At 34.4% G+C, this 72,089-nt stretch overlaps 5 protein-coding genes and 2 long non-coding RNA genes across 7 annotated transcripts; 2 read left to right on the forward strand and 5 right to left on the reverse strand.

Annotated features, from left to right (window-relative positions):
- The first annotated feature begins 17,937 nt into the window (after nt 1-17,937).
- On the forward strand, nt 17,938-19,685 carry LOC130990416 (uncharacterized). The gene is made up of 3 exons (XM_057914651.1): nt 17,938-18,454; nt 18,600-18,913; nt 18,990-19,685. The coding sequence occupies exons 1-3, from the start codon at nt 17,938-17,940 to the stop codon at nt 19,683-19,685; spliced, it is 1,527 nt and encodes a 508-aa protein (XP_057770634.1).
- Nucleotides 19,686-20,699: 1,014 nt separating this feature from the next.
- Nucleotides 20,700-21,410, forward strand: LOC130988291 (uncharacterized). The gene is made up of 2 exons (XM_057912102.1): nt 20,700-20,796; nt 20,879-21,410. The coding sequence occupies exons 1-2, from the start codon at nt 20,743-20,745 to the stop codon at nt 21,182-21,184; spliced, it is 360 nt and encodes a 119-aa protein (XP_057768085.1). The 5' UTR covers nt 20,700-20,742; the 3' UTR covers nt 21,185-21,410.
- A 3,667-nt stretch (nt 21,411-25,077) lies between these two features.
- Nucleotides 25,078-26,415, reverse strand: LOC130988292 (uncharacterized). Its single transcript, XM_057912103.1, has 2 exons — nt 26,114-26,415; nt 25,078-25,696 (listed from the first exon to the last, which is right to left on the reverse strand). The coding sequence occupies exons 1-2, from the start codon at nt 26,265-26,267 to the stop codon at nt 25,458-25,460; spliced, it is 393 nt and encodes a 130-aa protein (XP_057768086.1). The 5' UTR covers nt 26,268-26,415; the 3' UTR covers nt 25,078-25,457.
- Nucleotides 26,416-35,606: 9,191 nt separating this feature from the next.
- LOC130988293 (phospholipase D alpha 1-like) lies at nt 35,607-41,615 on the reverse strand. Its single transcript, XM_057912104.1, has 3 exons — nt 41,192-41,615; nt 36,233-38,129; nt 35,607-36,160 (listed from the first exon to the last, which is right to left on the reverse strand). The coding sequence occupies exons 1-3, from the start codon at nt 41,282-41,284 to the stop codon at nt 35,727-35,729; spliced, it is 2,424 nt and encodes an 807-aa protein (XP_057768087.1). The 5' UTR covers nt 41,285-41,615; the 3' UTR covers nt 35,607-35,726.
- Nucleotides 41,616-57,248: 15,633 nt separating this feature from the next.
- LOC130988294 (uncharacterized) lies at nt 57,249-58,348 on the reverse strand. Its single transcript, XR_009090042.1, has 2 exons — nt 57,763-58,348; nt 57,249-57,486 (listed from the first exon to the last, which is right to left on the reverse strand). It is a non-coding gene; the product is annotated as an uncharacterized LOC130988294 (long non-coding RNA).
- A 10,210-nt stretch (nt 58,349-68,558) lies between these two features.
- Nucleotides 68,559-68,923, reverse strand: LOC130988296 (uncharacterized). Its single transcript, XR_009090043.1, has 3 exons — nt 68,859-68,923; nt 68,700-68,777; nt 68,559-68,590 (listed from the first exon to the last, which is right to left on the reverse strand). It is a non-coding gene; the product is annotated as an uncharacterized LOC130988296 (long non-coding RNA).
- Nucleotides 68,924-68,993: 70 nt separating this feature from the next.
- LOC130990418 (protein SQS1-like) lies at nt 68,994-71,859 on the reverse strand. Its single transcript, XM_057914653.1, has 11 exons — nt 71,832-71,859; nt 71,705-71,752; nt 71,455-71,502; nt 71,334-71,375; nt 70,838-70,891; nt 70,712-70,758; nt 70,545-70,614; nt 70,360-70,472; nt 69,690-69,760; nt 69,201-69,253; nt 68,994-69,085 (listed from the first exon to the last, which is right to left on the reverse strand). The coding sequence occupies exons 1-11, from the start codon at nt 71,857-71,859 to the stop codon at nt 68,994-68,996; spliced, it is 666 nt and encodes a 221-aa protein (XP_057770636.1).
- Nucleotides 71,860-72,089: the final 230 nt, after the last annotated feature.

Consider the following 72,089-nt stretch of genomic DNA (forward strand, 5'->3'; position numbering starts at 1 on the left):
AATTCAACTTTGTATAAAGACTTGATTTTTGGAATGAAAACTTAATTTTCTGTATTCTTATTTTTACAACCTATCATAGCTCATTATGTATCACAGAAACGAATGGTTTGCTATATTTGCTATGTCCATTTATGCATATGTAGGTTCTCTACCATTCTGTATTCCTAATTAAACCGAAGCGTGCAAATGAGATAGTGAATACCTTGAAAGTTTTGTTTGTTGGTTGTTGTTGCTGAGTTATATATGGTGATCTTGTTTCGTCTAAAATTCTTTGCAGCTGCTAAGGATTTTAGGTAAGTGAGGATGCCTTTTATAGGGAGTAAATACTGAAGCTGCTAGTGTGAAAAATATGGTGAATAGTGCGGCTAAGTTTAGGCGTGGTTGAAGAATTCAATGAGATTATATTTGCTGCTGACAAATTAGATTTGTCTGTTGAATACTTGAGATTTAGCTTGCTGCAAACTGAAACCAATGAAGGTGTTCGGGTGTGAAAATTTTGCAGATATGCTGCTGGAGCTGGAGTCAAAAAAAATTGTCAATAGGTGGCTGAGCATGCTTGAGCATGCTTAAAGGATATCTGCAGATTTTCTTCACACACATACACTATTCCATTTTTTTTTTAATGTTGGTAGATAGATAGAAAAATAGGGGTTTGTAAAGTGAAGTATAAACAGAAGCAATAATTCTTGTCTTGGAATTTCTATATCTGTAATATTGTATTGCGTTTTTAAATAAAAACAACTCCCGGGTTTTGTTAATATCGCATGTTTATAAAATTACTCGATATCATGCTTCCGTGCTTAGCTAAAATAATTCTAAATTAAATCCGTAGATTTAATTCTTCATAAGCCGGAATAAATTCACGACTCAAGAAATAATAATAAAAATAGAAAAATAATTCTATTGTGATTAATAAATAACGTGACTTAACTAAGTCAGTTATGAATCTGAAATAAATAATTATTGGCTTACTCAATAATTCTCATCGCGGTTTTATTTACGCGAAGCTACTGACTTGGTAATAAAATAATAATCCTGCTTAATTGAATATAATCCAAGGTCATAAGCTGAATTTAAATCATAAATAATTACTGGGCTTGATTTACTGAAAGATGAAATAATAATATCATATTACTGGATTTAAAAATATAATAAAAGAGCGGGTTGTTACAATGCTGCAAGAATCCAAATATACTCATTGAAACTAAAATACCAAAAGATCACATACCACATAAATAGAATCAATGTCGAATGTATAATCATGTCTAACTTCGAAGTACACTGACATTTCTTTTGAAATGATAAGCCTTCTGTAACGCCTCTGACATTCCATTTGGGCGCACCTATATCAAATATATATATTATTATTTAGGTAACCAATCACAGTACAAATATAAATTAGACACAAATATGAAATTAATAATAAAACCATTAGCATATGGTGTTGTGAAATCATGTTTCCTCCATTGATTGGTCCACAAACTCTTCCTGCAAATTTTCGTCCATTTCATCAACTATAGAGAGAAAAAAAATATATTTCTCATATAAAGAAATCAAAAATTGAAAAGAAAAAAAATTCAATGAACAAAAATAACAACTTACATGTGTTGTTCACGATGCGACCGCTTGACATAATATTGAGAAGATGCAATAGAAAATAATATAATTTTGTGATTTGCAGGAGAGCACAGATTTAGACGAGAGTGAGGAGAACAAGTATAGAAATTTGCTGCAGAGTGAATAACGTGAGTTGAAAATGAGAGAAGAAGAATAGGGTTTAATTTGTTGAGTGGAGACTGGAGTGGGAGAACGTGAGTGGATGAGAACGTGTGAATATATATATTTTTTTATATTTTTGCAGTAAATATTTGATATTGGCGGTAAGTTTTATGTTTCAATTTTCCTCCAAAAATTCAAATCTTACGTTTCAGATTTCTTCCAAAATAAAATTAAAACTTTTTTAGATATACTTATACTTATTTGGATTACCTTTCAAAATATTGAAAACGCTGCTGAATTTAAGTCGGCCTTTTTTTTGTAATTTACGTGATCACGTTTTCTGTTAAATACTCTTTGTGAAATTGTAAAACAAAACGTATTATTGGCGCCAATTCATATATATATGCTTTTCTTATTATAAGCGTGATCACGTTTATTCTGTACTAATTTTGATAGAAAATATAATACGAACTAATTCATATTATAAACTAAATCAAACTCTACATATATCCTTTTGAAAAAATCTACATATAAATTATATACTATTAATTTATTCTCAATAACTATAAAAGAATATCATTATTGTATATAACTATAATAATTATTTAAAATATTAACAAGTTATATAAGTATAAGACAAATTTGATTAAAATCCACTGATAAAATTTCAATGTGAATGAATTAGATTAATGAATGTGAATTTCATAATAATATCCAATTAACTTAATTATAATATATCATTATTAATATACTATTAATTATGTCATAGAAAGAAAATTGAATTTGTTAATTCACCATGTACGCCCAATAAATATTCATAGTTGAATTGTGAAAGCTTCTAAATCATCGATATTAAAATTTGAGTGTTCAATATCTTCAATATCTATTCTCTAAATTACACTTAATTTTATGTCTAACCCCGTTAATTTAGAAAAAAAATATTGAGTACGCTTAAAGTGCACTATCATTGAATTAGACATGCGATTGTGCCTTGTTCAATTGAGTATTAATTGTTATTATTCTATATGAATCAAACAATTCATAGTTAATTGAAACTTATAAATCTATAAAAGAATATAATTTATGCGTATATATAACTATGATTGTTATTTAACATATTCATAAATCATATAATTATATGATAAATTCTTATAAGTATTCTTAGATTTCGTTTTAAATGAGAATGGGGAAGATCAATGAATGCAAATTTTATAATATATAATATTCAATTAATAATAAAATATCATTCTTAGTCTACTCATAATGACATAAATAAAGAAAATTGAAATTGTTAATTCACCATGCACGCCCGATAAATAATCGTGGATGAATTGTGAAAGCCTCTAAATCAACTACTTGAAAAAAACGCGAGAGTTCAATATCTATTCTTTAAATTACAATAAATTTTAGGTCTAACCTCATTCAATTAGAGAGGCGATCGTGCTTATTGTTGATCAATCAAATATTACTAGTCCTCCATACAAATCAAATAATTCATTAGCTATTATTTGAAACTTGAACAAAAAATATCTGGTTCAATAAATATTTGTTAACCAATAGGTAATTTTAATAAAATTTTATTTATATTAGTCAATAAGAATTACAAATGAAGGTAATCTATAACCATGTATTATACATAGTTAATTGAAATGTGTATGAGTATTCGAATTTCAGATCGAATTTTTATCTGATCCAATTTCAATATTCGAATATTCAAATTTGATCTGAGAAATCAAAAATGCATAAAAATAAAATATTATTACGAGAATATCTTTAATTGGTTGCAATTTTTTTTAAATGAATTTTAAATGAATAAGTTATGATCATTTAAAGTGTCAAAAAGTTAATTTTTATTCTCTCTCGTTTATATACAACGTATATGTTGAACATCATATACTTTTTTCATTTCATTTTTTTTTTGTTGGTAAAAAAATAAGTAGATGATATACTTTTTTTCCATTTTGAAATTTTTTATCGGATTGTTCAATTTATTAATTAAAATAAATATTTTCCAGTTGGAGATGTCATTTGCATTCATTAAAAGTATCATTTGTAATGTGTATTATTTATTCTTTTACAAATTATCATTTTCTTTTATAAAAAATCGAACATATATAAAAATTTATTTTAATAGACTTCAAGATAATTGTTCTGATATAAAAAACATGCATTAAAAAATAAAAATATTTTATTTAACAGAAATCATTCTGAATAAATCAATGGTAAATTAAAATGATTAATTCATAAAATAAGCATGAGTGGAGTTTGAAGAAAAAAATGAATTAATAGTTATTAATATAAAACTATTTAATTAGTTGAATCTCGCCTAAAAAATACTTATAAAAGGACGTTTTATGATCTTTCATTTAATTAAGATGCATATTCACATGTATTTACGAAAAATTACATTGAAAGCGTAAAAAAAATATTTTATTGTATAGAGAATGAGAAAAAGTCATGTGAATATGTAATAAATTGATTTTAGAAAAATACAAGTGAATATGTGATTTTTAGATAATGGTGCTAGAAAATAATTTGATGGTTTTCTATTATACTAGTATGTCCTCCCGTGCCATGCACGGTCATAGGGATGTAATCAAGCCGAGTCGAGCCGAATAGTGTCTTGCTCAAGATTGACTCGTTTAGCTAATCGAGCTGTTCGCTTTAATTATCGATCGAGCTTTAATCGAGTCGAATACATTGCCGAGCCTAATCGAGGTTTTTAAATTTAATTTTTTAATTAAAATTTTAATTATTTTCCTAATGCATAAGTTATTTTTCATATATATAAGTTATTTTAATAACAACAATGTAATATATTACTATTTTCTTGTAAATAAATGATGTCAATTAGATACTTAATCCAAATAATAATATAGTATAAAATATAAGATATTTAATTAATAATCTTATGTTTTTAAGATAAATCACTTAACGAGCTTGCTCACGAGCTAACGAGTCGAGTATCGTCATGCTCAAGCTTGACTCGTTTAGCTAAACGAGTTGTCATTAAATGATCGATCGAGCTTTTATCGAGTCAAACGTTAAATAACTCACGAGTAGCTTGATTCGTTTACAGCCCTATGCACAGACCACTACATATTTTACATTTTTAAAGAAAATATATATATAAAAAAATCATAGAGTATTATTATTTATAATAAGATTAATAGATAGTCAAGAATAATTTATATTTATTTAAATATTCTTTTATTTTAAAGTAATGTATATTAAGAGCATCCATAAAAATTCTTTTACTTTAATGTGATAATGAGGAAATAGGAAAAAATGATTAAAATTTCAATTTTCCATAAATTATCTATTTCAAATTCATTTGTTGATGAATTTTCAAATTAAAGATTATTTTTGAGAATTTTTAGGAAAGAATTAAAACACATAAAGAGAAGATAATGGAGAAAAAAAAATTGGACAAAAAATGTTATAATAATTGGTGAAAAAAAATATTAAATTTGAGTTGTTTTTTATATATTATATAAATATAGATAATTTTGGTCAAATTTTGCTATAAAGAAAAGAAAATAAAATTGTGAAAATAAACCAAAATAAATGAACGAAAATTTAAAAGGAAATATAGAAGATAAAATAAAATTAAATTAAAAGAAAAAAGATAATATGAAAAAGTAATAGAAGAGAGGGGAAAAGATTTAAGTTTCTTAATTGTTGCGAGAAAGATATGATACAAAAATATTAATTGTTGTACTATGATAAAAACATTATTATTTGTATTGAATTTAATATCCTCAACTGAAAATTAGGCCCAATTCTCTTTTATCTCTCTTTAAATCACGATGTTGTCTTTTTTTTTTTATATAACAAATTAGACTTTGAAAAGTTTTTAATGAATGCGTACTTTCTGCGTGGTCACACCTATTGTTGAAAAAATAAATCCTGCTACATTAAACAAGTTTGACTCTTATTTCATAATAAACATGATCACGTTTTCTGGGCAATAGTCTTATTTGATAAAAAGCGTGATCAAGTCTTATGAGCAATACTCTTATTTCATAATAAGCGTTATCACGTCTTCTGAGCAATAATCTTATGTGAATCAAAGCGTGATATTAGCATCAATTCATTACAGATGTTTTTTTTATTAGATACGTGATCACATTTAATCTACAGTAATTAGGTTGAAGAATATAATACAAACGAATTCATATTAAAATATAAATTAATTCGTATAATATCATCGCATTCGTTTATATTTATAAGATCGTTATTTTTTGTGTGACATATAGTGACAATATATGCTGCCAACAATTAAGTTTGTCACTAATGCATTTTTTTGTGACGAGTGAAACAACTGTCACAACTTAACAAAGAAATTTAGTGACAACAAATGATGACAATCAGTAAAACACGTCACTATTACACTTTGTGGTGACACTATAATATATTGTCACTATATATATGATTGCAGTGACAAACTTAACAATCGTCACAGACGTATAGTGACATTAAATACCGACGATAATATAATTTATCACTGTTATAATCATTGTGGCGATAATAAATTATTGTAATTATAAATATGTTTATAGTGACAATTTAAAGATTGTCATTGATATATAGTGACAATAAATAATGACAGCAACAAAAGTTGACACTATTATGCTATTTTGTGATATTAATACGTGTTGTCACTATATTCTAACTTGTAGTGATAAAAATATAATTGTCACTGATATACAGTGACATTAAATATCCGCAACAATATAATTTGTCACTATTACACAGTATTGTCACGATACACAATATTGTCACTATATCTATATTTTGTAGTGATAAAAACAAGATCATCACTAACATGTAGTGACAATAAATACTGACAATAATTAAATATGTCACTGCTACACTATTTTGCAACGATATATTGTATCGTCACTACATACATATTTATAGTGACAACACTCAGTTCGTCACTGACATATAGTGACAATAATTATCGACAACAACAAAATTTGTCACTGGTACATTATTTTGTGACAACAATTTTTTTTGTCACTATAAAGTTATTTATAGTGACATAAATACGATCGTCACTCGTATTGTTGCCACTAAAAGCTCTTTTTTTTGTAGTGTAGCCATGAATAGACTACAATATTTTTTTTTTTTTTTATATAAATTTGTTACAACCAAATAAAGGAAAAAACCCACTCACACTCTAGCTCCTAGGGTGACTCGAACTCCCGACCTATTGGTTGGAGGGGAAGCGTCTTACCAACAGACTGCGCTTCATCGTCGAATAGACTACAATAATAAAATATTTAAAAAAACAAAAAGAAAAAAAGAGAGAGAAATCGTAGTAAGTGACAAACAATATTTATGGCTAAAAATCGTATATTCATATAAATTGTAGAGAAAGTCATAAATACACAACAATTTTGAAAATGAAATATCCCCGCAAGGATATTGATAAGATTTTAGGTAAAAAAAAAATAGTGAAATGAATTGCAAATTCACAAAGTACACACTCGTCTTTTAAAAATATTTATGAGGATAAATTGGTAATTTTCTTAATTTATCCTATTTGTAATTGTGTCTATTAAACACCCAAAACTAATTACCTAGATCTATAACATAATTACCAAACAGACACCCACACTACGTATCATGCCTTGTGTATAACGGGCGCCTTCTTGATCTTATCTATCATGCCTTATCCCATAGAGACTATCAAACACGACCTTAAGTTATCAAAAGCACTGAACATGTATCGTTTTTTCGTCTAGATTCGATTATATCGTAATGACTATTGATTTATTCAAGCACCATCAAAATGTAAATAATAAAAGCAATAATGCGTGAAAGTGCAAGTTGCAACAAGCAATTTGTTAATTTATGTTAATTTTTTAAGAAAGTGAAAGTTGCAGCAAGCAACTTTGTATCAATGTACAACTACGGACGATCAAAAAGTTTTTATGTAGGTTTGTTTGAAAGCTGATCTATTTCAAAAATATGATCCTTTGTCCCATCATATAGTGTGTACCATCATGTATCACTTTTAATTTTTTTATTTTATGATTATCTTTTATAAAAATAAAAATTATTCTTATATTATGATGTCTAATTAATATTTATTATTAAAAATTGAAATTTAAAAAATTATATATTCTAACTTTGAATTAATGAATTCAAATAATCTATTATTAATTTAAATAAATATAAAAAAATAATTATAAACCCTAATGGGATGGGTGAACCCTTATTAATTATTTTTATATTACATTAAAATGTACTCCCTCCGTCCCATTCTAATAAGCTCATTTCTTTTGGGCACGGAGATTAAAAAACTTACTTTTTAGTAGTAAAATGGTGTGGTTCACACCAATTAAGTACACTTTTTTTTTTACTTTTTTTTTTTTTTTTGATCGGGCAAAATCATGTTAGATGTTAGTAGTTAGTTCCCCCATCCACTCCAAGAACCACCTTATCTCTCCATTCACCAAACTCCACCTTATATCTCCAATCACCAATTCGTTCCCAAGAGGGATCGAACCCGGGTCACTTCACTTAAGTGAGGACCCGGTGGCCAGTGGGCTAAGCCCCCTGGTTACACTTTTTTTTTTACTTAAAATAGAAAACGAGCATATTGGAGTGGAACGTCCCAAAAAAGAAAATAGGCCTATTGAAGTGGGACGGAGGGAGTAATAAATTAAAATTAAATAATAAATAATTAAAAATTATAAAGAAATCAAGAGTGGTACACACTATATTTGGGAGTCTGGGACAGAGGATCTCATTTGGATCTATTTAGTGATGCGTATTGGGCAAAGCTAAACTTCCGAGTCAGAGGGTTTAATTTCTTTTTAATAAAATTAATGATTAAATTAAAAATAAACAATAATTATTAAAATAATTATAATGTCATTTAAATTATATAACTAGTCAAAAAAATAGTGTTTCATAAATCACAATTTTTTTTTCTATTTTTCATATTTTGAAACATCTGCACAATAATTGTATATTAGTAACATTTACAAATATATCATTTTTTTATGTAAGGTATTAAGCAATTATTAAAACAATTGTCTCACGTACGATTGCGAAGAACACTTATGATAATCTTCAAACAAGAGAAAACTGAATTATGGCTCAAAACACGTATTTCTATGGGTTGAGAAATTATAATTACTTAATCACCATCACATTCTCTAAATTCCAGTCATCATCAATCCATTTGTTCAATATTAAATAGAAAAGCCATAAAAATAATCTTCAAAAAATAATCCACAATTAAAAGAAACACACTGAAATGGGTTGAAGAAATGAGTATGCTAACATCAAATTACCATCCAAATAAAACGAATCTATATACTATACTAAAGGAAAGTTGTGGATCTAAATTTTCCCGCCAAAATGTATGCCTATTTTTTATTAATATATTTTTTTAAGAAAGTTGTTCAATTTTTTAGGTGCTCTTCCTATTTCCAATAAATATCTATCTCTTCACGTCTCCGATGCAAATTTCTTTGTATTTCCAATGCAAATGATAAGTTACTTTTGAACAAAAGACATTGTAGAAATTAGTTATAAGTTAATACTCTTAAATCATTTTCTTTTAACCTAAATAACCGTACAAATGTTTTATTTTAAAAGTAATTAGGTTTCGAGGGATAAATTATCAGTAATGTGTCATATTTTTGTTATATGATTAACAAATATGAAATCAACTAAATAATATGATTTTTTTCTTATAATAAAAAAATATGTGTGCATAAAGAATATTTATATACCTTTTCCAATAACACACACGACATAAATATAGAATGAAAAAGTCGAATAATGGTTTTTCATTGAAATTTGTACGTATGCAACCAAATTTATTATTCTCTATATAAGATTTATAATTATTCCTCAAAAAATATAATTATTTTTCATGAAAATTAAATTATCATAAAAGATATATTGTAAATGTGACTAAATACAAATTATAAATATTAAGTTATAATAAAAATTAAATTATTTTTAAATTTATATATAAAAAATACTTCATTCGTCCCAATTTAATAGGTCACAAAGATTGAGCACGGATGCTAAGAAACTAATAGTTTATAGTAAAATATGAGTGAGAAAATATGTTTTTTTGAAGGTATTTTTGTCGAAAAAGTTGTAGAGAAAATAAAAATATTTTTTTAAGTGAAAAGAAAGATAATTATTTGTTGGGCCATAATAACATTTAATATGAATGATAAGTTGAGTAAGGATGTTTGTTATGTGATAATTTTTCATTTTTCAAATTTTTTTTTATTAAAACAGAAGAAATAATATGTATGATTGGAAGAAATAATACAAATACTCATGTGTAATCGGTTGCACCGTACAACTGATTTTCAAAATGACACTACTTCATTCGAAAAATGATACCATTTTCGAATGACACTACTTTAACATACAAATGACACTTGAAGATCTCCAAGTGACATTTCTATGTTGAAATATTGTCATTCAGAAATCAATTGCACGGTGCAACCGATTACACGAGAGAGTGCTTTAAGAAATAATATGTATGATTCCGCGCATAGCGCGGGGGCACAACTAGTTTATATCTATAAATTCAAGTGGAAAATAAGAGAAAAAGAGTGAGAGAAGGAAGTGTCTTTGCGGATTAACTTGCTAAATTTACGGTTTCAAGTTGTAGTATTTCCACTACAAAAAAAATACACCTCCAACGACCGAAATTAACTGTTGCTAATAAGACGGGTCTAACAACCAAAAATTATGAAATTACGACAAAAAATAATATTAATTAATTATCTTAAAATTATACGCCTTCAGCCTCCCATGATTTAAGACATACACAAACTTTTTTTTTGGCTTGTCTCATGTATCAAGGCATATTTTCATTTTGAGTAAAAATTAGCTTCAAATTAAAATCTAATTAATCACTTAACTAATTACTAACACATAAATACCGAAACCTTAATTTTTATCTCTCATTTTTTCACTCTCTCTTCTTTGTCCGCCTCTCTCTTGATTGCGCCGCCCTCCTCTTTGTGTAACCCTAATCAGTCGCGGTCCCTTCTAAATTCGCCGCTTCCCCTTCTCTTTGTTCTTTCTAACGGTTTGTGTCGCCCTGATGAGTGATGAACTAGGCTGGAAGGCCTATTTGAGCGACAAATTCATTCCATTCCTGACTGTGAAGAGTTTGTGTAATTTTGGACTTAAAATCAACTCCAAATTGATTTGAACTCTCATTCTTCGTAGCTTTTGTATTTTTCTACTATTCATATTGATGCACTCACCTTCTTCTTGTTGTGTGTGTGTGTGTGTGTGTTTTTCGCAATTGACCACTGATGAGTAATAGCCTATAACATCCAAACTTTGCCATGACTACCTTTTGAGTTCCCCTTGCAAATTTGTCATTGTTGTTGTGTAATAATGATGCTTTAAATGGCTGAATATCTTGCAATTTATTTATAGACGAGGTTTCCAATGTTTTAGAGGAAAATTTGAAGGAAATGAAGTTTTAATTTGGTGTTCTTCAACACTTGTGTTATGCCGCCATTTACTTTTGCTCAATAAATTTAAGTTGCAGTTTTGATTCTTCTGCCCAGCCTTCCTGCTATTTTGCATTTCAATTTCAATTCAGTTTTCTATTTAAATAAATGAATTTGCTTTAAGTTGAAGTCAAACAATGTTGACCTATTTAAGTATATACGCACTAAACATGTGGTCAACTCACTTTTCTCTAACTCTCCTGAATACTCGTGCGGCGCCATATATGCCGAAAAATTTTGTATCTTCAATAATGAGACAGAGAAAGTATTAAAATATAATAAACTAAAATTTGAAAACAATAATTAAAAATTATAAAAATAAAATAAAATATGAGACATAAAGTGAGAACACAAAAAACAGACAGAAAATCTCACATGCATGCTTCTTGACTTGTTTGACTACAAGCCATTGAGAAAATCTCACCGTCAAATAGCTAGCCTATTTTCATCCATACGTATAGCACATAATACAAACTACAAGTACATATCCAACTCGCATTATTTCTAATAAAAATATAAAATCAATTCAAAACTACAACCATTTTATAGAGATATGTGAAGCCCAGCCAATACAAAACCTAGCTCAACTCATCGTAAAATAGTACTAGTATTTCATTACTCTATTACTATTATAATTAAATTAGAAGTGATCTTGAATACAATTGGGTGTATCGTATAATCGAATTGCATCCTTACTTAGACCCTTACTCATACCTTGATTCGTACCTTATAAAATAATACTCCATTTATCCACGAAAGAACTTCATATCTTTCCTTTTTGAGACGTCCACAAAAAAACTTCCTACCTATTTTTGGACTATACCCCACCACTTATAACTACTCTTACTTTTCACTTTTCACAACTCTCAATATTAATTATAACACTTTTTTCACCACTACCAATACACTCAATTACCTTTTATTCACTTTCAATACACTCAACAACATTTTTTTCTTAAAACCCGTGTCACTCCCTCCTAGGAAGTTATTTCATGGACGGAGGGAGTATTATTTTAAGTGCGCATCAACCCAATTGTACGATACACCCAATTATACACAAATTTTTGTGATTAAAATATATGCTTGTTGCAATATAAGAACCGAAATATTATGTCGACATTAAAAATCCATCGAAAAAGCTCGCATATACATTTGTGTTTGCCGAACAAGGAACACTTGCGTACGTGTGCAAGTGCATTATTTAAATAAAATTATAGTAACTAATAGTATAAAATAAGGATGAAAAAATGGAAATATCTCGACAAATCGAATCGATGAACGTCATCAACACTAATCAAACACCAAGTTGTGTAACATACGAATTGGTTAATTATTGTGAATAAGGCGTCATCCTTATCTTAATCACTTTTCTTTCTACTTTCTCAAATATAAAATTATGAGCCCTACCATTTTTTCCATCTCTCCAATAAACTCATCTTAAATTGCTAATCAAATGCAAATGATAAGTTATTCTATCTCGAGTTTGTGAAGTGAAAGGCAAAAAAGTTGCTATAATTTGTTTGAATTTTGTGGTCGGAGTAAGAAATAAATAAAAGCGAGATGTTTTATTTGACCTTTATGTATTGTCAAAATGATAGAAAGTTAATAGATAGAATTCGTTAAACAACCAATAAAACGAATTTGATTAAATTGAGCTACATTTTTTTATGACGAAAACTTGCGCTTGAACGTCTGCAAATTATAATTAATTAATTATCAATTATTTCTCAAAATTTTCATTTATTAATCATATGGCCACTTGGCAAGGCAATCTGCACCAGAAATCATCTATTTCTTCATTGTATACAGTACATATTTCTCTTCGAGCAATTGGTATGCGTAATTTACATTAAAATAATATATATATATATATATATATATATATATATATATATATATATTTATTAAAAAAGAAAGAAAAAAGGAACCAAAGAAACCCGTGAGAGCACAAGAGAGCAAACTACGGGCCGAGCCTCGTTAAAACCTTTTAAGTAAACCCGCGAGGGAGAAACCTTAAAAGGAAAAAGAGTACTCGTCTATAAAGACAAACCCCATCATCGAAGCGGAAGTGAGGCAACTTCAAGAATTCCGGTCGAACCATCACCCTTAAGTTGCTCGGCTTCGATGCACTAGGAAAACGAAACCAAAAAACAAACAAGCAAAAAACACTCAACCTAAATAACATCAAAAAGACCCTAACCTTGGAAAACATAAAGGAAAGCAACAGATCTATGAGAAGGCCGAAGATAGAACTTCGCCGGAGATCCCCAAGCAGCAAACTAGACAAAAGCAAACACCACCCACCTAGGCAACGCAGCGGGAGGAATCCAACGGCCGGAGAGACGCCGTCGCCGAGGACTCCCCTGCTGGTACTGGTGCAGTCGAAAGCAGCGCCCCTCCCAACCCAAACGCCATACCTCAAGCTCCAAGAAATCACCAACGCACAAACAGCAACTGACCCGAAACCCACAGCAACCCATGCACGACAGCAAACAGCCCACACACCTAAACTCCGAGCCCCCCAAGACGAAGCAGTCCACCAGTCACATGCGGACCACTCTAATGTGACTATGCGTGGACATGTCAGTAGCCACAGCATGCTTGATCTCATTAATGGCAAAGGGCCACCAACCCTCATTCCGATCACCATTGGCCATAATATCCGCCGGCCTGTTGCCCTCCCTATATATAGTAATTTATATTAAAACAATATAAATATATCAATTTGAAAGAAATGCTATATATATATGTATATATATATATATATATATATATATATTATGAATAAATGAATAAATTGCAAAGTTCATAATTTAAAATATACTAATATTTAAAATTTATGTATAAAATAATTAAAAAAGTGATTACGTTTATTTTGATGCCATTAACCCTATAATAAAATGAATGTTGCAATTGTGAGCACATGAATGACCAGTAAGATGAAAAATAGATAATTAATTAAAAAAATCTGGTCAAGTACGTGATGAAAGTGGCATTGGTTTTAGGCGAGGCAGACAATAATAATCAATATAAGTATGCGTGGCTCTTTCCTTTATGATCAAGTGCTTTATCAAAAGCGACATTACATTAACTAAGTACTAATGAAAACGGTTTCATATTTAAATATATTAACCAAGTTGTGAGGTCACAGAAATGGATTTCTCAAACATTGGATTCGCATATGTCATATTCTTAATTTATTGCTCACTTGATTTAAATAAAATATTTCATGAATGTATCATTTTGTCACGTTCCACTGCAAAAATCCTCTTATGTTGCGTTCACAATTTCATATATTTGTAGGATCAAGGCTGGCTTAGTTCATTGCGCGCTATAGTATAAATAGTTATTTTCTCATCTTATATTATATTCAGAATATAAAAGTGAAAAAAACTTTGACTTCTAATCACCCTTAAATGTAATTACACATTTTAACGAACTAAATCAATAATTCTCATGTATTCTTTATTGATTTCGTGCTTATCTATTCGTGTTATTTCCTAGCAGAGGAGTCACATTTGCAATAACTTTGGGGTTCTTAAATAAAGCACATTTGATATTTCAAAAGTATATACATAACTTTTTAACTCAAAATATTCACCTTTATTCATAAGCAAATACTTGCATCGCATAAGATAACAGATATAATAACAAATATAGTTTCGTAAAGATATACAATAATAGCAAATAAAATTTTAAGATTTTTTTATTAGTAAATGAGACTTTTGCTTGAATGTAAATAAGATTTCTTTAAATAGCAAATAAGACTTTTCTTAAAAGACTTTAAGACTTTTTATTTGTAAATGAAATTTTTGCTTGAATGTAAATAATAATTTTTGTAAAATTAAACAAGACTTTTCTTAAAAGTAAATAAGACTTTTATTAAGTAAATAAGATTTTAAGAACTTTTATTCGTGAATGAGACTTTTGCTACTAAATGCAAATAAGATTTTCTTAATACGTAAATAAGACTTTTTATTAGTAAATGAAATTTTTGCTTGAATAATAAATTAAATGAGACCTTTTTTTAGGAACAAATAAGATTTTTCATAATAGTAAATAAGAATTTAAACTTTTGATTCGTAGATTAAATTTTTGGAAGAGCATATATTTTCCCTCCAAGATGCTTGATCACAATGTGGCTTGCCTCCTTGATTACATGGGAGTAAATAAATTATATTGCATATGTAAAATTGAGTCGAAAACTCACGGCCACCTTTTCTTTAAATGTGTAGGAACAAAATTATGGGACGATTCTATAGTTTTGAGACATTTAAAGTGGGACGGAAGGAGTAGTAGTTAGTTGTAACATTTCAAATTTTCAGGGGCTCTCTCTTGTTGAGTGTAAGATGCCAAGTAGTGTACCAAATCTCAAAATAGTGAAATAAATGTGTGTATGTGTGTGTTTGGAGGGACTGCATTAAGCCCAAACGAAGTAGACCTCAAACAACAAATCTAAACTAAATTATCATGTAGACTTTGAATATAAGCATGGTTGCCATGGTCTTATATTGAAATTGGCTACCGTTGAAGAGTAACAAAAAAGAAGCAATAAGAAATTTTTGTAGTAATTTGGATCCACGTACCCCTTTACAATAGTTAGTTTCGGATTCCATCTTCGAGTTCACCCCCACCCCCGCCCTCAACTTGTGGTGTTGCGATTGTCTCTCCCTTGAGTATACCTAAAATATCTAATTTCTAATTTATTTTTTGCTATTTTTTTAATATACGTATTTGCATCAAAAAATTATACTCCCTCCGTCCCCAAAATAAGTTTCTCTTAAGGGACGACACGAATTTTAAGGAAAAGTGGTAAAGTGTATTGAAAGTGGAGAAAAATATGTTATACTAATTAGTATTGAGAGTGATGAAAAAGTGAAAAAGGTGTTATAATTAGTATTGAGAGTGGTGAAAAAGTGAAAAGTAAGAATAAATAAAGTATTATTAGTGGTGGGGTAGTACTACCCAGGAGTTCGTTGAGGGTGTTGAAATCTTTGTTCATTATGCATTGTCTCAACCAAGATTCATGTATGAATCAATGATCAAGTGTCCCTGCACTAAATGCAAGAACAAAAGATGGGACGATCCTATGATTGTGAGGGTTCATCTAGCAAAAAATGGGTTTATTCCTAAATATGAGAATTGGGTTATGCACGGTGAACCCCTAAATTCTTCACAAACTGTATCAACTGGACCACCTGATGGTGTGCAGAATAGGTATGAGACAATGATAATGGATGTTGTAAATGCACAATTTATTAGTAGAAGCGTAGTGGAAGAACCCCCAAATCCTGCTGCTCAACTGTTATACGATATGTTGAAGGCTACTGATAGAGAATTATGGCCCGGTTGTAAGAATCACACACAATTGTCACTTGTGGCGAGGTTGATGAACATAAAATCCGAGAACCACCTATCGGAACATTGTTTTGATCAAATTTTGGAGTTGATCAAGGAGATAGTACCTGAAGACAACTTGGTTACAGATAATTTCTATAGTGCAAAGAAGCTTCTACGTGGGATGGGTTTACCCGTTGAGAAGATTGATTGTTGCCGAAACAATTGCATGCTCTTTTGAGGGGTTGATGAAAATCTGGATGAATGTAAGTTTTGTGAAGCAAAACGGTACAAACAGACAAAGGATGGGAGCCGAAGGCAAAGGATGATTGCAGTCAGTCAAATGCATTATTTTCCATTAACTCCAAGGCTACAAAGGTTGAACGCATCTAATGCTACTGCAGCCCAAATGCGTTGGCATGGGACGTCACAAGATGATGGTGTGATGCGTCGGGCTGTAAACAAACCAAGCCGCTCGTGAACTATTCGAAGCTCGGCTCGAAAAAAGCTCGTTCAAGTTCGTTTAGAGAAGCTCGTAAAATAAACAAACCAAACTTGAGCTTAGTAGTATTCAGCTCGTTAGCTCGTAAACATGTTCGTCAAGTGATTCAGCTTGAAAAATATAAATTATTAGTAGACATAACTTATATTTATCCACTAAAATTAATAATAATTGTATTAAATCTCTAATTAATTTTGTTTGTTATAAGAAAATAATTAATATATTTATTATTTTAGATAAAATAATTTATTTTTAAAATAAAATAATCAATATTTTGAATATAAATATAAATTTAGAAAGTTCGTATAGGCTCGATTAGGCTCGTGAGCCTCAAAGTATTCGGTAAGTAAAGTAAACTTGAGCACACCAGATGCGAGCTGCATTGTTATGGACAATTAGCGACTTTCCAGCTTATTCTATGCTTTCTGGGTGGAGTACATCTGGCAAAGTGGCATGTCCCCATTGTCTTGATGATACAAATTCATTTAGATTGCCATTAAGTGGTAAACAATCGTGGTTTGACTGTCACAGAAGGTTCCTACCTGTTGATCATCCTTTTCGTCGCAATAAAACTGCTTTTATAAAAAATAAGCAAGTAAGAGAAGGTCCCCCAGCAAAACTAACTGGACATCAAATATTGGCAGAGATAGAGCGATTAGGGATAAAAAAAAGGTTACTGAATTAACAGTACCGGAAACCAGACTGCGTATATCTAAGCGCCAACGATCATACGAGTCTGGTTGGAGAAAAAAAAGCATCTTTTGGGATTTGCCGTATTGGAGTTCACTACTTATCCGATATAATCTCGATGTTATGCATATTGAGAAAAATGTGTTTGATAATATATTCAACACTATCATGAATGCTAGAGGCAAAACAAAAGACACTAACAAATCCCGCGAAGAATTAAATCTTTTTTGTTGCAGGCCTGAATTGCAAGGCAACAGTGCTACTGGTAAGTATCCAAAGGCTGTTTATATGCTCGATAATGATGACAAAAGTATTATTTTGAAGTGGATTGAAGAACTCCGATTTCCTGATGAATATGTTTCAAATTTGGGGAGATGTGTGAATTTGAGCACTCTGCAAATGTTTGGAATAAAGAGCCATGATTGTCATGTGATGATGCAACGGATATTGCCTATTGCCTTCAAAGAACTTCTTCCGATTAATGTGTGGAAGGCAATAACAGATTTGTGTCTATATTTTAAAGAATTGACATCACCAAATCTTCAAGTTGATAATCTTCGGCAAATGCATCAAAATATTCCAGTAATTCTCTGTAAATTGGAACGCATTTTTCCACCCAGTTTCTTTGACTCAATGGAACATCTCCCAATCCATTTGGCATATGAAGCATTGTTGGCAGGGCCAGGTCAGTATAGATGGATGTATCCGTTTGAGCGGTACTTAGGAAAGTTGAAAAAAACTGTTAAAAACAAAGCAAAGGTTGAAGGATCAATCACAAATGCATATCTTGTTGAAGAAGCTTCTGCATTTTGTTCCTATTATTTTGAAAGATCATATTCAAACTATACAACGAAATATTCCAAGAAACCTTGTTGGTGCATCATCTAGTGGTATTGAAGATCACCCACATATGTTGACTATTTTCAAGAATATTGGTAGAGTATTTGGGAAGAATTCGTCAAGGTTTTTGCAAAAAGAAGAGTATGATGCTGCACATTTGTATGTCCTTAACAATTGCCCAGAGGTTACAAACACATACACTGGGTTATTCTTTGATGAAATCAAATATAAATTCCCAAGGATCACGGCCAATCAGCTCCAAATCAAGTTTGATACTGAGTTTGCCAATTGGTTCAAATCATATGTAAGAATTTTAATAAATGTTTCACATAATTATTTACATGTTAATTTTCTTTTTATTGACACTTTACTTGTATTAGGTTGGAGATCCAAGCAATGAAATTGACAACATATACTTGCGTCATTTGTCGTTGGGGCCATTACAAAGGGTGACATGTTATCAAGGTTTTTATGTCAATGGATTTAAATTTCAGACAGTGGAATACGGGTCGAGAAACAAAACTGACAATGGTGGAATTTGTGTAAAGGGGTCGGTGTTAGGTGGAGTTCAACAAGATTATTATGGGCGTTTGTTGGAGGTTGTGATTTTGGAGTATCCTGGGCTACCAACCAAAAAAACCACTTTGTTCAAGTGTCAATGGTTTGACCCTTCTCCAACTTGGACGTTTGTGGATCGAGAATTTAAGTTGGTTTCCATCAACCAAACTCATTTATACAATAAATATGAACCATTTGTCCTAGCATCACAAGCTATTCAAGTTTATTACTGCACATACCCAAGTAAAAATGTGACTAGGCGAAACTGGTTGGCAGCTTGCAAAGTGAAGGCAAGATCGCTAGTAGAAGTTTCGAGCAATGAAACTTCTTTGCCTTTCCAAGAGGAGTTGTTTACCCAAGTACATCATACAATAATAGATGATGATCCAATTCCCGTTCATCCTGATGGTGGCTTGGTAGACATGGTAGAGGATGAGGATGAAGATGAAGATGCAATTCATGAAAGCATTCTGGAAACATCATCCTCTGAAGCTGATGATTTAGATGATATAGAATAGTTATTATTTTGTTAATTTTTGTCAACATTTACTTGTCTACTTCATTTTCAAGATACAATGCATGTTATCACTAAGCAATCATTTTTTTCTCTCTATTTTTTTTAATGATCATAGTAATTATTCATTATTATATCACTATCATATACCATTTTTAGATAGAAGATGAGTAGTACTGCTTCGCATTCCACCGACTCAGACTCGACTGGATCTCGTGCTACTGAGACCCGTGCTCCTGAGACTCGTGCTACTGAGACACACGTTTCTGAGACGCAGGCGTCGGCAATCCGTCCAGACTTAGCACCTGACGGTAGGCTGATCTGTTGGTTGGAAAATGGGTATGTATATATGTTTGTCGAGTTAAGTAAAATGTTATGATATATTTAATTTGAGTTACTAATATTGAATTCAATACTTTATAATTCAGCATTTTGAGGCCGACTGAGAACATCCGATGCACAACTACTTCAAGCTTTCAGGGCTTCATAGATCCTGAAGGCGTCAATTGGAAGAGTTTGTCGCCCAGCACCATAGATGTATATTATGATGAGTTTAAGGTATATTATAGTAATTATTTCGTTTAGATATCATTAAATTTATACTAACTTCAAATTCAAGTGTTGTAGAAAGCTTTTACATGGGATGGGGAAGTTTACAGCTCGGACGTCATTCGTAAGACATGGATCTCACAAGCTAGGCATGCTTATAAAGATTTTGTCCATGGATGTAAGGTTATTATCGATGAAGGGAGCAAACCTCAATTTCTTCATAAAGACATTGTTACAAAGTGGAAGAAATATTGGGCGACACCTGAATTCCAAGTTAAGTCGCAGCAGGCGAGCAAGAATCGTCGATCTGAACCTGCTGGTCCAGGTACATGGATATCTATCTACTATGGAGGCTCTCGCAATGCTATTAGTCATGCTGAGTATGTGGTAAGTTATTGCAAACGTGTTTTTATCTTTGTAAAAAATTCAATAATTTAATTTTGAATCATCTTTCTTTATTACAGGCTCGTGAGAAGAACATTCATATCGCAGATGCACAGTATGATACTTTCATGAGGATGCACTTTAAGAAAGGACAGTTCGATGGACGGGCACAGACTCAGGGTGTAAGTAATATAAACATTTTATTCTAAGCATTTAATTCTATTTTATCACATTTTAAGTTGTTTGTAATGCATCTAAATATAGCTTGAGATACATCGTCGAGTCGAGGAGTTACGCTCTACTCTTGGACGAGATGTCACTCCAGATGAGGTCAGTCAGATCTATAGGGAGGTGGTGACGCCAGATCCGAAGGGGCGTAGACTCGGATTGGGCATTATGTCTCAGATGCGTTCCACTGGTTCGACGAGCACTCATTCGACGTGCTCGTCTCAATTTCCTTCAGCATCAGTCTCAGCTCAGATTGCACAGCTCCAGACAGAGTTAGAGCAGACACAACAGAGAGAGGCTACTCTACAGGCTACTCTACAGGCTGAGGTGCAGGAGCGATGACGAAAAGAAGTAGAAATGGATACTAGGCAATTGGAAATGCAACAACAAATTTCTCAACTTATGAAATTCTTCCAATCATCCTCAGGGTCGTTCCCCCGTTCCTCGTCTCCACCCTAGATACATGTTTTGTACTTATTATATATTGATATCAGATTTTTATTTAGATGTTTATGAATTTATTACACTAACAGGTATCCTTTATGATATTTTATTAGTTTGATTTTGAGATGATTATTAATTTAAATATTGCATTGATTTTGTATTTATTAGAAACAGGTTTTACTGTGAAATATTAAAAAAATAAAAATAAAAAGTATATATATATTGCTACGGTTTTACTACGGAATATTAAAAAAAATACCAAAAAAAATACCGGTATGTAGCTACGATTTTGCTACGGAATATAAAAAAAATAAAAAAATACCTATATGTAGCTACGGATTATTAAAAAAAAAAATACCTATATGTAGCTACGGTTTTACTACGGATTATTAAAAAAATATAAAAGAAATCTATATATAGCTACGGTTTTACTACGGAATGTTAAAAAAAATATCTGTATATAGCTACAGATTCACTACGGATTATTAAAAAAATGAAATATAATATCTTTATGGCTATGGCTTTACGACGGCTATTTAAAAAAATTACAGAAATGAAAAAGTAAAATAACGACGGTATATTCCGTCATTAAACCGTTGTTAAATTTAACGACTGAATATCCCGTCACAGGTGAACAGTACGACCAAGCATATCGCGACCCTTGTCATTCCGTCGTGAATTTTGGAATTTCCGTAGTTAATCATTTTTTGCTACGGTTTAGCTACGGAATTTTCCGTAGTTAATTTCGATTTTTTTTGTAGTGAGTTGTCCAAACATGGAAAGAAAGAAAGATGAACTTATTTGGGGACGTTCCAAAAAAGAAAAAGAGAAACTTATTTCAGGGATGGAGGGAGTATTACCTGACTGTACATTTTCAATATTTATTGTGTGCACGTGGCTATTTATATAATTCTTTTTTTTTTTGCTATTTATATATTTATTGTGTGGAGATAAACTCGTACTCCTTGTTACGGCTCCATTTACATTAGACTAGAGTCATACGGAGTATAAAATAAAGAGCTTAGTTATTACAATCATTTAATTTATGCAGAAATTAGCTCAATGGTTATATATGTCTTCTTTTGAATTTATCATTTTTGAATTTTGAGGGATAATTACCCCTCAAATTAATATCCTCCCTTCATCCCCAAATAACTTCTCAATAAAAGACAACACGAATTTTTTTAAAAAAAATTATTGTGTATTGATAGTGAAGAAAAAAAATATAACTATAATTAGTATTGAAATTGGTGAAAATGTGTTATAATTAGTATTGTAAATGATGAAATGTTGAAAAATAAGAATAAATAAAATATTATTAGTGGTGGTGTAATATCCCAAAATGGATAGGAAGTTATTTGGGGGACGTCCCAAAAATGAAATATATGAAGTTATTTGGGGACGGAGGGAGTACAAGATTTCAAAGTTTTGCAAATTTACTTATTGTAGTCCCTTCGTCCCAATTAACTTGATCAATATTTGTTTTTGAACCGTCTACATTAATCAATTTCCTTATATGAAATAAATATAAATAAAAAAATATTTAATCATTTATTTGCTTTATTTCGTGTCGAAAAGAAATTGATCAACTTAGCCGTGGAACCAAACTCTTATGTTTTAGTCCATGTGGTCTGACTCCAAGCCATGTGTGTACATTTCTTTGTACGAATACCTAGCTAGCTATATAACTTATATATTGATATTTGCGACTGAAAATTAATTTCATGGATAAATTCTCTGAAAGTAGAACTTTTGGGTTAGAAAATTGAAAATGTATCAATGTTAGTCTATTTATTTCAATTAGTTTTACTATTATTTGCATTGTAGTCAATATTACATTTTCTATCTTATATCAAATAATTAAAACACACACACACATAAATATTAAATGACTAAACTACTCTTAGAATAATAATAATAATAATAATAATAATAATAATAATAATAATAATAATAATAATAATAATAATAATAATAATAATAATCCCTTCATCCTAAAAAAATAGTTCTAAATGAGGACAACACGAATTTTAATAAAAGTGTTTTGAATGTATTATGAGTGAAAAAATGATTTCACCTATATATATATAAGTGTAAATGTGATACGATAAAAAGGTACTCTTGGTCACACACAATTCATTCTCTAGCATTATATGACGATTATATAAAACCTTTTTTCTCTAATCATTTATGAAATTCCATATATAGTCAATATAAACTAGTATAGTTTTTGAATTAACTGAGTATCATGGTCACACCATTCAGTTTTTATATTTAAACTTTTATTAAGTTCTTCCAAATATTCAAAACAAGGGAAAGAGAATAGTAACATGGGACAAAGATGATGGCACATGCATTTCATTTAGTACAATATCCTCTCAGAAATTAATTAAGTTTGTAGAATTTGAATTCTTGTTAGAGAGCGAAACCTAACTCTTTCTTGCATTGGCTACTTCTTACTTCCCCTATATGCAATCTGCATTGGTCTGCCTAACAAATATTTTGTCACACTTGTTTAGTGGTGGAAATTGTAAGAGAAAAAGTCTAACCACAAAAGTTAAGCTGATAATTTAATTTTTGTTTTAAGGTTGTGGCATTAATGAAGTAACGTATAATGCCCAATTCTTGGCCTCTATGCAGTTGTTAAAGGGTGAGAGAAATTGGCACATAGCACTTAATCTTTATGTTTATATATTGTATATTTGTATGTTGACTTTTATTAGCTCACATCATGCATGCGTGCTTATAAAAAAATATAGAAATTTACAATTACGTATATTTTACCTCATATCATCATATCCAAAATTAAAAATAAAATAAAAAGTTGATTAATTGAACGCAAATAATATACTACAACAAATGTTTCAACAGTGACATGCCTGCTTTTTGACAAATAGTGACACTTATAAATGTAACTAAATAAAATTATAAAATAAAATCACACTTGCTAGCAAAAATTTATTCACTTAATTTTTCTTTTGATACCTAGCTATAATTTCTAATTATTACTGTACCTATCATTTTTTTTTTTGATAAATAATTTACAACCAAATAATGTCGGACCAACAATCAAAATGAGACTTGTGCGTGCTTGAAAATGTATTTTATAACCGTGAGGTAAAAATTTTAAATTTAATTCTCTATTCTCTAAACTGATACGTTTTTGGCATCGTTTATCGTAAAATTGTAAAAGTTATAGTTTGTAACGATGGAAGAGAAAAAAAAATTGATTGAAATAATTCTACAAGATGAAGAGTTGATGTATACACTCCGAGAGATCGTAGTTTGTGGATGAAATAGAAACAAAACTTCGTACTCAAAGTAAGAGATGTATAATATCATGATTGTTCAAATATATCGATCCAATACGTATAAATCTAAGATTCAACTTTGCTGCTACTTTAATATCACAAAATTTGGATATTTTTGACAAAAATTATCATTATAAAACTTTCAATTCCATATATCTTTAATAAATAACTAAATTTTAAATATATATATAGCGTCAAAGTTAAACAGAGAATTATTATATATTTCATTTTGAACAAGTCTATACATTTTACGAACAGATCAACATAACTAACGAACAGACGTATTTAGTAAAAAAAGAGTAAAACTCGCCACCAGCAAGATTCGAACCCGGGGCAAATTGATGTTCATGCGGTGCATTGATTTGTTCGTAAAAATTGTAGATCTGTTCGTTTTTTTTTTCACGAATTCTCTATTCTCTAAATATTTAGCATTTTCTGTTTAACTTTTCTTTATATATATAAAAGATTCGACACTGTATATAATGCACGGGTGCAACAATAATTATAAAATAGAACATTAATCAAGTTTCAAAAGATGACAAGAGAAGAGCATGTGCAAACTTTCCAAACTCATTTTCTTACATGCAAAACTTCCCAACAAGTAGAGTGATTTACGAGACAACAATCTTGACAGACCGGTTAGGTGCAGCATCATTCTCGCATATTGTGAAAGAAACCTTTGTACATACCTCAACCGCTCAATCTCACCATCTAATTAATTCCTATTTCCTACACCCACAATTCCAACTCATTGCTAAATCTTCAACTATATTAACAAACAAAGAAATTTTTGACCAAATTCTTGTTACAAACCCCCCCCCCCCAAAAAAAAAAAAAATTATATCAATCTGCAAAGATGATCATGAACATGCATATGCAACCTTGTGGAGGACTCTATCTCTCAACATGCCATTGTAAAGGGCCAATCTATTGGCTGGCATTTCTTGAATTTTCCTACCTTTATTTAAAGTGGTTGAATTTGAATATTTATTGAGATTAGCCTTATGTGATTTCCGGTATTCTTCACTATTCCCAATTGGGTCCACCACATCTTCTGCAAAGTGCACCTTCTTCTTCTTCTTCCTTTTCTTCCCTTCATCTGCCCACATGCACACCATTCATTCAATTTTTAAATAATGTGGCTGGATTTCTTTTTATAAATAAGTAAATATATATAACAACTTTTTTTTTAATCATCAAATACCACATATTCCAATAAGATGAAACATTACACAACTAGTCTAACTGACCTCTAATAATGACACGACATATATACACCAAAAAAACATATATTTATATTATCATGTAATTAGTTAATGATCACATCCATGATCCATCCGTGATTCTTGGACAATAAATTGAATACTAGAGATCAATTTTTCCCAACTCCAAAAATGCTGTCTTTTCTTTTCCCTTTTGGAGCATGCAAAGTAGTATATTTTTGAATATTTGTAGTGGCACAAAATAAATCGAAAATGGGAAATTAAAGTTGATTGATTCAACATTTCATACATACCTGAGGAAGGAATGATGCAAGATGGTAGCAGTGGAAAATGGGCAGTCGTCGACGGCGGCTTTTGGAGGCGGCGAGCGGCGAGCAGAATCACTGTGCCGGAAACTGCCATGGCGGTGGCCAACACCACGCTCTGTGATGACAGAATCGAAGACATGATTGCTGACGATCTGTCAATTCTGTTCCTCTGTGTTTGTGTGTAGAGAGAGAAAGACAAGGGGAGAGAGAGAGAGTTGGTGATGGGAATGAGAGGGAGAAGAGGGAAAATGGTTTGTTTATTTAATGTGGCAGTTGGGCTGATGCAGTTGTTTAATTGCTTTTTCATTTGTAGCTCTTTTTTTAATAAAGTGTTCTATAAGGATGTTGAAGGGTTATTTGTTTAATTTTTTATGTGTTTTACTATCCGTCCTTCAAATAAGTTTTCCTTTGGGGACGACACGAGTTTTAAAAAAAAAATAATAAAGTGAATTGATAATGGATAAAAATGTGTTATAATTAGTATTGAGAGTTGTGAAAAAATAAAAAGTAATAATAAATAAAGTATTATTAGTGGTGGGGTAGTTGTCCAAAAATAGAAAAAAAGCAAGAGGAATTTATTTGGGGATGTTTCAAAAAGAAAAAAGATTAACTTATTTCAGGGACGAATGGAGTATAACGTTTTACTCTCTCCGTCCCCGCTTCAAACTACCCAAAAAAATTAAATATAAAAATTAAGAAATATATGATAAAAGTGTAAAGTTGTGGTAAGAAAACTCTGGAAAATAGTATTTAATGCCTTATTTTATTTTTAAATTTAGGTTCAGTCATTTGAAATTGGACGAAAGGGAATATTAATATTGATTTTTTTAGACAAATAATCTTTTCATTTATTTACTTCTTTTTTTGTGTGTGTGTAAAAGGCCTTCATTTTGAAGAATGAAGATATCATGAGGTTCAAATCCCTTGAATTTTTATACTTCATTCGTCCACCAAGAGTGTAACACAATTACTGGATTGAGCATCCACAAAGAGTGTAACTCTTTTATTGGAGACAATATCTAACTTTCTACTTTTAATTACAATCATTCATTTTTATATGGTCTCGCACTCAATTCAACCATAAGTACTATTTTCTACTTAACACACATCTACTAACTATTTTCTTAAAATATATATTCACCAAAAGTATTGCACTCTTGGTAGACGGATGAAATATGTGATAGGTCCGGATCACTTGAAGCAAGACTATAAGTTGTTTTATTGACCTCACACTGAGCATGAGAGAATTTAACAACTATATGTATTACTATTTCACATGCCCAACATTATTCAAAAGCTCGTCACCTAGTCACATCCTCCACGAATTAGAAACAAGACTTCATCTTAAAAAGTCATGCCAAGAAGTCACAATATTCGTATTGTCCTAAAAGAGAACTACAATAAGATGAGAAAAAAAAAAACAGGTAAGAGCATCTCCAACGCTTGGCCCTTAGCGTTAGACCGAGCCGGCACTAAAGGAGGGGTGCCAATATTGTTGATTATACTCATTTTATTTTTTGACTATATATTATAATCAAGAAAATAAAATTAGTATAATTATAACTTTTTTCGCTAAATTTGACATAAAATTATATAAATATATATAAACTATATTTAATATATATATTTATTTATTCAAAATGTCACTTAATTTTGAGATTGTGCATCGTACGGGAGGACGTATTATTTTTTTTATGAAAAAAAATACCTTAATGAGCTTAATAATAATTTATATTTTCAAATTAAATTCCTTAACGAGCTTATTCACAAGCTAACTTACCAAATACTACTAGCAAGTTGAAGTTCAATTCATTTATTTATCGAGTTTAATGAACAAGTTTAACAAGAAAATTCGAATCAAACTGAGAATAACTTTTGGTATGTTTACAATTTCATATCAGGTCAAATATTTATAATTTGTTCATACCTACAAATATTAAATTAAATATTTTAAAATTAAACCAATCAAATATTGTTGTTGCTCTAGACACGCCGCCTGATAGGGTCACTTTCCACTTCCGATGGGAAAGATTTGGCCATTTGGGAATCAAACTTCGTCACTCTCTCATAACGAAAAAAAAAAAAAGAATGTTCATTGTTCAAGTTCTCTTGCCTATTTATTTTTACATGATAAAAAAGTTGAACTTCTTTTAATTTTTTTTTTTTTTTGTTGAAAAAAAAAACTTGTTTTTAAAGAAGCACGCTTACACGCACGGAGGCACGTTAATGCCATTGAAATAGATATTTATTTATTCAATAAATCTATGCAGCCACATTGTGGCCACCCATACACTAATATAATAAGAATAATATTGATTTATTTAATTTATTTTTTTAAATAAAAATAGGATTTAATTATTTTATTATATTCTCTATATTGTACTTATTTTTTTAATTTTTTTTTGCATTTTTTATTTTTAATTTATTTTTTAATAAAAATAAAAAAGTTACCAAAAAATTGCAAAAAAATGTAGGGTGGAAAAAGCAACGCTGAATTTGTTGGAATGAGTGGTTGTATGTGTAAGCATAAGGAAATTTAGTTACTCCAATGGCCGTTTAAAGTGAAATGTCAGGTACCTTTTGTAAGCCTATCGAAACTTTTACTATTATTATCATTATTTCGAAGCATCTTTTAATTTATCACTCCTTGCGTAAGTCCCCACCAACTTTGAACTTACCCTTTTCGTATTTATGAATAAAATATTGAGTAGTGTTATTTCGCCAAAATTTGTTCGGGACAAAAAAATATAAAATATTTTAAAAAATTGGTTCAAATTTTAAAAAGATTTAATTAATTTTATTTTTGTATCCACATTTTAGCTTTTTTTTATAATTTGTTAATGTTTCTTAATTATTATTATTGTTATTTTTATAGTTTTTGTACTTTAGAAATAATAAAAATTAAAAAGGTTGTTAAAAATTATGAAAAAAAACAATATTGAGAAAATAATAAAAATAACTAAATTATTTTTATTTTAAACAAAAAGATTTAAATAAATTTATTTTCTAAAAGTATTTAACCATATTTTATCTGGACAAATAATAGCATTATTGTAAAGTATTTCCTCCGTCGTCCATAATTATGCATAATTGCCTTTAACACTAATTTTAATAAAAAAATTATCAAAGTATTAATCATGAAAAAAAGATCTCATATTAAAGAATATTATTAAATAAATTGTGGGTGAAATAGTATAAATTATAAGGGTAAAATTGTGAAAATTATGTGTAGATGGTGTCTAAAAATAGAATATGCATAAATTTAAGAAATATATATACCCAAAAAAAAGTATGCATAAATATGAGAGACGTAGAAAGTATATTTTTATGGATCGACAATAATATATATATATATATATATATATATATATATATATATGTGTGTGTGTGTGTGTATGACAAGTATATTTTAGGTAAATCGTGATTTTTTTTTATTTTTATTTTTTTTAGATGAGGTATATCATAGTAATATTATATGAGTCATACTCATATAATATCCCCTAATTTTCTAATACTTTTTTCGGGCATGTCTTGGAATTATAATCTAGTTTCCTATTAGATCTGTAATTACTTCTCTTTTCCTTGATTAATTAGGATATATTCTTAATTAATGTTCTTTGTAATTACCATTTTTTTTATAATGATCAATAAATAAGGATATACTAGAACGTCCATTCGTGCGATGCACGACGAACATCAAAATTAAATGACATGTTTAAATAATAAAAAATACATATAAACAAATAAAAATATATATATTAATAATAAAATAAAATAATCCACATCAATTTCTCAATAAAATCTTGAATTATAAACGTATATTTTCAATTTTGTATAAAGTATAATGATAATTATACTTATTAAATAAATTTAAATTATTTGATAATGAAAATTACATTACACATTATCATTATCATTATTATTAGTATTATAGATTATTAAACGTCATAATAAATAAATTAATATTTTCATACATAAATATAAATAAAAAGTTGTAAAATATTAATGAAGAAAGAAAAAAAAAAGTAATTTTAATTTTTTCCTAATTTATTCATTTAACTTCATTATTGATGATTTTTTTTTATACCATATTAAAGATATTTTCACGAACTTAAATTTAAGATATAGTATATTAAGTATTTTTTTTTCATGAATTAAATTTGATGATGTTTAAAAAAAAACTAAAGAAAAAAATGGAGAGGAAAAAAGTGAAAAAAATTAGTGAAAGTAGAGAAAGAAAATTGGAGGGAAAAGACTAATCTTTTATATATTATATAGATTAATTAAAGAGTCTCATACTCCCTCTGCCCTTCAAATACATATTCATTTGACAATGTGTTTTAAAAAATTAATTGAGTTCACGTAGTGTAATAAGGGTTCATTTTTGTTATGAGTGAGTTGTGTAAAATATACTTACCAAAAAAATGAAATGAGCACACATTTCGGAAACGAATCAAAAAAGAAATATGAGTATGCATTAAGAGGACAAGTGGAGTATAATTTATTTGTTTCAAATATATTAAATGAAATTGTCAATTATCCATATACATAAATACTTAGTTACAACAGATATTAGTAGTACGATTAGTGAAATTATTGCATACCAAAAGAAGGAGTACGATTAAAAAAAAGAAAAAAGAAAAGGAGTATGATTAGTAATTCTAATACTCCCTCCGTTCCATTACAAATGTCACACTTTCCATAATGAGATGCCTCATTACAAATATTTTATTCATTTTTTGGCAATATTCTCTCTCTATATTTAATATTTAAATAATTTCTATCAACTCACTTTACCTACTAATTACATATTTACCTACTAATTACATATTTCTTAATTTTCGTGTCCAAAAGTAACGATACATTTGTAATAGGGCGGAAGGAGTAATAATTTTAAGCGTAAGATAGTATTTCTAATAATAGTTTTAATATTTTATTAAATAAGGAGCTATAAATCTATAATGAGTAAAATGTGGGCTATAAATAATAGAACCACCCGATAAAAAAATTAAAACGTTGAATCTTTGAAATAAAGACCCATTTGGAAACTTAGACTTCTCCCACGATTGAAAGTTTTGTAAGTTGGCCCAACCAATTAAGTGCAATTAACTCAACATTTAAATTGTATAGCGTTGCAATCAAAATATTTTAAAATTGAAACTGATATAAGTTCATGTACAAATTGTTTTTACTACAATTCATCGTTAATTTTAATGTAATATACATGCACTAAAGATATTCGTGACCCCTACTATTTTTTTTCTTTTTCTAAGTTGTAACACCCCGTACTTTTCCTTATGTTGGGAGATAGTGTTTTAACACTACTGAGAATATTGAGATGTCAAGATGCGAGATTATTTTCTTTATGACCAGATAAGACAGATTTTCTATTAAATAGAGTTATGAATGGACAAACCAATGATGGAGTTAGAGTGATGAGATTTGAGAAACAAATCGAGTTAGAGATGCCGATTGAATTGAGTTGAGATTTTATTTTACTTCCGACTACCGGGAATTGAATTACCGGATACCGAGTTATCAGAGATTGACTGTCCTATTAAGAAAATAGGAATAATGAGTTCGACATAGAGTCGAGGAAGAGAAGGAGAGAACCCTTGATGATATTACCTTGAAGTAGCATCGAAATACCATTGAAAACCATGAGAGTTAAAGACTAGCTTAATAAAATCGAGAGGAAGTTATCGATGGATAATAATATGAGTAAAATAGAGATGTTGATAGAATTGAGAATGATGTTAGAGTTGAGATGGAGACGTTGATTAAATTTTGAGATGAGATGAAAGACGAGAGATAGAGTCGAGGTAGTGATTGAGAGTCACTATAAAGAGGATTAAGCTAGAATGACGATTAGAAATGACGAGTGATGATATGTTGTTAATGTGATAACTTTGTGAGTTATTTGTTTGACGTTATTTGTTTTACCTGATAAGTGTGTGCTTATATTTGAGAAATTGTGATAGTACATGATTTTTATTTACCACCACACATTCCTACACTCACTCCCATTATTTTAATCTTTTCTCACATGTGGGATTAGGCGGATTAGACATGTTGCTAAGAGAGGAGACAAAGTACTATTTGAGCAATTAATGCTTCTTATCTTAAAGGGGTAAGATTCTTGATTAAAACCAAAGAGTTTCTCTCTCTTTCCGTCATTCTCATCATTTTCGACCCTTCAACTTCTTCTCTCTCCCTCACGCCATTCTTTCTCTCCTCCATTGGAGACCAAGCTCAAGCTTCTCAAGACGTAACTATGATGAAATCCTCCACTAAATCTAGTCCTTAAACACTTTATACTCTTGATTCAAGAAGATTTGTGGAGTTTAATGCTTGAAGAATAGAGAGAAGATTTCCTTTTTCTTGAAACTACTTGAGTAAGTGTCCTGGTCTTTTAGATCTAGACTTGTTGTGAGATATATGTGTGTGATGTATGTGTGTAAAGGATGATTAAAGCATGAGAAACTCCCCCTCCTCATTTTTCTTCATTTTCGAAAATTATGGCTCATGCCCTTTAAAAACCTTTCTGGTTCTTTTCTAAAATTGGGGTGAGAAATGTGTCTTATGTGATGATTTGAAGTGATTAAGGTGTGTTTTGCAAAGTTTAGTCTTGAGATCTGAGTTTTTACGAAATTTAGTTTGATGTATAATTTTGGGAAAAATCTGGAGGTTATGTTTTGAAAGATGTTTTGATGATGAGCATGAATATATGAAAGGAATAACGTGATGTTGATGAATGAAGTGTCTAGATGAGTTTTTGAGTGGGCTATGATGTTGAGTGATAGTATTTTTGATGTTTGAGAGTGTTTGATGATTTCTGGGAATGAAAAAGTCGATGAGTTTTCGAGATGATTCTTGATGGCACTGTTCTGCCTTGAGTCTTGTTCTGCTCTACCGAGTTGTGTTTCCGCTGGTACGCCAGAGGGTTCGTTTCCCCACTGGTACGCCAGAGAGTTCGTTTCCCCGCTGGTATGCCAGAGAAGTCTTTTCCCCGCTGGCATGCCAGAGAATTCATTTCTCCGCTGCCCTGACAGCGAATTCATTTCTCTGGTATAACGGAGAATTCGTCATTTCTCTGCTCTGACGTTTGATTCCTCTGACGATCGATTCTTCTGACGATCGATTCCTCTGACGATCGATTCCTCTGACGTTTGATTCCTCTGACGATCGATTCCTCTGACGATCGATTCCTCTGACGTTTAATTCCTCTGACGTTTGATTCCTCTGACGATCGATTCCTCTGACGATCGATTCCTCTGACGTTTGATTCCTCTGACGATCGATTCCTCTGACGTTTGATTCCTCTGATGATCGATTCCTCTGACGATCGATTCCTCTGACGTTTGATTCCTCTGATGTTTGATTTCTCTGACGATTGATTTCTTTGACGAGTGATTCCTCTGAGATGTTGATTTCTCTGGCTTTCCATTTCTCTGCCTTGACCCGAGAAGTCATTCCTCTGGCGAAAGAGAGTTCGCCATTCCTCTAGCGACAGAGAGTTCGTCATTCCTCTGCTATGACTAAGAGTTCATTTCTCTGCCCTGATGTAAATTTTATTCTTTTACTTTGGCGAGCATTCCTCTGCTCTGGCGAGTATTTCTTCTCTGCTCTGCCGAGCTAGTCTGCTCTGCTCTGCTCTGCTGAGTTTTTCCACCCTGACCACCGAGCATTTCTCTGCTCTGGTCTCCGAGTCAAACTTATGTTTGCTTGTTTGTAATATGTTTATATGTGAAGTTGTATGCTTATGTGATTGTGCATGCCGATGTGCTTGTTTGCTATGAGTATGGTCCGAGTTGAAAGTTAAATCGAGAGTAAGACGTGTGAATCCTTAGAAGTCGAGTATGCCTAGGGATTTAGTTTTATTGGGTAAATAGACGTTGAGTGAGAAGTTATTGTTGAGACGAGATTGAATTTTCGTAATAAGTTCTAACTAAGGTTTGTTTTATCACATGAACCTTCATGATGATGTTGATGATTTATGAAGACCGAGCGAGAAGAAGAAGTAAGTCACCTATTTTCCTAGCTGAGCTTAAGCAAAGGACTCCAGGTGGGCAATATTTTGAGTATACGTTTATCATATGAGCTTTCTAAAATGATTGATGAGGATATTTATGAGCTTATCAAATGTTGAGTTAAATGATGTTTGAGATTTGTTTGACTTGCCAATATTTTTGATGTGGAGCATGTATGTTACCCTCTACTGATGAGACGAATTCGGATCCTGCCACAAGCGGGGTTGTGTACACAGAGGTGACTGTGAGCCGTCTTCGGGTCGGCCGATCACGGTACTTGAGAGGGAGGCCTACTTCTCAGTACCGATAATAATGATGAGTTGTAGACGTGGTACATATATGATGAATACTTTGATAGCGCTATCGTTTACTTATGATGTTATGATTATGAAAACTGCATGCACAGATTCATTGATGCTAAACTTATTTATGTGTATTGCTGATGTTATGGCAAGCTTCAAACATATAGCTCTAAGAGAGCCTTTGATGTTTTTCTGGCATTTGCCCACTGAGTATTATTACTCACGCCCTGCATATATTTCTAAATGTGCAGGCTAAGCAATGGAGCGAGATTGGACTAGTGCTGGTGGGGATGGTTTCATTGATGAAGTTCTTTGCTACTTTCCTTCGATGTTAGAGTCTTAAGGACGATGTACTTTGCTTTCCTTCTGATGTTAATAAAACCTTAGCAAGAAGATACCTTATTCCTTTCTAATCAAGCAATATACTCGCGGTTATATGTCTTCATACATATAATTGTTACGCCTTTTGCTGTGATACTCTTGATATCATGCTTCCTTATGGAAAATAAGCTGTACCTACTTTGTTTTTCTTCTTGAAATTTCTAATATTCAAGAAGCTATAACGATGTTGATGAATATACCTTTGAGCCAAATTATAATGCTTTGCATTAGTATGTTTTGATGTAAGCTTCCGCCCGATGTTCAGTTTAGTTCTATTGTTCGTTATTCAATTATTTTAGTCGTATCGATACTCGTACCCCGCTATTACTAGCGTTGGGAATCGGGCTGCGACATAAGTAGACTCGTCCAGTTTGTAAAATGACAAATTGTAATCTGTCAAGTCCTTGTATCACAGTGGAAAAAGAAAATTTCCACATGATCCGACATGAATTATGCCTACATAATGTATCAACTGTGTAAAATCCAAAAAGAAGAAACAAGCTAGAGAAAAAATGAGAGAAATGCAGACAAATCAATAGAGCAATATTACCCAACCCTACTGATAAGTGTTTCAAATGAAACCAATATTATTGACAAAAAGATGGAAACTACATATAATCAGTGAGCAAACTCAATCTGAGTGAAAATGATGAGGTTATTATTAGCTGATAACTAGTTGAGTTTTTCATCGGACTAATCTGAATAATCAACTACTAATTAATACTCTGTAAAATCCAAAAAGAAAAAGAGACAAGCTATAAGAAATAGAGAAAAATGGAGACAAATCATAGAGCAGGTGGCACAATTTATTATAGTTGAACATAGATGGATGAATATTAATTCCTTATTACATCGATCTGCACCAAATTAAGCTAAATGCTGAGGTTAGGTTGTAAGAATTGGAGGTAAGTAACCAGACTTGGTTCCAAGAACTCGAGCGTTGGTATCCGGGAAATTCTCGGTCCCCGGCAGCTCCGTTATAGTCCCGTCGGAGGCGACTCCGACGGGATATGTGAGCAAGTGGCCGGGCAGGTCCCTCTCGACCCCGTCTCGCGAGTAGAGATTCCAGTTGGCCTCGGCTACCCCGTTCACCTTCTGAATGCACTCCAAGCTCTCCGGATAGCTAAACGAGTTGTCCAGCATCCCTGTGTGCTCGTACCACAGCGCCATTCGGAACCCATGCACCTGCCCTCGCGCCGGCTCCCCTCTCGACAGATGGTGCGGCTGGTACGCCCCCATCGCGATCTCCGAGTCCCTCGACCCTGCCATCGACCTCTCGTTGATGTTCGCCGATCCCACGATTATATACTCATCGTCCACTGCATTAACATTATTCATTATTAGATGTATTAATTAAGTTGATGCATGGAATGTTTGTAATTAAGGTATACCGATCATCATCTTGGAGTGGACGTAGATCATGGCCCTCCTGTTGGCCTGAGCCCTGCCGTAGTCTGAGTTAGGGTCAGGCTTCTGGGCAGGCTCGTATTCCCCGGGCTTCTTCACCTCCCTGTTGCCGAGGCAGAAGAAGGTCAAGTAGTCCCTGGGGTTGGCTACGATTCCCTTGGCTTTAAGGGTTTGGACTATGTCAGTGTACATCATCTGCATCGTTCTTCTCTGCCAGTCCAGAATGGCCTGAACCGACGCGCTGGCCGGGAAGCCCTCCGGCCACATGGGCAGCACCACGTACACTCTAAAGGGCTCCCCCCTCTCGATCTTGGACGCGATTTTCAGCGAGATCTCCCTCGGGATCACGTGCAGCGCTTCCACATCCGCATCGTTTATGTCTGTGGAGTTCCATGCGAAGGAGCTGCCTAGAAAGTACTGATTCTCGATGTACAGGAATCTGTTTGCCCTGCGAATACCGTGGATGTACGCGTCCTGTATGCTTCGATCGATGATGTTGTCCTTGCCGCTCACCAGCCCGGACTTGGCCGCCTCCTCGGGTGTCTCCGGGAACCCGAAGGCCGCCCCACCGTCAATGGAACGGAACACCTGCACGTTCCACGTCTCCGCGTCGTCGAGGAACGTCACCGGAGACGGAGGGATGATGATGCTCTGGAGGTCGTTGAGCTCGAGGAGCAAGTCCTTCCCTCCTTGCTTCCTCCACCTCTGCTCGAAGTTGAACAGGACGTCCCACGCGACGGGGCCTTCTAGCTTACAGTGTATGTCGTGCCACGGCTCCCTCGGCCCGCCTTTCGCGATGGTGGCGCCCTCGATGTTCCCTTGGTGGAAATCGTCGTGGTGGGCGGTGGCCAGCGTCCGGAACAGGGAGTGGAACTGCGTGTCGTAGCGGCCGTCGCAGAGGTCGATCCCGCCCACGAAGCTCACGAGCCTCCTCGTCTCGTCGCCCGTGCCGGGCATGGCGGCGTCCACCACCACCGTCTTCTGATGATGCGTGAACATGGTCCCGATGGCGATGTTCTGCACGAAGGTGGCGCCGTCGTCGGGGTTGCGCCCACACAGCACGCAATTCACCTTGGTGCCATTGAAATAGTTGAAAGTCTCCTCATCGTGAGTCACCATCAAGCCGTCCGTTTTGAAGATGCCGACGGAAGTCCGGTCGTCCCACACCAGCATCAGCACGCGGACGCCCTCGTCGGCCTTCTTGATGAGCAGCTTCCCGAGGGTGGCGTCGCCGCCAGACTTGGGGCGGCGCGTGTCCCTCACGAGCGTGATCTCGGTGTAGACGGACCAACCGGTGATGTAGATGAAGTGCTTGGCGTTGGAGATGGCGTCGAAGACATCCTCCCAGCAGCGGTGGGGCTCGTAGAACATGCCGCCGGAGAGGGGAATCCGGGGGACGAAGGCGTCGGGGATGTGGGCGTCTTGGTAGAGCGTGACCTTGCAGCCTTTCCGCTGGGAGAAGAAGGTGTAGGGGACGCCCGGGAAGGAGGGGGTCTTGAGGCCGGCGGCGTAGAAGCGCTCGCGGATGACGTCGAAGAAGTGGAGCTTGACGTGGATCTTGGGGTTGCCGTCGATGGGCTTGCGGTTGGTGTCGAGGATGGGGAGCCAGGTGTCGATCTCGTCGCCGCGGAGGAGGTCGGAGGCGGGGGTGTAGGCGCGGCCGATGAGCTCGGCGCCGACGGCCTTGCTGAACTTGACGGAGAAGACGACCTCGGAGGCCATGTGGGCGCAGTAGATGTGGAAGGACTCGTACCAGCGGGGCTTCGCGGTCTGGTCAAGGAGGCGAGTGCGACCCACGCGGGCTCGCTCCAGGTCTATCGTCGCGTACATCTTCGACGCCGTCTCGCCCAGCCCCAGCACCTGCTCCACGCCTTCCACTGCCTGCACATCTCTTACTTATCATTCATGCATTGCTATTGGATAACAAATTCATTCTTCTTTCTTCCACATATATATTTTGCTTTTGCATGCATGCCTTCCATCAAAAGTTTTACTACTCATAGGCACGCTCTGTTTGAAAAGATTCTGAGATTTAATCGTTTGTTCGCTATTGTAAGATTACTCAAATTAACTAATTCAAATTATACACAAAGAAGCAAACTTAGTTGATAAAACATGTTTTATCTAATCATTAGATTTAGGGTTCGAGTCATCACAGAAAAATGAGAAAATATTACTCTTGTGTCTACTAAAGGAAAAAAACACTAACTGAACGTATAAACAGAGCATTAGAATTTCATTGTGGTAATTATGTAGTATCCATTTTATTAATTGTAGTATATATATTTCTGGTTATCTTGGTAATTATGCACTAATTATTTACTATAACAAAATCATTATATTCCATAACGAATCTTCCTGCCTTCATGCACAAGCATCTAATTAGCATAATCGAATATCACAAATAAAACTCGGTTCGTTATCAATCTTTACAGCTAACACTTTCTCTTCAATAATTTTGCAGTAGGTTAACTCATTTAGATCCTGTGTATTAGGGATATTAAATTGAGAAGATAAAATAGTATCCAATATAAATAATGCATGTACGTGTATGTGATATTTCAAGCTTGATAGCCAATCAGTCAACATCAACGGCGTTATCCATTAAATAAAGGTGTCTTTAATGTAATTAATACCATCATGGGCTTTCATATTTTAAAATCTCCAATTTTTACAGCAAGTTTCTATATTGTTTTTTTCATTTTTATAGTTTCTACGTTTTACGAGGGAAATTAATCTTGATAAGTTTTTGTGTGAAGAAAAGGTGCTTGAATAGTTGGATTAGCTATAGTACTTTTTTTCGAAATACTTTGTAGTTTATATTTAAAGATTTTGAAATTATTTTCTCTCTGATCGACGGAATGCTGGTAGAATGGTTGCTAGTTTTCGCTACAATAAAATGATCCACTAGTGATATAATTTTTGAAGAATTATTACTCTAAAAAGTATCAATAAATAAACCGCTGTGGTGCAGTGCAGCTGCATCCCCAAAAAAATTATTAAAAAAAATAGTAGTATTAATTTTTATATTCAAATTATATTTTAGATTTAGTGTTACACCCCAATTGAAAATATAATTACAAAGTAAAATTAGATTAAATTAAATATTTATATAATTTATTTTTGTATTTCGAAGTGCATGGTATAAAATTAAATAGAAATATTTTCGAAAGTATTATTTTTAACATTAAATAGCTTTTACGTTTATGATCATTTAATTATTTTTTGCACCCCTAATATAAAAATCATGGATTCATCACTGATAGCGATAGCTAGTACTCCGTCCCACTATAAGTGTGGTAGGCCCCACACTTTTCTAAAGGTTAAATTTTTTCATTTGTGGAAATAAGTCATTTATAGTGAAACGATCTAAAATAAAATACAAGTCATTTTTAGTGGGACGAATGAAGTATTATGCATGTCATAAAAATAAAATCATGTGATAATATAATGACATTTGAGAATGTACCAGTTTGTGTAACTAACAAAATTCACTTTTTATATGTAACAAAAATATATAAATGCACATGCATGTGGATGTAACGAAATTTTGTTACACAAATAATGTAACAAATTAAGTAACACATCACTTGATCTCATTGAAATTATGTCACTCTTGAACAATTCGGTTGTAATGTTTTCAAACTCAAGAATAATCTAAATTATTTCATACTATATGTTTATAGAAAAAGATAATTATAGATCTAGAAGTAAACCATCGTTGTCACCTAATTAAGTACTACTCCTACTTCGAGTAAAATTTCACGTGACATTGGCTACTAGTACTATATACTCCCTCCGTCCTTGAATTCAAGGCATACATGAAAAAACACGAGCTTTAAGAAAAATAATATTTTTATTAGTTGAGTGGAGAAATGGTCCCACAAAATATATTGTTTATTGGTTGAGTGGAGAAAGGGACCCACAAAGTGTACTGTTTATTAGTTGAGTGAAGAAAAAATGTATCGTTTATTGGGATCCACCAATTAAAATATGAATAAAACTTGCTAAAAATAGATAGGACTTGAATTGATTGACGGACCAAAAAGAAAAGTAGGCCTTGAATTAGTGGACGAATGGAATATATTTCTTCTTTCCCTTTTCATATATACATGTATATCATTAAAAATATTACTCCCTCAGTCTCAATAGCAATGTCGCACTTTTCATTTTGGGCCATCATAATAATAATAATGTATTTATTTTATTTTTGATAATATATTATCTCTTTATATGTATTTAAATAATTTTCACCGAGTCAATTTATTTACTTTTTACACATTTTTTAATTTCCATGACAAAAAGTTATGGGATGCTACTATTAGGACGGAGGGAGTATTCATATTAACGAGAATATATATTCATCTACCAGCAAATTCTCAACTACCAGCAAATTCGAACAAGACCATAAAACATCAGGATTCGACGGAGATAACCAAAACTTTCAACTCTAGTTTTATGTTTAATGCACATAAACAATGGCCAATAACGTAGGCTGATCATGAATCTAATCTCAGCCACATATTTAATTCATCTTTTTCTTTAAATATGAAATGTTGCAAAATAAAAGGGGAAACTGGAATTCAAGTACTTTTAACGTCGAAGTTAAATAATTTGTCATACTGCAGAAGTTCACGAACTTAAATTAGGGAAGAAAAAAAAAAAGAAGAAGAAGGAAAAAGTAGGAATTCAATGTTTAATTCAAACGGAAAAACTGCAAGAAGTAGTGCCTAACTATGTATATATCCAACTAAAAAAATTAATTTAAGGTCAGTAACATCGATCATCACAATTCACGAGTAACAAAATGACAGTAAAAAGAAACGCAAAATCCATACTTTGATGACATTTATATCTGGGAAAAAAAATGGAGATGAACAGTAAGAGGTAATGAAAGAAGAGAGAAAAGGCGATGGAGGTTTCAAAATGAAGAAAGGAATTACCTTTCGGAAAAACAAACCAACGGCACCAATATGCAGTTTGTCGACCTCATAGATAGTTGCATGAAGATCTCCATGGAGTAGCATCTGCGCCATCTTCGATCCTTTCCTTCACTCGCTCAATCAATCGATCTCTTCTCTCCTTGTTAATTATTGTTTCTTCGATTTCCCTTCTTCAGCTGTGGGTTTATATTGAAGATAAGGAAACAGAAACCGAGGAACCCAGTACAGAAATTGAATTTTTTAGAGAGAGAGACTAGTGTGTGTCCGTGTCTGTGAGAGAGAGAGAGGAGGGGGATGAGAGAGAAAAAGCAATCAGTCGAAGAAGCCAATCATAAATAGATAAAAACGTTACTTTTTTAATTATAATGAAAAATGTTCATTTTTATAAAAATATTAGTCACATAAAATTTGGTTTTTATCATTAACTTTAAAAGTTGTTAAAAAATACAGAAATTTAAAGTTTTTTACAATTTTTTCATAATTAAACATTAGTCAAAATTGAATCTAACGAGGAAGTAACGTGGCACCAATTCAATCAAAGCCATGTCCTTTTCATTTCATAAAGGATATATTTAAATTGTATTAAATGTGGCACAAATGAAGAAATATTATTGATATTTTTTTAAGGAGCGAAAAAGAAGTTGATTAAATTTGCCAAAGATTGTATTATCGCACATATTTAAAATGAAGGTCCATCGTTTATAAAGGATCTTGTTCATATTCTGTGTCATTTCTTGATCTATGATATCGATTTTTCCCTAAACAAAAGTAACTAGTAGTAAAAATAAGCGTCATATTCATACATATTTTATATAATGCCGAAAATCGAATACGAGACAGATATTTGCGGGGAGGGGGGACAAGACAATCTCACAGTCCCTTTGGAGAGAAATTTTCGAGAAGGGGTGAAAAATGTGACTAAATTTATTAATTTATTTACTTTCACACGAGCATAGCTCTCCATTTTTGACATTAAATTTATCGAATCATTCAAACACTCATTAATTTCACTCTGTAATTCAATCCTTTTTGTTTTTTTTTACGGTTTGCGACTAAAATGTTGAAATGAAGAATCGGCAATGTCATTGAGTCAATAATAAATATTGCACTTCTAACTTAAAATATTCTATTAAGTATATATATTTTGTAAAATAATAATCTAAGATTTTGCTTCAACGTAGGAGTGCTGGCCAGCCCACCAATAAGGGCTGCCCACTTGCCATTGAAACTTCTGATTAAAATATTACTCCCTCCGTCCCAATATTGTTGGCCACATTTGGTTTCGGCACGGGAATTAAGGAGTTGTAGATTAGTATTTTAAGTGTGTGGGTAATATAGTATAAAAGTAATAAAGTAGGAGAGAGAAGGTGATAAAGTATGAGAGAGAATGTAATAAAATGATAAAGTATGAGAGAGAATGTGATAAAGTAGGAGAGAGAATGTAATAAAGTGATAAAGTAGGAGAGATAATGTGATAAAGTAAGAGATTGAATGTGATAAATATTTCCATTTTAGGAAAGTGGCCAACAATAGTGGGACAAACTAAAAAGGAAATGTGGCCAACAATATTGGGACAGAGGGAGTATCCCATTTCGATTGATCACTTAAAACAGAGATAAAACAAAGGATTGAATAAATAATTCACGGTGGTGTAAATCTTTCAATGAGTTATTTAACTGAAGAAGGCGATAATAATAATAATTATTATTATTATTATTATTATTATTATTATTTGTTTAGGTTTACTTTCTTTTTATGTTTCAAATTTTCAGTTAATAATTATTATTGCGATTTTAATTATTTCATATATAATTAAACTTTGATTTTATCCATATTAAGTTAGCTCACAGCATAAACTTGCTCATTGTATATAAAAAATGATTTACTTGATGGTAGGCTTACTGCATTTATATTAATTACCCAAAAAGTTTTTAGTTTATGTTTTAAAAGAATAATAGTATATTTTATCTCAATGTTTGACCTTTCTTTTAACAATGTAGTATTTTTCAATACCTTGGGAAATTAATATATTAATATTTTTCTAAGAATATCACAATGTCTAAATGGTGGTATCGGAAAATTTTGGTGCCATGCCAAATCCAATGATGTATAGCACCATGGTGTATTTCCAATTCCACGTCGGATGACCCCGTGAATCATCCACTATCGAAATTTGGATTTTGTGACATCTTTAAATGTGAAAACATAGTGTGTCCTAGCCAAAAGATAAAAAGGACTTATGACAGAATAAGGCATTCTTTTCTTTTTAAATGGTAGACTAGAAAATAATATTATGATCTTTATAGATATCACAGCGCAATCATATAAGGCCTACAAAATCGTGGAGTTAGGAATTCCTTTTACTTCTTGGTGTTCCAAAGACTTCAAACTTGTTTTCTTGTTTTGATTGGCATTCCTGATGCCTTGATACATTTTCTTTCAATAAAAGTTTTACTTTACTGATCAAAAAAAAAAATATCTCACATGCTGTACTCTTTCTTGGGCTATCGGTACCACCTTTGTCTTTATAAATCTCTTTTTTCCTGATCAAATATATATATATATATATATATATATATATATATATATATAGGGTAGGGTTATTATAAAAACCCCTCTTAAGATGAAAACTAGGAACTAATTTAAAACCATTGATTTAAATAAAATAGAGGGCTGAGATTAAACTACAGATGCACAATTTCGATTGCATAGATGTACAGTTTCAATTGCATAGATGCACAATTTCGATTTGCTTGAGTATTTTGCATTGTTGGTTTCAATTGCATAAATTGCATATTTTTTAATTTCACAGTAAAATATAATAGATGCACAGTTTCTTTTGTTGACTAAATCCTAACCATTAGATCTAATATTTAAAAGGTCAAGATTAGGTTCTTAGTTCTCATTTTAACATAGGTTTTTATTAGAACCTCTTCCTATATATATATATATATATATAGGGGAGGGCTACAGTGAAAATACTTCTTAAAATATAAATATAAACGTTTTTTAATGTACGAATTTTATCCAACAGGGTTACGAATTCATCCAACAGGATTACGAATTGTGAAAAATAAAATTTTGCTACCTTTGAGATTCGAACCCAGGACCACGAATTCATCCAAAAGGGTTACTTATCAACCGTAGATCTTGATGATCTAAAGGCTGAAAATTGTTTATATTTTATATTTTAAGAAGTGTTTTTATTTTAGCCCTCCCCTATATATATATATATATATATATATATATATATATATATATACATATAGAGTTGGACTATAATAAAAACACATCTTTTTGTAAAAACTAAAAACGGCTGAATTCTATGTAGAACACGTATGAATTGGCTGTGTAACTGTATGAATTGCGAAATGTATGAATTCTATGTAGAACACGTATGAATTTCGCAATTCATACAGTTACACAGCTAATTCATACGTGTTCTACATAGAATTCATACATTTTAGCCGTTTTTAGTTTTTACAAAAAGATGTGTTTTTATTATAGACCACCCCTACACACACACACACATATATATATATATATATATATATATAGGGGGCCGCTCCAATGAGACCCCCTAATTTTAGTGAGATCTAGGGCACGATCCGGTGCGTTTATTTTATCAATCCTATGGCTGATATTGTATCTGGATGGTGATTTTTTTTCGCAGGGTTCGAATCCTGGAGGGAGCAGAATATTTTAAATTTTGTTATTCATCAGTATATACTGCATTGTTCATCAGTATATACGGCCCCTGTTCATCAGTATATATGTCTTATTCATTACGAATTTTTTTAGTTTTATTTTTCATCAGTATATACATCTTGTTCATTAGATATACGTTTTGTTCATTAGTATTATATGTCTTATTCATTGTCCTAGTGTTTCACGAAAAATATGGGGTCTCACTGGAGCGCGCCCCTATATATATATATATATATATATATATATATCTCACAAATTCTCCTCTACATTTGGATGTACGGTGTGGACGGTCCTATTCCAACTGGTTCAGTGGCCAATTCGTGCGGTCCATTTTTTTTTTTATCATTCTCGGTTTATTTGAAAGTATCATTTTGCATAGATTAAAAGTGTTATTTCATTTACGGAGTATTTATATATAAATATCATTTGATTTTATAACAAATAATCATTTACGAAGTATCATTTGCATACATTAAAAGTATTAATTTTCTATTATTAAAAATGTCATTTATAATGTATCATTTAAGAAGTATCATTATATTTAATAAAAGTGTCATTTGTTGTTAGTAAAAATATCATTAACGTGTTCGCTAATAAAATTAGACGCAAAAAACAGGGCTATATATATATATATAGTTGGGCGAGTCGGTACAACGAGTCTGGACAAAGTTGATATGTCATAATATGGTGCAGACAGATGTACATGAATTACCTCTAAAATAGATTTAGAAGATGTTTAATTTGGTGAATGGGATATATATAAGATGTAATTATACAATTGAATTATTAGAGTAATGGTTAAACTATATCACGAATCTAATCATGCAAACTAATACTTTAATTAAAATAAATTATCAATTATATACGCTTAAAATCAAACGTCTTTTCAGAGATGGATAGAAAAAATGAAAGTGTGAATTCCAAGTAGGAAAGAGAATGATATCTATTTGAATATTTGGGGAACTGTAAAACAAAATGTGTTTCAAAATTACCAATCCCATTTGTCAGAAGTCAAAACAAAGTTATGAATATAAAAACTCTAATGCAGGTGGAGGTGGTCGGTTAGTTGTACAAAAATGTACTACTACATCTCAATATATATGTAAAAATTGTCTCAATTATTATTCTCCCACAATTTAAATCTGATATTTAGACGTGTTATGTTTATATTGGATCAACTTGAGATCTTTTGTTTTGCTTTTCACTGTTCAAGATAGGGGTGGAGTGGGACCCTCATTCATCAATAGTTCTTCCGTCCTCTCACATTCCTAATTTCTATTACAGGAAAGACCACGTTGTACAAAATTTATTCACAGCTAAAAGATTACACCAATTTGTGTTATAGATCTAAACCAGGTACATGTATTCCGATCAAAATTGTACTATTTGATTAGTTTTTTTTTTTTTTGACTTGGGATAGTTGGGAAGGGAGAGCAGTGGAGTTTGAATTCGAGACCTCACTGTTCACACATAGGAGGTCGCATCGTTTGGTGTCCCATTGAAAATTACTATTTGATTAGTTCTTAATCAGTGAACGATTTAATGCAAGACTTATAAAAAAAAAGTTACTGTATTGGAGTTTCAATTCTAAATTTATTAATAAACTTGAGTCGTACATTTCACAAAGCTTCTTGTTACACTAGAATAGGAAAGGATTTGGTGTATCCAATAAATTTAATAAATAAAACACGTGTATGGCTATATCGATCGTGATATACTAATTTGCAGCGTTGTCGAAGCAATTGTGATCATTAATATAAACAAGAGAAGAAAAAATTAGCAACACGTAGTATTACCATAGGTCCTCACTTAAGTGAAGTGACCCGGGTTCGATCCTTCTTGGGAGCGAATTGGAGATTGGAGATATAAGGTGGATTTGGTGAATGGGAGCGAATTGAAGATTGGAGATATAAGGTGGATTTGGTGAATGGAGAGATAAGGTGGTTCTTCTTGGGAGCGAATTGGAGATTGGAGATATAAGGTGGATTTGGTGAATGGAGAGATAAGGTGGTTCTTGGAGTGGATGGGGAACTAACTACTAACATCTAACATGACTTTACCCGATCAAAAAAAAAAAAAAATGCTAGAGGTAGAGTGTCATTAATCAAATGTAGTGGCTTGCAAATTGCAATCAAATAATTAAAACTACATGTCGACAATAGCTCTTTGCGTGTGTAATTTTTTTGTAAGATTAACTTTGAGGTTTTTTTTATGGGTGTGACTCATTACAATTCCTCCCTCGATAAATAGCGCCAAAATCCAACAATTTTATACGAATTCTTATTTTTTTTTAATTTTTAAATATTAGAGTGCGTTCTCTTTGGTTATAAACTTATCATGGAAAAAGAAGGATAAACAAAATTTCATCATTTAAATCTTTCTTTTCTTTTCTCATATTTCCTACTTGACCCTTACTCATTTCTCATTTACACTACAATTAAATGATGGATAATATTATCACACCATTTTGGAGGGATAATATTATCCCTCATTTGTAGTGTAAATGAGGAATGAGTAAGGGTCAAGTAGAAAATGTGAGAAAAGAAATGAAGGATTTAAAAGGTGAAATTTTGTTTATCTTTCATTTTCCCATGATAAATTTACAATCAAAGAGAACGCACCCTTAGTGTAGAATACATAAAATTTTGATTGAATCTAATTTTTCCCATAATAAAGTCTTTCGGCCATACTTTTGCTGACTTGTAAGTAACGTGACTTACTAATGCTGACTTGAAAACGACGCCGTTTGATAAAATAGATAAAACAACATCGTTTTAGTATCTTATTTAAGTAATAGTTCTAATTTCTAGATTCGTTTCTTCGCAAACACTTAGAAGATACTATCTCATCCCTTTCTTGTGGAGCCGTTGAAATTGTTGTAGAAAATCCTTATTTTTTGAAGGTGAATCTTGCTTATTGTCTAGGATAGAGGTGTAATTTATGAGAAAATAAACCCAAAATTGATAGATTTTAGTGCTATTTGTCCTTCTTTATTTAATATGGCAAAAATGGCGCTAGTGGAGGGAGGAGAATGGAGGGAGGTGAGAAGGAGAGGAGGCAAATCCATATCTAAGTTTGCAATCAGATTAGAGAACCCGGACAAGCAGCTCGACAAGGTGATCAAGGAGAACTCAACCACTTTCTTCTTCAATAATTTTCCAGAAGGTACGTGGAGAGAGACCCTCGAAAAAAGCTTCAGTAGAATCGGTAAGGTTACGGACATTTTCTGCCCTAGGAAGAGAGACATCAAGGGTAAACCGTTTGGTTTCGTTAGGTTTGAGAATGGGGTGAATCTAACCAAAACGTTGGAAGCTTTGAACAACACATGGATCGGGAGTTACAAAATCAGGGCCTTCGTCCCTAGATTTGAAAGACAAAGAGGAGAGGAGACGGCAAGGAAAGGAGAGAACGCAGCAGGAGATTATGTTCGGAACTCCGATGAGAACCCACCGCCGAAGAGTAGTACGGCGAAAATCACAGTTTATAAACCTCAAAATGCTAAGGGGGCAAGATGTGAAGATAAGACTTTTGCTAAAGCAGTCAGAAGCAATAATCCGGGCTCAAACAAACCTTCGGGACAGATTTTTGGATTCCAGTCAACAAATGAGGAGATGGCATGGCTTCAAAGAGCTTACACTGGACTCATCAAAACAGAATTTCCATGGGAAGAATTTGGAGAGGAAGTTAACTGTGAATGTGCAGAACGGATGAAAGTCACAAAAATGGGGGGAAATTTAGTTCTCATCCAAAGTTTGAACAATATTCCAGTCGAAGAAGCTCTGAAGGAACTTGACGAGTGGGCTAGTTTCTGGTTCGAGTGGACCCGGCCGTGGTCTTACGTCGATATCAATACGCAGCGAATGGTTTGGACCAGATGGACGGGGGTCCCCTTACAAGCGTGGAATCCAAGATTCTTCGAGGCCTTCGGGGCTTGCATGGGAATGGTTCTCAAGATACATGAACTCACAAAATCTAAAGAACGACTGGACATGGCTTTTATCCAAATTTCCACTGGTCTAGCATCGATCAATAAGGTACATGAGTGCAAGATTAACGGAGCTCATTTTAAAGTTCGAGTGGAGGAGGTGGACGAGGTTATCATGTCTGGTAAGATACAAGATAAGGAAGAGGTGTTATCATTCGAAGAAGAGAGCTCAGGAGGTGAAGAAGAGGAGGAGGAGATCTCTGAATCTCCGGCGGCCGCTCAGATCATCGGAGAATCGACCCTCAATCAGAGTAGAGGCGTGTCAGGTCCTTTTACGACGTTTCATGCAAACCTCTCGTGTTCCACCCAGGATACAGTCGTTCCTCCGACTACCGAGAATATTTACTTGCACGCGGCCCACGAGCAAGCATGGGAGAGACAGTTCCCAATAGAAAATGTTCAAGAAAGTAATGGTGCGGGGGACCCATGTGGGGAGTTTTCAAAGCAGCATGAAGTTTTGGAAGAGTCACATTCCGTGGAAGAGTCACTTTGCCATGATGGGCCAACTTTTGGTAATATTCAAATATCAATGGGCCATATTTCTTATAATGGTATTGCAGGACCCAAAGTGGTGGAAAGCCCGTGTGGGCCGGAGCAAGAAATGGAGGGTTTGAGTAGTGGAGGAAATGAACGGATGACCGAGCCCAATTCTTTTACTGAAAGCGGGGCCCAGTGCGAGCAAATCATTTTGAAAGAAAAGTTAGGACACAATCGAGTAGATGCAGAGAGATCAAAAAAAAGTCAGGTACAGAGGAGGAAAAAAATTGGGGGAGAAATTCCCTTCAAAATGGGTCTCTTTAATTTGATGCACAATAGAAGCAAGAAATTACCATCTTCCAAACTGCTCTTGAGGAAAGCAGCAAATGGGAGGACCAATTCCTCTCTTTCTCTTGATAGCGAGAACGAAGGAGTCATCACAGGTGGAATTCCCAATCCGACAAAGAACTCAGAGATGGAAGATTCACAAATCGAGGAAGGTAGAAGAATCTGGGATTTCGGAAAACAACTTGGCCTTTCCTCTACAGCTGGGGATTTGGTGATGGCAAAAGCTATGGCGGGCATGAAAGCAAGTGGGGGTGACGAGGAGAAGCAGGTAAATTGTTCCTTATGAAGATGATGTCTTTCAATATTAGAGGGCTGGGAAGTAGAGTTAAAAAGAGGGAGGTTAGAGAGTTGATTCAAAAATTTGGAATTGATGTTTGCTTCATTCAAGAAACGAAACTGGAGAGGATAGGGGATGTGGAAGTAAAAAGTATTTGGGGTACAGATGGTTTTGGCTATGCAACCCGCAATGCGGAGGGTAGGTCGGGGGGAATTTTATCTATCTGGAACTCGGATATTTTTTATAGATCAAGTCAATGGGAAATGCCAGGCGCTTTAATTGTGAACGGTGTGAGGAAAGCAGGGAATACGCGATGTTGCTTGGTGAATGTTTACGCTCCTCAAAGTCTACAGGAAAGGGAACAACTTTGGGATAGATTGGAATCGGTGGTGAGGCAGAACAGGGATCTTTGTGTTTGTATCGCAGGTGATTTCAACTCGATTAGAAATCGATCCGAACGAATCGGAAGGGGCACTCAGATTTCGGCAAGAGATGTTCAGAGTTTCGATCATTTCGTGAGAAGATGTGGGTTGGAAGAAATTACACTCCAAGCTAGATCGTTCACGTGGTATCAACCACAAGGACAGTGCAAATCTAAATTGGACAGATTTTTGGTGAATGAAGAGTGGCTGGCAGTTTGGACTCACACGAAGGCAAGAGGGCTTCAAAGATCGGTCTCAGACCACTGCCCAATTCTTTTGGAAACAAAAAGGGTGGACTGGGGACCGAAACCGTTTAGGTTCATCAACGCATGGACTAAGCATCAAGATTTTGAAGAAGTGGTTAAAAATTCTTGGCAACGAGGAGGCATCTCTGGATGGAGTAGCTATGTTTTCAAACAGAAAATCAAAAGACTTAAAGAAGATTTAAAGGAATGGAGCAGGTCGGGTTTTGGGAACGTGGAAGAGAATATCTCAAAACTGAAAGATGCGATTTCCAAGTGGGACTCCATTGACGACGTGTTCGGTCTGGACGACGAAGAAGCGACCATGAGAAGTGAAGCAGAAGCAAACCTGCTCATACAGATTCAGCACCGGGACAACACACTTTCCCAAAGAGCACGTAACAGATGGTTAAGAGACGGGGATCTGAACAGCAGCCTTTTTCATAAGGCTATCAACGGAAGAAGAGCCAAGAATGAAATCTCGGGTCTGTCTGTGGATGGAGCCTGGATTGAGGAGCCAGCTGAAGTGAAAAGATTTGTCAAGGAACACTTCCAAGCACAATTCAAGACAAGGTACAGAGATAGACTGACTTTGCCGGCTGATTTTGTTAACCGGAAGCTCTCGGATAATACAAGAGAATGGTTAGACAGACCTTTTTCCGAAGAAGAGATCAAGGAGGCGGTGTGGAACTGCGACAGCGGAAAGAGTCCGGGACCGGATGGGCTTAATTTCATGTTTATGAAGAGTTGTTGGGGGATTATTAAAGAAGATCTGATCAAGGTATTGATAGATTTCCATGCAAATGGCAAATTGGTGAGAGGGAGCAATCCATCCTTTGTGGTTTTGATCCCCAAAAAAACGGCGGCAACCGATTTAAGGGATTTCAGACCCATTTCACTTATTAGCTGCTTATACAAGGTGATTGCCAAAGTTCCAGCTGCCAGAATGAAGCAAGTTCTGAAGGATATTATTTCGGAGCATCAAAGCGCTTTCGTGGAAGGGAGATACATTCTGGACGGGGTGGTTATGCTGAACGAGCTGATTAATCACGCTAAGAAAAAGAGAAAACGGCTCGTTTTGTTCAAAGCTGATTTTGCCAAAGCTTATGATACGGTTGAGTGGGCTTTTCTGGATAAGATGCTCGAGATGATGAATTTTAGCTCCAGATGGAGAAGATGGATTTTCTGCTGCCTTAGCTCGGCGACTACTAACGTCCTGGTTAATGGGAGTCCTTCAGGGGAATTCCAACTTGAACGAGGGATTCGGCAGGGTGATCCCCTGTCACCTTTTCTTTTTCTTGTTGTGGCGGAGGGATTGAACATTCTCACGGAAAGAGCAGCCCAGAGGGGTCTTCTGGAGCCTTTTAAAGTCGGTAACGGAGATTTTATGTTGTCACATCTTCAATATGCAGATGACACGGTGTTTCTTGCTTCAGAGAAGATCGAAAATGCTACAGCTCTCAGGAGTATCCTCAAGATTTTTGAAGTTATCTCAGGCTTGACAGTCAACTTTGAGAAAAGTTGTATCTCTGGGGTCAACATCAACGAAGATACAAAATCTGAAATGGCATCTCTTCTTAAATGTACCGTTGGCTCTTTTCCACTGAGCTACCTTGGAGTGAAGATCGGAGGTCACCTCTCAAGAGCGACGAATTGGTCTTATGTGGTGGAGAAAGTAAAAAGAAAGATCATGGGTTGGAAAGATAGGAAAATTTCATTCGCCGGAAGAGTTACCCTCTTGCGGTCTGTGCTTCTATCTTTACCAATTTATCTCCTTTCGTTCTCTAAATTTCCAAAAAAAGTGTTGGCTGAAATCAGATCCTTATTGTGTAAGTTCTTGTGGGGGGGAGGAGTGGAGGAGAAGAAAATTTGTTGGGTCAAGTGGGAGGATCTGTGTTGCGATCATGGGGACGGGGGTCTCGGGCTTAAAAATCTGGATTGGTTCAACTCGGCGCTCTTGGCAAAGTGGATATGGCGATATTTGGGGGATAAGGATGCGCTATGGGCGCGGGTGATTAGACTATGCCAGGGGGAGATCACGTGGGATGACGGCGGTTTTACATTGAAGGGGAGTAGCACCTCGACAACAGGATGGTGGAGGAATATTTTGAGCTTGAGTTGGGGCCCGAAGGGAAAGTGGATTAGGGACAATCTGGTAATCCAAGTGGGAGACGGAGCAGATTTTCTGTTTTGGCATCACTTGTGGGTTGGTGAGGCCACATTAGCAGAGAGTTTTCCAAGATTGTTTCGCCTCAACATTAATCAAGATGGGTCAATTTCGAGCATGGGGGAGTGGAGGGAAGGAGAGTGGGTGTGGAGACTTCAATGGAACAGGGAATTGATGGATAGGGAGAAAATTCAGGAGCAGAGGATTCTTAACCTCATCAGCCAAGTCCGAATTTCAGAAACAAAATCAGATAAATGGATTTGGAAAGCCTCAACAGACGAAGAATTTTCGGTTAAGTCAGCATACAAGATCATTAGTACCGACAACAGAATTGATATCAACAGGAGAATGGTGAGTGAATTCAATTCCATTTGGAAAGCCCCAGCTCCACCCAAAGTGATTACAACATCGTGGAAAGTTTTCAAAGGCAAAATGGCTACATGTGATAATCTCTTGAAACGAAAGGTGGCTATTCAACAACAGGACGCTCTCTGTGTTTTTTGTAAGTCGACGATGGAGACGATTGAACATATTTTCTTTGGATGTCAAAAGACCTTGGAGCTGTGGAATGCGACGCTTTCATGGATTGGCAAACAAACGGCTTGGCAATGCAAGGTGATCGATCATTTTAATGCTTTCACTAACCTTGGAAACAAGAAAGATAAAAGGTTTTTGATCGGTGTTTGGGTGGGACTGATTTGGTGTATTTGGAAGACGAGAAACGAATGCAAATTTCAGCAAGGAGTCTGGAATACTAAAAGAATTGAAGCGGAACTTAAAGCGAGAGTGTGGAGCTGGATGACGATTAACAAAGTGCAGAAAGTTACTGAGGATTTCAGGAGATGGTTCGAAGCCGCGCTGTGAGGGAGTCCGGATGTCACCTTTTGTGAAGTGCTTGGTGGTTTTTGTGATTTCCTTGTAGCTTCGGCCCTTCTGATTCTGTTTTTTTTTTTTCTCTTTGTTTTCCCCATCTTTGGTACCGCTGGTACCGTCTTCAATGAAATTGTCACTCTTTTCTGCTCAAAAAAATATGGCGAAGGGTGATATACTCATTTGATTTAATTGTTTTAATTAAATGCGCACCCAAGGCTTGATTAGGTGTTTTTTTTTTTAGTCGATGGCTCGATTAGGTGTTAAGAGGCACTCTTGAAGATACAAACAAAGTATAGAAAACATAAGAGGGATCTGAGAAAATAATAAAAGTATTCTCACATTCTCTCAAAGACTTGTCTAGAAAACGCCAAATACTTATAGATCCTCCAATGAGCTAAAAGATGCGCATGAAAACTGATCCAAGAGCTTATTAAGATCAATAAGCACATTATTCAAGCATGAATATGGGATTTTGTTTAGTACAATCCAAGATAATAAAAATGTCTTACAACAGAATTTTGGGACCGCTCCACGGTTCACCTTAAAATAGATATATGCATGATTGTCCTCGTCTGTTCCTAGCATAAATGATTATACTTGCTACAGTACCACGCAAAAGGATGTTCATCTTAAAAAGGCTTAATCACCCTCTTCTACAGTGTGAATAGACAGATCTACCTAAAGTACATTTCTTACATTATAATATATCATTCATGTTCATGCACAAAATATGCAAAACCCTACTTTACTCATATTCTCTAAGTGTTCTCTGTGAAAACTCTCCAACCAACATTTGATTGCGTTACTAACTTAAGCATCGGAGTCTCTATCCGAAGAACTCCTTCAAGCCTGTTTTGTATCACTTTGTTAAAGCTTGAAGACACTTCAAAGGCAATCTACTTTAAATTCTTCCTTTGACTCACGTATTCACCTTCAATCCATCTTAATATATTCACATGAAAATCGTTGTAAATCTCAACTCGAATCTTACAGATATCTTGCTGAAGTGGCCCAAACATAAATTGGACTTTTAATGGAAATGTTCTTTTTGATGTTTAATATTAGTTTCAATAAAGATCGGTTGTTCATGGTTGCTGTGATTTAAATTATAAGATGAGATTATGTATTGAAACGAAGGGTCTTAGACGTCGCAAAACTGGCCTTTTTTTTCCTTTCTAATAGTGAAACTAATTTTTACGAATAGGAAAAGAAAAAAGAAAAAGGGGTAATTGCCTATAAATCTCTAACGTTTACACGGAATTGGCTTTTGCACCTATTTTTATTTTTATTCTTTTAAATACCTAACCTTTAGTTTTTGTCTCAAATTTGTCCGGCGACCGGTTTTTTCTTACGCCGGCGCCGGAAATGCCACTGTGGCAGCCGAAATTTATGAGGTGGCAGCCGGAATTGACACCTAAACATAGCTTTTACATGTGGCAAAAAAATAAAATAAAAAAATTTCCAAATCATCATCATCTTCTTCCTCAAACCCTTATCCCACCTCCCCCAACTCGCAGTCGCCTCCCCTGCCAGCACCACCGGCGCCGCCCCTTCGCCGCCCCCTTCCCTCCCCCAACCCGCCGCCGCCACCACCACCACCATCGGCGTCTGCATCATCAAAAATTTGAAACCCTATTCCCAAACTCATTTCTCCTTCTCTTTTCCTCCAAACTTATTTCACACTCATTTCCACTTTGTGTGAAATAAGTTTGGGGGGGAGGGGGAAGATGGATTAGTTGTCTCGTCTATCTTTTGCTTTGTTTGTTTTTGTTGTTTTGGTTTTTGTTGCTTTGAATAATTGAAGGATTGAGAGTTGTTGTGTTGGTTCGTTTTCTTATTTTTTTTTATTTTTTTGTTTTGATGGGATAATTGTATCAAACTTTGTGATGTTGATTGAATGTCATTGGGCTTATGATATGAATTGTTTCTTGGAAAAATTATGTGTATCACTTGTGGATTATGCATGAAAAGTTTGAACTTGTGACAAGTGAGTTAAATGTTTTGCCTCTAAGAACTTGGAAATGAGCTTGTAAGATTTGAGTCATTGATTGTCATATTATCACAATCTCATTTCATTCTTGAGTGTAAATCAATTGAACATGTTCGTTAATCTCTAGAACTTGCCATAAGTCCTCTCTCAAAAAGGAAAGTAGATGTGTTATGGATGTTGAGATGATTGAAGACCATCTTTGCTAACCCTTAACCCAAGTCATGTCCAAATTCTCATATGATCCTAGTTTACCCACTTGTGTGCCTTATAGCCTTTCTTTGAATGAACCAATGCTAAGGGGTAGAACATGTATTACTAGGGGTTACTTTGATGTAAAATGGTTGGAAAAGATTGAAAATATTTATCTACTTTGATTGAGTGAAAATCACTAATCCCCTATGAGATCCAAAAGAAAAAAAGAAGAAAAATAAAAGTTGAATAAAGAGCATAAAAGGGAGTGATTTACCTTTTGAATCATAATCATGATAAGTATCACTAAAAGTGAAAAGAAGAAATGTGGGGATTTTGGTTTTTGATTGATAAGAGAAATGGTGAATTTGACTTGTTCATTGTGATTGTTAGATTGTTCATTATTTGTAGCACATTGAAGCATAGAGAGTTAGGACAAATGGCAAGCCTATGGTAGATTGCATGCATTGTTTCAATTTGAGTGCAAACACGTCCATTCTAAACACTTGAGAGTTGAGTGCACCATTGAAACATTCACCTTGTGAGGATTCAAGCTTGGATGCTATAGTGTTGAACTCACTATCACTTGTGACTTCTTAGAATGCATTTTACTTGTGATACACTTTTGAAAGATTTTTGAAATTGTTGAAGCCCTTGAAATCACACCAATTCATGCTCACATGTTTGTTTACTTTATTTCTCTTCTCTTCGTCGTTTGGGGACTAACAACACTTTAATTTTGGAGGGTGAATTCACCGTAGATCTTCATGATCTAACTAAATGGTCCATAATTTATATTTTAAAATGAGCTTTTATTTTAGCCAATCTCTTTTTTTGAAAGGAATTTTAGCCAATCTCTTATGTGCACATATATACACTATATAGAGAGTGGTTATTATAAAACCACACTTATTGTAACACCCGGTATTTTTACTACAGTAAATATATTATTAATATTAATAAATTAGATTACACATTATAGAGATAAGCTAAAGTTTTAATTTATATTACGAGCCCAAATACTTTTCCTATTCAACTAGAAAACAACCCAATAATTATTTATTTGGGCCAAGAGTAAGAAGGAAAGGATGAGGAAGCCCAAGCCCAATTCCTTAGTAAATCAGTTAGCTTCTAATTAGAGTTAATTTATCAATTAGATAGATAGATTCATTAAGCCAAATTAGCTACTGGAAGAACACGTATCCCTCAACTTTCCACGCAGCTTTTCATAAACCGACTCCAAACCATTAAAAAATCTCTCCTCAGGATTAATTTGACCATTTTTCCTCATTCTGCAAGATCTTAAATACACCGGCAAAATACAATCCCAAATCCGACTCAACCACGATCATTTACAATTCCCAGCAGTTATAGCAGCATCAAGCAAAGCAGGTAGTTTTCTTGTATACAATTCAATCAATTCCTTGTGTATAAAAGGAACAATCAAGAGCAGCAGAAAAGACATAGCTACACATAAGCACAGTAACGATACAGTATTGTTTCCTCACCATCAAAATCTCAGTTTTACAAGAAGCAATAAAGGAAAATAGGTTTATAACATATAAAAATTGGATCTTGAGCAGTAGATGAACTGGAGATCCCTTGAATCATCGACTCCTGAAATGGAAAATAGTTTGAGACTTATTAGTTCGAGGAAGTAAAAATCTGAGAATTAGATGGATAAAAGGGAAAGAAGAACAGGGACGGTAGCAGCGGCAGCCTCGAGCCACCACGGCGGGGCGCAGCTGATGGCGATGACCGCCGGTGCTGCCCGCGCTACGGCGGCCCACGGTGGCTGGCAAATAGAGACAGAGATACAGAGACATAGAGATAGAGGAGAGAGACTGAGAGGGAGGGAGGATATAGAGAGAAGAAGAGAGATAGGGGACTTACCTGAGGCAGGGAGAACGACGGAGGAGCGGAAATCCGACGACCTGGGGCGGCGGCGACGTTATTCGCCGGGATTCTCCAGAGGAGTAAAATTGATGGGGGAGATTGAAAACCCTAGGTTGAATTGATTTTAGAATTTGGGAATTAAATGTAGGAAGGAGAGGGAAGAAAGCGGAAGGGGAGAAGATGCGTCAGCCTCGCCGCGCCGGAAGCGGCGCGAGCCGGCGACGCTCGCCGGAGAAGGGGGGAGAGAGCGGCGGCCGAGAGAGGGAGCGAAGAGAGGGAGAGATGTCTGCGTGGGGAAGAAATAGAAAACAGAGAGAGATTAACTTGTTTTATGTTTTAAAGAAGGTTATTAATTTTAATTTATTTAAATCTGAAATTGGTTAATTGGGCTCCAACTAGTAATTGGGTTTAAGCTGGTACTTGGGCCTATTAATCTCAATGGGATTAGTAATAATAAATTGTGTTGGGCTTTGGGAGTACATATGATGATAGAATTAATTTGTTAAGTTGGGCCATTAATTATTTGATTGAACTCAATAGTATTTTAATTTAAGCTTAATAAGCTTAAATGAAGGATTATTAGCTAATAATTAGTTTGATTTATTAAATTGGCTTAAACATGTAGAATTATTTTAGTTCATTAAGATTAATTTATACATAAATCATATGTGTTTATGTATAAATTAGACAATATATATATATATATATATAGGGAGAGGTTCAAATAAGAACCACTAAATAAAATTAGAACGAAGAACCATTTTAAGCCATTCGATCATCAAGATCTACGGTGGATGCATCATCTTGGTGGATGAATGCAGATCCTGGGTTCGAATCCTGAAGGGAGCAAAATTTTTATTATTTTCGGATGCATTAAATTTAATAGCGAATGCATTAATTTATATAGGAGATGCATTAATTTTAATGGTTCTTATGTTCTCACGATAAGTGTGGTTCTCATTATAACCACACCCTATATATATATATATATATATATATATATATATTATTTCCAGTTGATAGCTACTTATTAAATTAGAGCGAGTGGAGTTATGATTAACGTCATAATTACGATTATCGTAGTTTAAGTTTTGGTTTAGATAATATGTTGGTATTTATTGATAAGTTCACCAGGTAGCAACCAGTCATCATTTCATAAGTTCCAATAGAACTATCACCTTAAAACCAACATAAGTATTCTCTAAATAAATTTCATATCATGTTCTCATTATTTATTAGTCAGTATTTATACTGAAGGTCAATTACAAGGGAAAAGAAGTAAAGCATTAGTTCAGAGTTACTTGTGTCGTCAGACCACGATCAGGTGGGCTTTCTAAACTCAAAATCTGAAGTGCACACTATTTCATGATGTTTACATGAATGAAGTTATATTAAAGTTATTGACTTGCCAAAATTTTATGAGCATGTATGATACCTATCTGGCACCAGAAGTTAATCGAATTCGGATCCTGTTCTATCCAGATGTTAGACAGGATTAGTGTACACAAGGGACCGTGAGCCGATTTAGCATATCGGCCGGCCTAGGACCGTGAGCCGGTTTAACGTATCAGCCGGTCTAGGACCGTGAGCCGGTTTAGCGTATCGGCCGGTCAGTGACCGTAGAAGGTGGCCACCTTCTCGGCACACAGTTATCATTGCAGATATGGTAGAGTACAAAGAAGTATGTCTGCAGACGTATATGATGTTATGATGATATATATATATATAGAAGTTTTACAGTTTTGGCGTGCACAGGTTATTTAAATAAAACTCATGTGTGATGCTTGAGATGGCAAGTTCAATATATAGCTCTAAGAGCAAGTTTTAAAGTTATTTCGGCATGTGACCATTGAGTACCTTTTTAGTACTCAGTCCTGCATATGTTTTCTAAATGTGCAGGTTAAGCTGTGATGCAGATGGATGTCAGCAGAGCAAAGCTTTTGATATATATAAGTACCCAATTAGGCTCAGGATTCCATGTCTTCATACATGTAATCCACTTAAGCTATTCCGCTGCAACGCTTAGTGCGTTTTACTTTATTGATGTGTTGCAAAGATTTCAAACTAATAGCTTACAGAATTATGTCACTTGATACTTAGACAACTTGTCGTTATGTATTGTGAGTTGTCTGCTTTTGAGTTTTAGAAAAGATTGTTTATGATTACCAAATATTTTGGTAAATTATTGTTTAAGTAGGTTAGTGATTTTTCTATTTTCTTTTTCATTTTCTTATTTTGTTTTCAGTCACACTTTTTCCCGACTTAACTATTCACTAGCTTAGGTCGGGTTGTGACAAAGTGGTATCAGAGCAGGTTGTTTGCTCTGAGCCTAATTATTCTATTTGAGTCTAGTCTAAATTTGAATCATTGGACTAGCATAAAGAATTTAATATAAGCCCTGCTCTCCATCTCATCCAGCTTAGCCAGGTATGGATTTTCAGCGTTTTAAAGTATCAATTTACAGTTTTGGAAGAGTTAGAGTTATTAATATCGCAACTTTGTAAGAAAGTTATTAATATTGCAATTTTGCAAGAAACTAGTATTTGGAGAAGTTTACATGTTTTCAAGTGAGTGAACTTGAACATGAGCTATTTATAAGTACCCTCTGCCTACATGAACTTTTGAAATGGATAAAAGGGTTGTTATATTTTAATACTTGTATCTTGATATGTGGGGGATTTTCATTTGTTGTATAGCAATGAAAATCTTTGAGATGATGGTGTGTACGTATATCTATACATTGGATGGATGTAGATATAGATAGTTTGATGATATAGTAGTGAGTTATGTCAGTGGCACTATAACCTAGTACTAGTAAGTGACGTTATACAGTTAGTGCATCACAATTAGTACTAAGAGCTTTTTTGCAACGTATATTCCCATCTTTTGTATGAGAACTCGTTGAGGCAAATTTTCCCATGATATGAAATGATCAAAGTGGTCATTTACTAGGCCGTTGAGCTTTAATTGCTTAGATGGTTTAATTTTTGGGCATTAGTTTTATAACTTAGTTGATTTATAGCTAATTAGCAGTGATTGCTCTACTGATGGGATGAAAGCTCAATTTTGAGAATTTTGTGTATTTACTCGGCATGATGTCTCAAAGAAGCAATGGAAATCTGCCATCCGCCATGCGAATAAATTAGTAGTGTATTTATAGTACTTCTTCCGTCCATAAAGAGTGTGTGGTTGAGTAGAGGGCACATGTCTCAATAAAATAGTTGAAAATTATGATTTTAGTGTTGAAGGGTCCCACAAAGAGTAATATTGGGTCCACCAAATTATAAAAGTAAAATGTGGGTATTTATAAATATTGAGTGTGAATGGAATTTAACGTATAAAATGAGTTTTTGAAAAAAAAACACAATTTTTATAGACGAACGAAAATAGTAATAAATTCATAATTTTTATCGACAATGGGAGTATAAGAATTCAAAATTAAATGAGTCATCGTGAAAATCAAAAGACGAGATCAAGTAAAAGTTTAAGAGACAAACCTTAAAAGAATTTATTTGGTCAATCCATGGGTCAATCAATTTAAACACTTTTTCCTTTTCAGATTTTAATTTAATACTCCCTCCGTCCCGATCAAGACGATACATTTATTTTTCGGCACGAAATTTAAGGAGTTGTAGATTAGTGTTTTAAGTGTAACTAGTATTACCAGTTGCACTTATATTAATATGAGTAAAATACTATAGTATATATTTTGATTATGTGTGCATTTATCATACTGAGATTGTACCTAAAAATCAGCATTCAACATAATATGCTATTCGTACATAGCAGATGAAGGTTAAAATCCAAAAATAAGCATTCAACATAATATGTTGCAGGAGTGGGAAAATATCGGCAATGGTGAAAATTCTTAGTCAATAATATCCTCAAATCAAGAGAAGTCATACTCAAAGATACAAAGAGATAAGAAATAAATTGATAAATCCTACAATATTTAGTGGTCTTCTAGCTAGAACCCTTGAGTGCTCTATCTTCAAGTGTAACGCCTCGAAATTTTAGAAGCTATTTAATTTTTTTTAAAACATTTTCATATTATTTATTTATTTGTTTATATTTATTTATGTCTCGTAAGTCGCTAGCATTGTTGCATGAATTATGAGCATATATTTCATCAATGATGCATTGTAATAAAGTTTAAGCCATATATTTTCTTCCTTTGTCCCAAAAATCATCTTTTTATGAACCCATTTTTATATTTTGTTAGTGAGTCCACAGTATTTTATTTAACCCATTTAAAAATCCAAAAGATTGGTCAACAAGAAAATAGAGGAAAACTCTATCCACTAAACTAATTAAGTTCACTATACATGTATATTGGTATACAAGATTATTTATATTTAGTTATTATATATATTACTATTTTTTTTTTTATAATTTCGGCTAGGCTCCTGAGGGTATTGATGAAGATGATGCAGTGTTGCACAATAGTGAAAGATGATGCAGTGTTGGGTGATAAGCTTAAGAAAAGAAGTTAAAAAGTGTTGGAAATGAAAAGAAAATCTGATAAAAAGTAATCAGAACGTGTTTGGGTGTCATAGAAGCAGGCTGCGCATGTTAGATCTCATCGGGTAGCTTTATAGGGTGCCAAAGCCTGCTTCAGGTCTTCATCGAAACCCCTCTATGTCGAGGTCTTGCGTACAAGGTTTCTTCCACGGTCTTCCCATTTTGCCTCGTTCTCTCTCATCCTACCTCCGATTCACTCACCGTTTTTTTCTATGGTTTCGTATCGAGCTTCTCTTCAGTGTCATATGATACTTTGGCTCCAAATTGGCTTTGATTATCCTGCATTTTGAATGAAACATGCACCCAAGCATAACACCTCGTAACATCAACACTTGTGCAAATAAAACTCTTAACAAACATGATTCTCTGTGAATAAATGGCATCAAAAGCACACCTTAAAAGCATTGAAAAAACGTGTTTGTGAAAACACAGAAAAATGAGAGCGGTCCTTGTCATATGATGTTAATAACTAATGCACAAAAATACCAAAAACCAGTTTACCACCCAGAAAACATGTTCTCGTGACCTTGGAATTTAATATACTAGATAAGTTGTTTTCCAAAAGGGATGTTATGGATGTAAATGTCCTATTATTTCAGGGCCAAAATCCAGATTACTAAAGCGGGAGAAGGAATGAATTAAATGGTTGGTCCCAAGCAATAAGTGCTTCACAAAAGTATTGCCCAACCTCAATCTGCATTTGTCATAATAGGTTGTACAATCTTCAATTCTGGTCGACTAGGTTGCAGCTTCAAATCAACCAGCACAGCAAAAAAGGGCTTCTTTAGCCTTCATTCCATATTTGGTATGAACTTCGACAAAATGTCGTAGAAGCCAAAGTGCCAAATAATAAGCCCAAGTTTGTGCTCTGTTTTCGTGTCTGTTTTAGGTCTAGATCGAGTCGTTTCCTTTTATTTTGTGTTGTTTGGTCGCCTGGGAGGGCGTAGTTCTTTGGCAGGGCCCGTTTATGGGCAAAAGGTGCTTTAAGGGTCAGAACTGCTGTCACTTTTCGTGAAAGAGGCATGTGCCGAAAGCAAGAGGGATTCGGAGGCAAAACCATCCCTTATGCCCAGAAGTACCGCACGGAAGCTGACAGGCATGAGGAGGAGAACAGAGAAGGAAGTTAGAAGCACAACAGACGGACGAGGCAAGACCGTGGAGTAGGCGCTTGATATGGGCCGAAGGCGGCAGCATCCAAGAAGAAACCGATAAGGCTAAACCTCTGCCTTATCCGAAAGGAAAGAAATCTTCTAGATACTAGGTCTGAAAAGTCGATAGCATCTCCATGCCTTGCATGGATCCGGCCGCAACAACATGGGTTGGGCCTTTTGTTGCCCTAGTCGCGCCTATATATACCCGAGGATTATTCGAAGCCAAGGGTGTTGAAAAACCCGGCTGTTGTGCATTTTTAGTTACGAGCTCTGGAATTCAAGCTTGCCCAGGCTGTGGGCATAGTCATAGGTTACGTTGTTTATGTTCTTTGCGGCACTTTTGGCCGTAAGCACTCTTTTATTTCTTTAAGTATTTTCAGTTTAACTTTAATCATGTCTTTTGCTTTTGCTATTTACTTTATGTCTGGCTAGTTTTATATTCTGATTTGGGCAAGATGATCTAAGCATGAACACTTAACTCGAGAGGTCTAATTTGGGCATAGCAACTGTATGAGCATATTCCCGATACACTAGGTTTGATTCCAATAAGGTTGTAACAACTTGGTTAATTAATTGATCACTAGTTAACTAGGGAGTTTTGGCCACAAGTAAACTTTGGGCAAAGGCGAGACGCCATCGACCTCCAAAATAGTACAACGAGTGTTGGAGCCGTGACTGCGGTGAAATATCTGCGTAAGAGTCAAGTGGGTCTATCTAATTCTTAAGGCATTCTGGGCAAAGCACAACTAGCGATAGGCCATCGTAGAGAGCGTAGATATTGCCCGGGGTAGTTGATTTTCATTAGTGGAAGCTTCTAAGGGATCATAAACTGAAAGGATAGATTGGGCAGGGAGTTTTTTGCGTGCGTGACGAGTAACAATAGGGGCGCAACAATTCTTATGCCTATAACCACTGGTATGCGAGTATAGTAATTTATCTTTGCACCAATGATCGAGTGCCTAGTTCATGTTTAGTGATTCGAACCCAAGTCAGGATTGTTTTGTTATTTGATTAATCTACCTTTGTTATTTTAGTTTAGTTGGAAACCCTGTTCTGCCCATAAACACGTTGTGGTCAGAACCCGTCAGAATACAAGCCCTTTTTAGTAACACCCTTGCAGGAGGAGTTATTGCTCAGTTCCCTGTGGATTCGACTATGGACTTACCACTAGCTAGTCTAGTTGTGGGCACAAGATATTTTATTTGCACGAAGCTCAAACGACGGCTTCGTCACCAAACCATTCAGATAACAGCCTTGAGGCGCTTCACTTTGACAATGACACCCCTACCCAGAAGCATCAACCACAACATGATATTTTAATCTCATACAACCTTATGACCTCGAACATCAGCTGTAACGGGACTACAAATAATGAGAATCAATAAAACTAAAATTATACTGCTATTAAAACAACCCTCAGATTTTGTATTCTTTGATTCTTTTCATCAACTACACTACCTTGGCACATCAACAATAATATACCCTGATCAAGAAAAGCAGCAAGTAACTTTCAGTCACAAGTGATATAACTTACCTTTCATGCATAGAATGATATAGCCTAACTTTCTATTCGAGATGACACTCACTCAAGTGTATAATATAAGCAACCAAATTCCATTTCAAATCAATATTTTTTTTTTTTGAAATAGAAATTTTATTAAAAAGAAAAAGAAAAAAGAGAGACCAGATACATAAGGAAACAAGCAAAAGCACCCGCAAGAAAACCCCGGGTAACCAAAAAAGAAACCAAGACTTAAGAAAACATTTTAAGCGGGTCGTCCTCGTCTAAAACATCGTCCTCTTCATCGTCCAACCAATCGCCCCATTTTTTCTTCATTTTTGAAGAGGCCACAACCGACATAGCATAGGCTGCATCGGTAGAGTTAGATGAGTTGATCACAAAGTTTTGCAGTATCTGTCCTCCAGACTGAGCATTCTTTATTTTATTCAGGAACTCCACAGGCGAAGAAGTGTCAAGACCTGGGCCATGCATGTCATCACTGCGTGCTGAGTTTTGGAAATCCGAAGACATGCCATTGATTATGATACGACGGAGCCTGTGCTTAATAGAAGAATCAGACACTCTCCCCTTCTTGGTGATAGCCCCTTTCGGACGCCCTCGTGTACGAGAAATGGGTCCTGTTGTCCCAGTCAAAGATAGCACAGCGTTGTTGTCAGTCATAACAGCAAGTGGCTGAACAACCAGAGGTGCAGAAGTCCTCTCGTGTTCCTGTTCAACTATCTCAGTTTGGCTCTTTTCATCATCTGACCCAGGCTTTTCCATACCCTGACTGTCCTGAGGGATGCAAGCATCTGAAGCTCGGCCTCCATCAGAAGGTGGCGTGTCCATGTTATCATCACCAACAAGTCTCTGTTCATCTTGCAACTCTAGAGAAACTAACACAGCAAAGGGATTGGATGAGGTAGGATCTGAAGAAGAGTTAAGTTTCTGTCCAACCTCAGCAAAAGCTTGTCCAGCCCTTGCTGGAGATTCATGACTTCCGGTGGAGGGACGAGGATCAACCCTGTGGTCATCAACCTTGTATTGACCATGTACCCGGCCCTGATGTTCCGTAAAGACCTCCTCGATCGTGGTCGTTTTACTCCTTCTGCATTGGTTAGCAGTATGTCCCACAACATTGCAAACGGAGCAGTAATAAGGCAAATTCTCATATCGAAACTTGACAGTAAATTCAATGTCGCCACACTTAATATCTAAAGCCTCAGGAATATCAGCCGAAACATCTAACTCAACAAGAATTCTAGCAAAGTGACCCACATGAGCCTGTGCAGACTGGCCATCAATCAAGATAGGCGTACCCCACTTCTCGTGCGACCCCGGAAAGAACCTCTGGGTGCCAATATTCATGCGGCAAGTTAAATATTCTAATCCATACCTGAACAAGGGTAGAAGGCGTTTTGTAGGGATCAAAATTCGGCACCCAGGCCTGGAGATGTAGTATACCTAAGCGTAGACGCCAAGTCGTTTTAATGAAAGCCGCTGCCTTATCCTCGTCGGTTGTGAAATTAAAAGTGAAGAAACCTTTTCCGAGAGGATGAATCGACCAACCAGCAGACGGTTTCCAAAGCTGCTGAAGTTCCTCCCAAAGATCCGCTGCAAACCGAGGTGAATCACCTTTGCGGAGGATCAGTCGGCCGTGAACCGCATGAGCGAAACGCCGGACTTGTCGTTGGTGGAAAGAAGGGTCCAAAACAAGGCAACGCTTGAGATCCACCAATTCCGGCCTGAGGATTGTATAGTCATGAGCGGGGACGTCCCTAGGTTTGGAAACTTGCTCGGTCGGACTGCCATCCCTAGACTTCAGCTTATCTGCAAAAGAGGCATTCGGCTGAGGAGGAGGCGACACCTTCGGAGCAGACGGGGGGGCCATCGTAGGGTTTGGTAGAGTAGCAACACCCGAATTTCGCTCTAGAGAAGCGGTCTCGGAGTGCTCTCCTACAACGAAGGAGGAACGAGGAGTATTTGAGAGAAAATTTGTAGAGACGACCGGCAGATTGAGCGCACCTCTGTCGCCCGTTGAACTTAGTCCACCGGAAGCCAAAGACAGCGGCGGGAACCAACCAACGCTCGAGGGGCCATTGCCGCCGTTTGACGCCATCGGACGGAATTCAGCGGCTCGCCGAGGTCGCCGTTTGCAGCCCTCCTACAAATAATTTGGCGCCTCCGCCAAGGCCACGATTCGCACACAATCGACCTGCCGCCGCTGCTGCCTCCGTCTCAGTCGCCAATCGGTCCAGATTCCGCCGTGAAAGAAGACAGATCGGGCTAGAGAGAGAGGTCGCGAGGAAGACAGATCGGTGGGGCAAGTTCCGGGCCGTCGGCTGTTGGGCGAGGCGGCGAGGTGAGAGCCCACTCGCAGCAGCGGGAGACGTCAGCGGAAGCCACTCAGCGTCGATCTTCTCGCTGATGAGTCGACCTGCTCGATGAAAGCCTTCTCGATTTCCAGAAACGTGCAGACAGCAGCCGGAACGTGCCGGAATCGTGCTGGTGCTTCTCGGAGGAGAAGGAGTCCGGTGGCTGGGAGCGCGAGGCTCAGATCCGCGGCCACTTTTCTGTGGCGGGTGAAAGGGGATCTGTCGAGAAGTTTGAGAGCGAGAGCCGGAGAAAAGATGAGCGAGAATCTGATCCCCACAATACAATTGAGATGGCAGGGCAGGGCGGGAGTGGAGGCGGCGGCGATGAAGATCGGACGGGAAGCGCGTGGTGGGGAGTCCCGTCGCGTTGGGTCATCCGCCGGTCATCGCTCGAGCAGATCGAGCTTCAGCTTGGAGACGCCGGACGTCTGGTGCATAAGGGGTGAGACGCGTATCTCCGGCGATTCTGCCGAGGAGAATTTCAAGTCAAAGTTTACTGTTCATCTCTCCGTCATTGCCTATTCTTCTTTTTTCCGAATCATTTCAAATCAATATATTCACAAAGTAACTATGAAAAGATCTGGCACTAAGGTTGTTCAATATCTTTTGCACAATGTTGGGGCAGATAAGTCGATTACAATGTAAAAAAAGGTAAACAATACCAACAGAATGATTATAAGAAGATTTTCTGTTTTCTTTCAACTTCTCATCATCTGCCTGAGCAACTTGACTAGCCTCTGAATTCAATTGACCTTCACTTCCTACCCAATTTCTATAGCTGCAAACAGAAAAGTGCATAAAATATTTTGTATAAGATATCTAATTGAAAAAATTAACCAAAGAAAACATTAACAAACCTCGGCCAAGAATAGGACATCCATATTGTTTATGTGAGGATAATACCGCCTCGCCTTCTTCATGTCATCGTGAATTTTTTTTTCCCCGTATGAGGTGAATCTAAAAAATAAAAAATAAAAATGTTACATCATTAGATCATAAGTTCATAACCTTTGAACAACTATAATGTTAAACATACCATGGATTGCCAGCATTCACGTTTTTGGGTACATCCACGAGTTTCACGTTCCTATTATTCAACGCATGATCAACTATAGCTTCATTATGTAAATTCCAAAAGTTTGAAAGTAGAAACTACGGCTCTATAAATTTAATAAGAAATTACTGACGTAACAAACCTCATCAATGAATAAGGAAAGTGTGCAATACACTACGTATCCTTTAGGTTTGAGCATGTCTATAGCTGCCAATAGCATTTCCTGCAAAGAAGAAATATAGAAACAAATTTAAAAAGAAACATGATACTTAAAGAATGCACTTAAGTTTCTAAAAGTGTTGAAAAAATGAAAAAAAATAATATAATATTACCTTTTGGACTTTTACATTCTTTTGTATATTTCTTTCAGCTTTTGTTTCAGTCATTTTAAGAACACCCGAACCCCAACGCTGCAGCAAGTATAACCAATCACATTAGAACCAAAAAAACCAAATTTATTTTTGAAATTCAAAATAAAAGTGTTTTCATACCTGCTCAGTTGATGGAGCACATAGCATAACCTTATCAAAGTTCTTCTCCACTCCGCTTAGTTGCTACAATTGATGTAAAAAAATAAAAAAATTCTTATGGAGGAGCAAAAAGAGGAAAATTTCTTATATTACTCTTCAACTGTAAGTGTTCTTCACCCTCATCCGCTTTAGCTTCTTAACAAATGCTCTACTAGATAACTCATCCTTCACACTTTCAATAATGGTACCTTTCAAAAGGCATTGACAAGTTAAAATTGAAAGGAATTTTCATCCAAAAACAGTAGTAGTATAGAAAATATAAATAACATTAACAACTTAAATTAAATTAAATCTATTTCTCACCGATGTTTTTCATAAGCAAAGCAATGTAGAAAGTTCCATCACCAGTAAATGCCCTACAGAAGCAGAAGTCAAGTGATCACATAGAAAAACATACAAGACAAACATATATATACATATTATAAACAATTTATAAAAATAGAATCCAAATTATTAATATCGGTGATCTTCCTCCCTTAGTTAAACGATATTGCACTATAAAAAAAGATACTTACCTCAAATTACAAATTCTCTCATTTTCTTATGGTTCAAGGGTCATTACTGGGAGAAACATGCAGGATGACTTTAGAATCTGCGAGTAAAATTAAGATTAATAAATACCATTCATTCGTAGATAAGTTTTGGTATTTTGTATGTCTACCGTAAAATGGCCTTCTTTATATGACGAAAGTCTACGAAGGTCCTTTTTCTCCGCATCGATAACAAGAACACCCTGCAGTATACACAATGTTATATTAATATATATTTTAAGTATGAAAATGTTTAACTTACATCACACCACAATATGTGCTTGCCTTGACATCTTTGTCCATAAAATCAGCAACCACGTCATCAATTTGATCCTGATCCACCAAAGTATAGAATATTAAATATATATATATATATATATATATATATTCACAATCAATCAAAGACATTAAGATTATAGGCGAAATAGTGAAAGAAAGAATATACCTTCCAATGGTGAGTTTAAAATTATTTAAGGCTACTATCTTAAGGCGATTTACAAAAGTAGGCCAATATTTTTTGAACTTGCAAAAATAGGCCAATAATTTTAAATTTCAGCATTCTTGAGCCACATATGAATCCAATCAGGTTTTTTGAGCCACATTTTGACCAAAAAATGTGGCCTATAAATGCCGAATTGGGCCGACATGTGGCCCAAAAATTCTAAAAATTAAAATAATTGGCCTATTTTTGCAAACTGCCCTAAGATAGTGGACTTAAATAATTTTAAACTCTCCAATGGTTGATGCAGATGCATGTATGTGACATATTAGAAATTTTACCCAACATAGTCACAGTTTGCTCAGCACCCAACCAACTAAATCAAAATTGAAAATTTCTGAATTGAGCACCATATGTATCTAGACAAAACAATATAAAATGAAATAAAAGGAAAACATAATAAAGAACTTCCACTAATTTTTTAAACGCGCACTTGGGGGGTCTTCTTGCGAAAGCAAGTGTCCGCTACGTACTGATCAACAAAATCTTGACGTAGACTTTTGTTATCAAACGTGTACAGCTCTGAATTGTTCAATATAGAAGCAACTGCACAAGGTTTACGAAAAATAACAATTACAAAAAGCCCACAAAGTTGAGAAAATAAGTCAAGAAACATACTCTCATCCGTTCTTTTCTGCAGCTTCGGGATTAAATCTTCTACGGAAAGACGCAATTCTTGTTCGAGTTCCTATTGTCGTAGAGAAATACATTAAAGAACGACTTTCATTCAATAAAATTTTATAATTACAAACTTTAATCATAAAGTAGATTGTTTATGAATATACCTTCTTGGTTGGTAATATATATCCCTTGAAATCTACTTCTGGTTCCTCTAATGAACAAAAAGAATTAATTGAAACGAAGACAACATATGATAAATAGTTAAGAGATAAGATTGGAGATTAGATTACCTTCGTCATCTTGCTGATCACCACTTTCAAAACTCAAATCTAATTCTTGAACCTCTAATGAACAAAAAGAATTAATTGAAATGAAGATAACATATGATCATCTTGTTGATCAGTCCTTTCAAAACTCAAATCTGGATCCTCTAATGAACAAAAAGAATTAATTGAAACAAAGTTAACATATGATAAATAGTTACTCCCTACGTCTGCCAAGATTATGTCACAATTACTATATCGGGCGTCCGCCAAGATTATGTCACTTTCCTTTTATGGCAATGGTCCCACCATTCTCTTTAATATTTTATCCTTACTAACACTCTTTATTTACAAAAAAAAAATCACTCAAAATTCAATCTCAACCCCTCATCTCATAAAGTGGTGGGACTCTTTCTCCACTACATCAAAATCATCATCAATTTTATTAAATCTCGTGCCCAAGCAAATTGCCATAATCTTGGCGGACGGAGGGAGTAAGAGATAGGATTAGAGTTTAGATTACCTTCGTCATCTTGCTGATCAGCCCTTTCAAATTCTGGATCCTCTAATGAACAAAAAGAATTACTTGAAACGAAGATAGCATATAATAAATAGTTAAGATATAGGATTAGAGTTTAGATTACCTTCGTCATCTTGTTGCTCAGTCCTTTCAACACTCAAATCTGGATCCTCTAATGAACAAAAAGAATTAATTGAAACGAAGATAACATATGATAAATAGTTAAGAGATAGGATTAGAGTTTAGATTACCTTCGTCATCTAGCTGATCAGCGCCCTTTCAAATTCTGGATCCTCTAACGAACAAAAAGAATTAATTGAAACGAAGATAGCATATGATAAATAGTTAAGATATAGGATTAGAGTTTAGATTACCTTCGTCATCTTGTTGCTCAGTCCTTTCAACACTCAAATCTGGATCCTCTAATGAACAAAAAGAATTAATTGAAACGAAGATAACATACGATAAATAGTTAAGAGATAGGATTAGAGTTTAGTTTACCTTCACTTTCATTTGAATCACTGTCCATACGCAGGGTAACACTTTCATTTGAATCATTGTTCGTATCGAATAGAATATATTCCTCATTCCCCTCTTTCGGCTACAAAAAAAAAATATACTAAACTTTTATTTTTGTTGTTTTGGTTTTATTTTGGTTTTTGTTGCTTTGAATTATTGAAGGATTGAGAGTTGTTGTGTTGGTTCGTTTTCTTTTTTCTTTTTTTTTCTTTTTTTGATGGGATAATTGTATCAAACTTT

Source organism: Salvia miltiorrhiza, chromosome 6 (genome assembly GCF_028751815.1).
Source record: "Salvia miltiorrhiza cultivar Shanhuang (shh) chromosome 6, IMPLAD_Smil_shh, whole genome shotgun sequence".
NCBI lineage: Eukaryota > Viridiplantae > Streptophyta > Magnoliopsida > Lamiales > Lamiaceae > Salvia > Salvia miltiorrhiza.

Bases quoted from the DNA above. Each gene is read 5' to 3' on its own strand.
- LOC130988292 (XM_057912103.1), bottom strand. From the start codon at position 26,267: ATGTCTTCGATTCTGTCATCACAGAGCGTGGTGTTGGCCACCGCCATG. The intron at 25,697-26,113 runs GTATGTATGAAA...GCATGTGGGCAG, and splicing joins TTGCATCATTCCTTCCTCAG to ATGAAGGGAAGAAAAGGAAG.
- LOC130990416 (XM_057914651.1), top strand. From the start codon at position 17,938: ATGAATGCTAGAGGCAAAACAAAAGACACTAACAAATCCCGCGAAGAA. The intron at 18,455-18,599 runs GTCAGTATAGAT...TTATTTTGAAAG, and splicing joins AGCATTGTTGGCAGGGCCAG to ATCATATTCAAACTATACAA. The intron at 18,914-18,989 runs GTAAGAATTTTA...TACTTGTATTAG, and splicing joins CCAATTGGTTCAAATCATAT to GTTGGAGATCCAAGCAATGA.
- LOC130990418 (XM_057914653.1), bottom strand. From the start codon at position 71,859: ATGGACAGTGATTCAAATGAAAGTGAAG. The intron at 70,759-70,837 runs GTAATCTAATCT...TTTGTTCATTAG, and splicing joins TGATCAGCAAGATGACGAAG to AGGAACCAGAAGTAGATTTC. The intron at 69,086-69,200 runs GTGAGAAATAGA...GCCTTTTGAAAG, and splicing joins TTTGCTTATGAAAAACATCG to GTACCATTATTGAAAGTGTG.
- LOC130988293 (XM_057912104.1), bottom strand. From the start codon at position 41,284: ATGGCGCAGATGCTACTCCATGGAGATCTTCATGCAACTATCTATGAG. The intron at 38,130-41,191 runs GTAATTCCTTTC...AGAGATGTGCAG, and splicing joins TTGGTTTGTTTTTCCGAAAG to GCAGTGGAAGGCGTGGAGCA. The intron at 36,161-36,232 runs GTATACCTTAAT...ATGTTAATGCAG, and splicing joins CCACTCCAAGATGATGATCG to TGGACGATGAGTATATAATC.
- LOC130988291 (XM_057912102.1), top strand. From the start codon at position 20,743: ATGAGGATGCACTTTAAGAAAGGACAGTTCGATGGACGGGCACAGACT. The intron at 20,797-20,878 runs GTAAGTAATATA...ATCTAAATATAG, and splicing joins GACGGGCACAGACTCAGGGT to CTTGAGATACATCGTCGAGT.